This window comes from Convolutriloba macropyga, chromosome 15, assembly GCF_964194025.1.
Source record: "Convolutriloba macropyga chromosome 15, txConMacr16.3, whole genome shotgun sequence".
NCBI classification, from domain to species: Eukaryota; Metazoa; Xenacoelomorpha; order Acoela; family Convolutidae; genus Convolutriloba; species Convolutriloba macropyga.
In genome coordinates, this window is record NC_134482.1 from 25565071 (window position 1) to 25637159 (window position 72089).

Here is a 72089-nt window from a genome sequence, read left to right on the forward strand (position 1 = left end):
AGACTGTGTACGAAACAAGGTATCGTTCACCAAATTGCAGGAGAAAGCAGCAACCGGGTCAAAGAATGCCTTCAACAATTTCGTCGTACAGCACTTCACAGAATAACCAAACAAATAACTCTTCTTGTTTTGTTTGTATTTGTTGCCAACCGTGCCTTTATTTCATATTTGGAATTAAAGTGTTGAAACAGTAGTAGTAGTAGTAGTAGTAGTAGTAGTAGTAGTAGTAGTAGGAGTAGTAGTAAAAGTAGTAGTAGTAATAGTAATAGTAGTAGTAGTAGTAGTAGTAGTAGTAGTAGTAGTAGTAGTAGTAGTAGTAGTGGTAGTAGTAATGAAAGACTCAATTCCTTGTTTGGGAAGAAATTAAAAGTGTACAAAAATTGCTAAAACAACTTTTACAGATCAAAAGGTGATTAAATTAAGATTACGATTAAGATTAAGTCCTGCAAAAAGAGCAACAGCGTTTCACATAAAAAGAACATGAGTTATCCAGGTCAAAGTGTTCATTTGGAGTGCGTAAAAACTGGTCAATTGCATACGTAAACTGAAGTTCATTCGCATCATCAATCTTCATTCGCATCAGATGATTTGCGGCTCGTTGACAACGATTCAAAAGTGTTCATCCGTCTTGAATTTCTTGTTTTTTGAAACTTCAAAATGTCCGAACTGATGAGTTCTTGATGTCGAGCAGACAAAAGTTGCATTGAGATTTGAATCAATAAAGCCATTTAATATTTTCCATAGAAGGAGTAGGTCTGTTCGTATTAGCTGAAAAGAAACCGGTAAGATGTCCAAGACTTTCAAACATTCAAGGTAAGACTTTTTACAATTCAGAACACATTTGAGACAGCGGTGTTGAAACTTTTCCAACTTTCGCAATGCCGAAATTGAAGGATACCACGCAGGCGAACCGTACTCCAAAATAGACGACACCATCGATTTATATAAAAGTTTTCTTCTAGACACATAAAATCCGACTAGAACACTACGCTTCAAAAAATCTAAAACATTTGTCGCCTTTGCAATGCTAAGGTCAACATGTTTATCCCAACACAATGAAATTTTCACACTGATGCCCAAATCTAAAATTGAATTCACGTGTTTTGAGCGCAACCCATTCAGAGAGAGGTCAGCATTGTTGTAGTGTTGACTAAAAGACAAAATTTTACACTTTTCCGGATGAAATTCCAACTCGTTTAAAACTGAGCAGGAGGACAAGCTGTCTATATCATTTTGAATTTTGTCGATTGTAGAAACAGAAAACAATTGAAGGTCATCGCAATAAAAAAAATATTCAGAATGTTGTATTGAATCTGCAACATCGTTAATAAAAATGATAAAGAGAAGTGGACCCAGCACGCTACCTTGAGGAACTCCTGACGTCACGACTGCTTCACTTGAAAGATATCCGTCAACTTTGACAACTTGCTTTTGACCGATGAGATATGATTGAAAGAGCGTTAGGAGATTGTGATCAAAACCAAATGAAGATAGTTTATGTAATAGTAACCCGTGCGAAACTGAGTCAAAAGCTTTCTTCACATCAAAATATACAATCAAGCAATTGTGAGTTATATCTTTAGCAGCATAAACTTTGTCCAAGTACGAAATGAAGTGGGTGATCGTGCTACGTTGATTGATGAATCGTGCTGTTCACGTTTTATTTTGGAACAGACTCGTGAGTAAATGAAGTTGAATTGTAAACGCTCAAAAACAATTGACAATTTTGGTAGGATGCTCATAGGTCTGTAGTTTGTCACGTCGGATGTTGACCCAGGTTTGTGAAGCGGAGTAACGGTTGATGTTTTCCACTGAGAAGGCCACTGCTGAGTTTTAGTAATTCGCAAAAAAACTCGAAGACCAATGGTGACAATTGTTGAGCACATTCTTTGAGTACAAAAGACGGAATTGAGTCCGTGCCCATCGATGAATCGTCGGGAATTCTGCTTAGCAAATTGTATGCGTTGTCAATTGTGAAAGAGAAATCTTCCAAGTGGATGCTACCATCTACTTGGAGTTCTGGTAAAATGAATGAACTGGCTTTGAAAACCTAACTGAAAAACGTATTAAAAAGCTGAGTTTTCTCAAAGCTGCTACCAGCTTTGATGCTGCCAAAAAACATCGAGGAACGATATATCGAATTTCATTTCAGTGACAGCAGCAATCGATAACAATGTTTCGTATTTTTCAAGTTGAGCTGTTCTACCAGGGAGAATCTGTCCAGTTCAATAGAAGTATCAATGTCTTCATTCAGTTTTAGCCTCTGAAAGTCTAATTTGGTAAAGAACGATTTTGATAGTTTTCTGGTAATTGTGTCCCGTTTGTTCAAAAGATGCATTGTATGGGAAGAAAAGAAAAATGGTCCGTCGAGTCGCTTTTTTGCGCTTAACTTTCAAAGATTTTGACAGAGCAGTATAAAAGTAGTCGTGCCAAGATTGATAGTGGTCAAGGTGAAGGGACAGGACAGATCAGAAGACAGAAACAAATAAAATTGTGTCAATTCAGAGTTGAAATTGAGTGCATTGAACGATGATTTAGCATAGAACATTGCAGAAGTGCTGCGACTATGTAACGCCACTTGAAAGAAAACAACTTTGTGGTCACTAAAAGGGGCATCTAAAACCGCATAGGAGAGGGTGTTTACTGTGGGCAAAACGAGATCTAAAATGTTGCCACGACTGTGTGTTGGCTTGTTAATGAACTGGTTTAGACCACAGTCATTGACGGTATCCAGAAATTGACGTTCGACTGTACTTTTAGCAGTTAAGGTTGTCAAATCAATTCCCGAAAAATTGTAATCACCAAGAAAATAGTAGGAATAAATTGCTATACATCTAGAATAAGCAAAAAAAGAAAACAGATTGATGTATTGGCTGAAACAATTTGCATTGTTGATATTTCAATCGAGTACCGCGACGACGCTGGAGGTATGTACACATTAACGAAGAATGATAAAATTCCTTCACAGATGACTCAGAACTCCTCCATGTTCTCCACCTTCCCGATCACTACGTGATATTATTTGATAATAGGAACCCAAAACAATTTCAGAATTAATTATTTCACCCGAGAGCCAGGTTTCAGTAAGGAAGACAAAATATGCATCCGAGGTCAAAGCTAATTTCAAAATATTATGACGTCTCTCAAGGCTTCTGGTTGATTGGCAATTAAGAAGCAAATAATTTAGGCTTTCCAGTCATAAAGCTACCTCCATGACAGGAACAATATCGCCCTTATAGTACAATTTAAGCTTTCTGATTCTGAAATCAGATTTATTTTTACCTTCTCTATGAATCATGTCTAAAGTTTTTGAAGAATTTTTTTTTCGATTTCACGTTCGGACGAGGATAGAAACTTCTTGAGATAAACCGGATGTTTGTTGTTCTGTAATTTGAAACATCGTGCAAAACATCTAGATAAGAAATGGGGACTTTCACAAGTAATTAGAAGTCGTCTACATTTACGACGTTCACCACACTGTGACATTGATTTGCCCAGCCGTCTAAAAGAGACAACATTGCCGTCGGCTTTAAATCCAATGTGATTCAAAATACCATTTAATTCGGTGAAGTCATTTTCAAACCGACTATTTGTTGAATCTCCACTTTCGGGTATACCAGTAACAATAAGTTTCATACTATCGTCTCTATCTCGATGAATGTTGTCATTGCTCTCACAATTTCGGGATGCACCAAGCCATTTCACTTCATCGATTTTCAGGGAAACTAAAATTCCGTGATACCAATTGCCACACTTTTCGCAACAAATGGCCGTCATATCATCATTTTTCACTGTCTTCTTGCAGGTAGGACATTTCGGGTTACTTGTCCTTGTCTTAGCATTCATATATATTCATTTATATGAAACTATTTAATATCCCCGGATCTTCCCCATGAATTTTTCAGGTCGTACCGTTGAACAAACCGAGATTTACCTGAAATTTTCAGGAAACAGTGAAATGGGTTTTGAGCTTCGAGATACTGAATCGATACATAACAAAAGTCAACTGGTATCAAAATGATCGTGCTTTCAAAGAAAGTGGCGCCACTTTACTGCGGCTAATTAAGCAAAAGTAAATATTTATTGCATCATCATTAAATTGAAAACGACTGGTTCCGATTGTGGTTTAACACTGCAAAAACTAGCCTTTGCTCTAAGAAACAAAGTTGATAGAAGTATTCTAATTGACGCTGATCATTGTTTATGTCCGATTAAATCTAAAAAATGCGGCTCTTTTCCATGGTACAAGATTATAAAGTTGGAACCGACTATGATACAGAGTACCAAAAATAAATTGAGTGAAGCTGACCAAATTTTTGAGGCATTTCATTGTGAAAAAAAAAAGAGAAAGAAAACAAGTCTTATAGTAGCTCAAAAATATCCAATCAATTTCACGTGTTTTTACCAGAGCCCAATTTATGAGACACGTGAATTCATCATGTGTGTGATTTCAGAGTGTTGCGCTTGCGTATTATTTCGAGAAAAACATAGGGATTTAGTGATTGAAGGAACAAAAAGGAAAGTTTTAAATTAAATTAGAATTAATGTAAAAAAGGAATAATTTAAATTCTTTTAGGAAAAACCGAGGGTTATAGTGATCGAATCTCAAAAGGGATTTTGCTGGGTAGATTCCGACAAACTTAAACATACCATGTTGACACGGGTAACAATGAAAACGAGAGGGGCGGTTCTCATAAAACACCTTTCAAAGATTTTGCTAAAGATGTTTTTTTGTTTAATGTTGCTGGAGGAATGGCTTTCTTGTTCGATGCTGCAAGTTCGCTCCGTTAAGCTGCCCTCACATTGGTTTGTTTGTGTCAATTATTCTTTATTTGTTGCATTAAAACCAACGAAATATTGTGCATTTTTACTTTTTTTATTCATTTGATTACTTGAAAGTTAATTTCCAAGTTAACAAACTTCAGTTTCTGTTAACAAACTCAATTCTTCAGAAGCATGAACTGAATGAATCATGATAGTCTTATGTTATTTTCTTGTGCTGTTCTGAACAAAATACCGATCAAATAATTTTTAATTTAGATGTATTTGGTATGACACTTAATCTAGAGGAGAACAGTAGAACAATTATACTTTGGGATTGTACTGTTATTAATTAACTGTGTTTAATATAATTGACAAAAAAATTTGAAGATTTTAGCATTTCAAGTTTTACACCCTATCAGATTTTGAAAATGTTTTGACACCGTTTTTGTCATATGACAATCATCTCCGAATTTGTTCACAACCTGCACGACGCTTGGGAAAACATTTACTAAGACAATTACTTATCTTGTAAGATTCCTTAAATACAAATAATTATCATGCAAGAATCTGTTCAGACAGACAATTGTTTGTCTGGCAAGATTCTTCTGAGACGGGAGCTTGAAGAAATCTTGCACGACGAATGCTTATCTTATTGGATTCTTGTAAGACAATTGATTATCTTGTTGGATTTTGACAGAATGTTACAAGCTCTTCCAAGATAACCATCCACAGTTTTTTCATGAAAAGCAGCTTGTAACTTAGTCAGTGGAATTTTGATCACTTTGTTAAGCGTCAGAATTGCAAAACGGGATCTAACAAAGGAGAACTGGAGATGAAATGTTTTTGACAATCAGTGATCTTTTATCATTCATAGGAACAGTTTTAAGATGATATCAAAAGATTTCAGAGAGGTTTACTGTTGAAAGGGAACCAGCCATTAATGATGGTGTCAATGAAAGTTTTTTAACCATTCACTACTTACAATGTGATTTTTTAAGAATGTTTTAAAATACTACACAGTCCAGTCTTCACCTCCTAAAGAAAGAAAAAGATGGAAAGTGCAATAAAACAATTATTAATCTATAGTGGAAAAAATCATCATGTTTTGTATGGCTTGGCTCAGCTTTGAAAACCAGAAAGCGAAGGACAGCCAAATGCCACCAAGAAAAGCGTCGCTGTTTTTCATTGTTCCAACGTCAATTTTTTTGGTGTTAGGAACTGTATGCTACCCTCGTTTTTTTGTTGAGCCACTTTTGGCCCATCGTATCTTTTGTGCGGAGAGATACAAAATAAATTGCATTATTGAAAAGCCCCTACAAAAATGACAATTTCTTGATTTCTCGGAAAACAGACGGGGGCCCAAATTTTTCAAAATCTTTCTTTCCCTGCATTATCAAAACTCCTAAATTCAATCTAATTTTAGTTTTGAGTTGCTCACTCCAGCAGTCTTGGTGAAGACGGCAGTGTCCTTCTCTTGGTATTTTACAATTGATAGAGCTTGAATTGTATTAGAGTGCAGTCTCTTTTTAAGATTTGTTCTTATCTTGTCAGAAGCAAATTGGAGCAATCAAAGTGAAAACAAAACAGCCGGTTCTAGTCAAAGTATGAAAAAGATAACAAAAACAGGAAACTCCAGTCGTGAAAATCTTCATTGTGGTTGTAATTCAAGGCGAGAAGTTGTGTTTGAACTAGTTTTTGTTTTCGCGCATTGGTTGATCATCTTTTCCTTAATGCTACCAAATGTGATACCAGTAATTGGTGAAAAGTTCCGATAATTTAAACCACTCACCGGTCAGCTAATGGCTTCTATGACTTTGATACTATTTGTTTGCATATAACGTTAGTGACCACCTGAGTTTCACCTTTCTATTGAATTGAGTTATCATTAATTGTTCCGACCCCTCTTGAGGGGGAGGGAACTATTTACTCAAATGGTTTTTTTTGTTCAGACAATTTTAGCCGATCGATAAGTTAATTGTAGAGAGTTGTGAGTGGTATCACTAAAAGCGAGCCTAGAATACGGAATTAAAACGATTTTTTGACTTTCTTTTTCTAGAGCGAGATATCATGGATATTACAATATTAGACCGATTTTTATTCACATTTTCCGGAATTTTTCCTAAAATTTTGTCAATTTTGCTACAATATGTAAAAATTTTTAATCATAGTTCTGTTGAATTTTTTTAAAGACAAAATTGTTTTATTGACCATTTTGATTAATTTTTTTGCCTAAAATCTTGGCTAAATATTTCAAAATTCAGCCTTTTTCATCAAAAATGACCAAAATAAGCCTCATGAATCTCCTTTAATTAAACTTACCGGAAGTACACACCTAAAAACAACTAAAAAAATTTTTGTAAACTACGAAGGGTGCTATTCTACTTGCACTTCGGTTGAGAGTAGTCTGGAATTAAAATTTTGCCGTTGTTTGCTAACTTTACTCTACAATTATCAAAAACGCATTATTTTTTTGGACGTTTTAACTAACAAATTATCTAGATCTAAAACATTCGAAACAATAGAGTCTTCTTAATGGATGAACAGCAATAGCGAGGTGGGTGTTCAATCTTGCACAGTTTCACTCCAAAAATAATTCGGATTGTAATAAGTCGGTCTTTTTTATTTAAAAAAATCGTTCTTTTTTGTTAATTAAAAAACAGAACAATTCAAATCAAAGTTGACTGTTGACAGGTCCAAATGACTTCCCAAGCAGTTACAAATTAATGTATATAGTTTCTTTGCTTAAAAGAGTCTGGTCGTTTTTACCTTTAAAAATATTTGATTTTTTAAATAAATAATAAATTTCAAATTTGACAACAGTTTCCTCTTAATTTGGCCAACTTGTAGCTTAGTGTCGGCAAAGAAAGAATACCTCTTCTTTTTTTCCTTCTACTCGATTTAAATTTAACCTTTTTTGCGGTTTTACGCGTTAAGTTAAGGTTTTCTGTCTCTGATACTAGTAGAGTTCACATTTTTATTTTTAGACAATGGCCCATTTTTCACGTTTTTTCTCGTTTGTTAACATTATCTTACAATTAACAGCTCACATATTACATTACAGGTGTTCAAATTGAGGCATAACTGAGCATATAAAAGTCTTAAAAGGCATATATTACAGTTTTTAAGACTATGGCCATTGTGTTCAACTGTCATTTTTGCTTTGTCTTTTTAGGGATAATGACAGTGAAATTTTTTGGATAATGACAGGCCTAATTATGTTTTTATGGAAAAATAAATGAGCCTATATCTTGATTTGAGTAGATAGTTTATGGCTTTCATGACTTTCAATACAATTGATTTCAGAAAGAAAAAAACACTAATTAACTTCGCATTTTTTTCTTCTTTTTTGCCTATTTGTTAACTAGTTGCGTTAAATACAGCTCTCATATGGCATTATTCTCGTCAGGGGAATATGAGCGAGTACAAGATTTAATGTTCCGAAAGAATGCGCGTTGAATTTACTGGCTTCGACACGGGTTTTTCGCCAAAAAAGTAAACTAATTTAACGTCTAAAGTTCTTACGTCTAACGTAAGACATCTTCTGAATATTTACAGTTCTCAAACGCTCCATTGGACGGGAAAAAAGCATTTAAGTTTTCCACTTTGTAGCTATGGCTTTGATAAATTTGTGTATTTTTTTCGAAAATACAAAAGATTAATTTAATTTTGCCCTTTTTTCTCTTTTTGTCTACTTGTTATATATTCTCATTAATGAGAGGTCGCATATCACATTGTCGACTTTCGAGGAAGACTCAATTGAACATGAGGGGCAAAATATGTCTTCCACAGCGTTTTATCGAGAGTTTTAATTGAACTTTTGTTTGTTGTCTCTTTTTGTTGTTCTTTTTGTATCCGCATAGAATATTGAACAATAACAGGTCTTAATGCCCTTCTCTGGAGGCGTTTGTGATAATAAACTTGTTGCTTATTTTCAATTGCTATCTAATGAGTTTTCTTTACTGAAATTAACTGTTCTTAAAAATATAAGCCAATTTTTTAACTTTGCTGTTTTTTTGTTCTTTTTTGTCTAATTGTTACCGAGCATTTAATATGAAGTAGTCCCATATTTTGTCTAGTGAAGTAAAAATTAATTTGTTTAGTTTCCGTTTACCTGACACAATTTTGATATTGTTGATCAGTTTTTTCTTTAAAAAATTGGACAAAAGATTTTGATGTTAATTAATGTTTTTTGTTGTTTGATTTTGCTGTTCGTCTTGACTTGCTTTCCTAGTAATGGCTGATCTCATCAATCTAATGCCGCAGTTTGATTACTCCACTGAGTTGCCTGCGTTGAAGGTGATCTTTTGGTTCATACACATTTCTTTGAAAAGTACTTGAACTTTTGGGGGTTTTCTATCTGTTCCTCATTTGGTAGACATTAATATCAAAAATTAGGATGAGCGGGGTTTTAACTTTATATGCGAATGCACATTACTGAGCCTCATTGTTTTTTTATTTTCGAGCACCACATGGAGGGTGCTCAAATAATACAAAAATTATTCGTTGATTTGCTTTTATTCGTACACCCCTTCTGTGTGGTATCTTATATCTGAAACTAAAAGTTGATTTTTTGTCTCATGTCCATGTGACTTTAATGTTTCTGCGGGGTTCTGCGTTTTAGAATGGCTAAGGCAGCAATGCAAAAAAAAGATGAAAATCAAATAGTTAGCTTAACATCGAATAATTCGTTTTCTTAGATTAACCACCATCCATTCCTTCTCATATCATTTGGGCACCCGTTTTCTCTTTGCTGTATATCGAGAACATCTAATAAAATTGCTTCAATGCTCCGATGAGTTTCTATCATTTTGGTTAAGGGAGTCACCTTAACTTGGTTAAGTGCTTCCTTTGGACGAATAGACGAACCTATTTAATTATTTCATTTTGTAGCTAATGGTTTTCATTACTTTTCGTCTACTTGTTACCTATTCTCTTTAATGAGACTGCCTATACCACAATTTTGGCGTTCGAGGGGGCTCAATTGAACATATTTTAGGGGGCCAAATATGGCTTAACGGCTTCGACAGCTTTTTCTTGCAAGTTTTAATTGAATTAAGTCGCTGTCTCTATTGGTTGTGCTTTTGTAACCCCATAAAAATTGATTAATGACAACTCTTATTGCCCTTATAGAGAGATGTTTGTGATCATAAGCATATTTGATGTTTTCAATTGCCATCTTACGGTTTTCCCATTTTGAAATTAATTATTTTTAAATATATAAGCCAGTTTTTTCTTTGTTTTTTTTGTTCTTTTTTGTCTAATTGTTACCGAGCTTTTTTATTTAGTGGTCTTATATCTTTTCTAGTGGAGTACAAGTATTTTGTTTAAATTCAGTTTTATCCGACGCTTTTTTGAGCTTGTACGTTTTTTTAAATAAATTTAAATAAAGTAAAACTTTTTAAATAAAGGTTTGAATGTAATCAAAGTTTGTTGTTTGATTTTGTTGTTCATCTTGACTTGCTTTCTTAATGTCGTACGCGAGTGAAATTGCGTACTTGATCTTGAGTCGCAAGTTGTGTTTATGTTCTATGTCCTACATGCGCGGCGAGTGCGCTTTACACAATTTCCAAATGAATTCGCTTAGCGAATCGCGTAAGGACTAATGTTTACTTTACTCGAATTGTAAAGACAGTTAATGAAGAATAAATTAAATTGGGCAACTGTACGCGGGAAGCAAAATCAAGAGAATGAAAGAATAGCTCAACTGTTATTCCAGAAGTCAAACAAAATGTGAACAATATTTTCCCGTTGTGGGAAAATGGTAGCAACAGACAAGCATGTGAAGTAATAATGATTTATGCACATGCCCCTCAGGAATAGGTACACTGAATAAATTAAGTACGTCGTATGATAAGTTTACTGCACTAAATTATGATGTACGACATTTCTCCCGCTTTCAAAATTAAAATTGCATGAAATAAAATTTTAATAACAATATGAATAATAATAATAATACTTATTCACCGGTTAAATAGTATCAACAATATATTTACTGGTTATCATAGCTAGTCATAATTAATAATATATCAGTTTTCACATGTCTTCTTCATCAATAATCAGTTCATTTGAAGTGCTAAGATCAGCTGGCCGTATACGGGGGTCCGTCGGAGACACCTGTCCTATGATAGGCGAGGGAAAGTCGTTATGAATCGGTTCAACTCGAGTAGCAGTGTCCACAATTGTTTGGATCACTGAGGGTTGAATCGATTCTATGTCGCCCACTCGACGCTTCCTACGGGGTGGAGCAAAGTTCGGAGGAGACGAATTAGTAGAATCGCCTGATGAGTCGTCTTTGTCATATCCATAATATTTGGGGCTTTTTCTAGTTCGTTTGATTGATCGTGTCAGAGTATTGGGGAAAGATGTTGTTGGAGCTGGATGAGATGATTCAATTGTTTCGTGCTGTATGTTTGTAGGCGGGGATGCAATAAGCACTTCTTCCGTTATAATTGGTTGATCTGGAGCAGCCTCTGGAATGTCAGGTAGTACTTGCGGAGCGAAATTGTCCGGAACTTTCGGCATGCGTACTCGCATTGCGCGAGCAATGTTAGATTTGTTCGAGGATACGCCACTACCAGTTTCTCTTTTTCGATGTTTCATTTTCCTGTCTTCTTTCTGGATGCGGGTACACTCTTTGATATGGCTGAGTATCTTAGCTTCCGTTGTCTTTTCGTGTGTACGGGGTCCTCTGCGGTTGATGTAATCCGTTAATTTGGTTTTTCGTTCTTCACGAGTGCCAAATTTTGCAATATCGCTATTGCGTACAGTCACCTCCACCTTACCCGGCTCGCGAATGACCGAAGTGTATTGGTCGGTCTTTTGGACGACCGATCCTGGGGCCAGCACCTCATACAAGCCGTCCAGGTTCTTCTTGGATCTCTTGTGGAGGTGCTTCTTTCGGGGAAATGTTGAGTTGGACCGCGTGTTCTTTCAATGGGAGTGGACGGTGTGCATGCGTGGTACGAAGGAAGCGTGATTCATTGTCCGTTGCTTGCCGTTCGCGATTAGTAGCATCCTTTGTCGCCTTGCACATATTACGCTCAACTTCGTCATCACTCCGGACGTTTCCCCAATGTTCTTCCGGCAGCAATTCGTTGGGGGTTACAGTTTCTTCATCTAAATAATGATTCAAAATTTTTTCATAACTGAGGTCAGATGATTTAGGTTGAGTACTTATATTACTAAGTGGTGTATTGGCCGTACGCCCGAAGTGAAATTCGAATGGCGAAAGCTTAGTTGTTTTATGTTTGCATATGCGAAGCTGGTATATAATTGATTTTAATGCTGCTTTAATGGTGAACGTATTTAGTTCTTTGTGTGCGTCTTTAATACATGCCAAGCGTTGTTTAATTGTACCAATTAATCGTTTAACTAAACCTATTGCACGATGATCATTTGCCGGAGCTGGTATTAATGTGATTTTGTTTTTTGTACAAAAATTTTTTACTTGGTTACCTATAAGACAACGGGCTTGATCTATTCTTAAGGAACGAGGAACTCCATGAATTTGTATATAATTGTCTAAAAATTTTTTGACATTCGAGGCATTTGCATTATCAACTAATTCCGCGGAAGGATATTTTGAAAATCTATCAATGCATGTTAAAATATATATTTCATGTTCTTTTTCGTTATGAATGGGCCCTGCAAAGTCTATTTGTATTTCTTGATTGGGAACTATACATGGTGTATGTGCTTTAAATTGTTTTGCGGGAATAACAGATTTCAAATTTTTACCGATAGCAGTGCAAGATTTGCACTCTATTGCTTTGACAAGCAAATCGCGATTCATGTATGGCCACCAGCAGTGCTGGGCCATACATATCATCCCCCAGCTACCCGGGTGACTTGCATGGAGATCGTCAATAAGGGCCTCTTTGAGTGCATTGGGAATTGCCACCTTCTCGTCCATGCAGACACACCCGCCTGTCACGTGAAGGTCCCGCCAATAACTGTGAAGGTATGGGTTGAGGGCCTTCAGTCTTTCTTCATCCCCCCGAATTATGCAGTCTCGCACTTCTTTTAAGACTGCATCCTTACTTGTCAGTGACGCAATGAGGCTTTTGCTAAAAACTTTTCCCACCACTCGTTCGAACGACATTACTTGGGGGCTATCCGTTAGTGGGGTACTTAGGTTGGAGTGCGAGGACGATCTGCGTGGCGTACTCGTTGTTGCATTGTCAGTGAATGACACGCGAGGCGAAGCTCTGGTGGATCGAGTGGAGAGAGTTTTTCCCTTGAGAGAAGATGCTTGTTGACTCATTGTTGATGAGATTTTTGTTTTTTCAATTAAATTGATTGACGAGAAGGAAGGCAACTGATTTTCAGATTGAGTTTGGGCAAAAAGCACTCGATTTTTGTTTACTAATTGGGCACGTGAGTTGTTTAAAGTATTTGAGTGTGGCTTACTAAAAAAGGTAGGAATTTGAGGCTGATTTTTGATTGACAAGTGAGATTGACTTAAGGAAGTAAATTTGGACGTATTTTGGTGAGCGAGTGACGCTTTTCTTGTATTTACTAGTCTTTGAGACTCAATTTGTACGGGAGTAGTTGTAAATGGTAGACTATGTGACCCATATTTAGAATGATTTGGGTATTTAGTAACTTGCGTTGCAAAAGAGTCATCTAAGGAATGCATTTTAGTCTTTTGAGTAACTAGTAAAGGATTATACCAGCCGGGTGTTAATTTGTTAAAGGACTTGCGTACTCGCGATGCGAGATTAGAGGTGGTATTAATTAAATTAGAAGTGTTAACTTTTGGAGGATAATATGTGTTAGCGAGTACGAAATTGTTTTGACTGGAATGTACTCGCTGATCATGTACACTAGTACAATTAATACCATTGGTGGAGTGGATAAATATATGTCGTATTTGATCCGCGATTGAATTATTTTTATGAGCTAAATGTACGTCTGGAGCGTGTGTGCTATACAGATGATTAAATTTGAAAGGGATAATATTAGAGTTGTGTTTTTGCGACGCGAGATTTGAACTATTATTTGTTAAGCGAACATGCTGAGCGGGATTTATGTCTAAATTGGAAGTTTGTTTGGAAGAGAATTTTGGACTATTAATTCGCGGAGCGAAATTTGAATTAACGTTTGTTAAGTGTACCCGCTGAGCGGGTTTTATACCTGGAGTAGAAGATTGTTTTGAATAGTATTTTGAACTATTATTTCGCGAAGCGGGTAAATCAGAAATTTCAGATTGAGGATTTTGAGTTTCATAATCTATGGTTAAAACTTGTTCTGTAATGGTGGTGGAATTTTCATGTTCTCCATCAATATCAATATATAATTTATGAAGTGAATTAGCTGTGAGATTGTGTTTTTGTCGAAGTAATTGGGCATCAGTGTGTATACTCGATAATGTTGCAACTAGAAATTCTTCGTCATATTTGGAAACACTTTTTGCTGGTTGATATGGGTTACGGGATATGTAATCAACTAGGCCCGTTTTTGCGCCAGGTAAATGCTCTATTGAGAATTGATAAGGCAAGAGACGGTCAACCCATCGTGCTAACCTACTATTGTAATTTTTATTTGATCGATGTTCTTTTAAAATGGAAAGTAATGCGCGGTGGTCAGTTATAACAGTGAATTCTTTGCCATACAAATAGTTTTTAAAATATTCTATCGACCACACTACCCCAAGAAGTTCTAATTCGTTAATACTATAACGTTTTTCACTGCTGTTTAAAAATCGGGATGCAAAAGATATCGGTTTCCAACCATCAACTGTTAGTTGTTCTAGTGCTGCTCCCAAACCAGAACGTGAAGCATCACATTTGATTCGCGTTTCAAATTGAGGGTTATAATGCATGTTTTCGGTATGATTTGCTATGCGAGTTTTAATTGCATTAAAATGTAATGTGTGAGTGTCAGTCCAAATATATTTAGTGGATTTACGAAGTAGAGGTCTTAAGGGATGGCAGAGTTGAGCTAAATTGGGAATAAATTTGCTAATATAGTGGACTGATCCGAGAAACGAGCGTAATTTTTTGAGTGTATTAGGAGGTTGTAATGACATAATGGATGATGTTTTGGATTCGAGTGGCGAGGTTCCAGATTGAGTTATATTATATCCTAACCATGCAATTTGTTGTTTTGCAAAATGGCATTTCGGAAGGTTGATACGAAGGTTGTCTGCATCTAATTTTCTAAGACAATCCAGTACAAGTTGAAAGTGATCATCTTCTGAACCTTTACTAACAATTAAAATGTCATCTAAGAAACAGAATGTATTTTTAAGTCCAATCAGAGTGTAGTCCATTGCCTTCTGAAACTCGGCAGGCATGTCAGTAAGACCGTAGAATCCTGTTTTGAATCGGTATGTGCCTGTCATGTCACCACTGATAATACTAAAATTACAATGATTAGCAGTTTCAGGGTGTAAATTTAATTGGCTGTAAGCATATTTAAGATCAATAGTAGAGAAATATTTTTGCTCCGCGGGTTCTGTTTTGTAGTTTGTAATTATTTGTGATATCGAATCCATGAGTGTTTCAATATTTGGCATTTGATATTTGTTCTTATGTATTGCTTTGTTAAGAGTTTTAGAATCTAGTGCTAATTTTATGGTTTGATCTCGTTTGACTGTGATTACAATAGGTGAAATAAAATATTGGTCAGAACAGTTATTCAATTTTTCTATATGTCCCTCTGCAAGAAGTTTTTTAATTTCAGTATTTACTCGTTCTTTCAAATTGATGGGTACTCTTCTACCCTTTTGAAGTTTTGGCTGGAAATGACGATGAAATTTAGATTTGACAATGTGTAATTTTGAGCAACCAATACGTGTAATAAGTTGAGGGAATTGTTGTGCGATGCGTGTTTTGAATGGACATTGTGATGTGATAGTGTTGACCATACTACCTTCCGGTGTTGGGGTTTGATTTACTGAAGGTCCAAGAGCGTCAAATAGATCTCTTCCCACTAGTGGTTTTAGTCCATCACGAACTACTACAAATTCAGCTTCTTCAAGTCGCCATCCATTGCTCGCAATTGGTGCCTGTATCATACCTATCACGTTTATGGGTTCATTGGAAAATGTTTTGAGTTCCTGGGGAGGCGCTATCATCAACCATCGAGCAAGGGGAGAATTTTCCACAATTTCCGAAGCAAGGGACTCAGGCAAAATACTGCACACACTGCCGGAGAAGTCCAACATGGTTGTTACCAATTTGTAGGATAGTGTTCTTTGGTTCAATCTGAATTGCGGTACTTGCGATGCTGGCGACCATATTGTCATCTGAGCTGTCGTAATCCGATTCGCATTGCGGGTTATAGTTCATATTTTGTATGGCATTTACCGTTTGATCAATTGTAGTTTCTTCAACAGAGTTAACATTAGAGCGATTAGGTTTGTTTGATGATGATTTTGGTTTTCTGCACACTCGCGAAAAATGGTTTTGAAGGCCACAATTGTTGCAAGTCTTGCCTCTCGCAATGCATTTGACTCTATGATTAGCTGACCAAGTTAGGCCACAGTTCCTGCATAGTTGGTTTGGTGATCGGGGAAAGCTGGATGTATTTGGTCTCTGATTTGGTGGTCGAAACGATCGTTGAAGAATTATTGCATTAACTTGCGGAGCAGATTGCGAGTTTGTAATTTGTAGCTGGTTTCTTTGGCCTAATTCCATATTTATGGCCAATTGTAATGCTTGGGCTGGTTCTAAGGTTTCTCGCAGCAATTCCCGTTGAATTTCTGGATCTAACATATTTGCAATAAATAAGTCTCTAATGAGGGTGTCTTCCTGACTTCCGAGCTCACAATTTTCAGAAAGTTCTTTCAATTTTCCGAAGAAATGTTCGATAGACTCTCCTCTTGTCTGTTTCGTGGTGAGAAGGACATATCTGTCGAATGTAATGTTGCGCTGACGAATAAATGCTGTTTCCATGATTGTCCAAAGTTCTGCTGTTGAGAGACTGTCCATCTTGAGGTGTGGGTTTTGACTACAGACAATTCGGCGTCCTTCAGTGCCCAAACTGAGATATAGCATTGACACAGTCTTTCGATCGGCTTGCGCCCATGGCTTGTCTCCGCACATTATTCCTATCTCCAGTTGTCTCTGGCACCGGTTTTCGCAATTCAATTTTGATTGAGCGTTTCTCGCCAATCTTTCCCGCTCCGATTGTGCCGATGATCCCGTTATCGTAACCTCAGAGATCGGTTCAAGTGGTAGTTGTACTGTTTCAGGTTTTGGTTCCAACAAAGTGTCTATTGTGATATTTTCCTTTGCAAGAAGCGCTAACTTGGCCTGCATCTGCCACTTTTCCCATTTCAGTGGCGGATCTACACTAGGTTTATCCCAAAATGGCTCAATGCCAAGTGGAGTTCGTTTTTGAGCTGCTGGCTGCGCCATGTCGTACGCGAGTGAAATTGCGTACTTGATCTTGAGTCGCAAGTTGTGTTTATGTTCTATGTCCTACTTGCGCGGCGAGTGCGCTTTACACAATTTCCAAATGAATTCGCTTAGCGAATCGCGTAAGGACTAATGTTTACTTTACTCGAATTGTAAAGACAGTTAATGAAGAATAAATTAAATTGGGCAACTGTACGCGGGAAGCAAAATCAAGAGAATGAAAGAATAGCTCAACTGTTATTCCAGAAGTCAAATAAAATGTGAACAATATTTTCCCGTTGTGGGAAAATGGTAGCAACAGACAAGCATGTGAAGTAATAATGATTTATGCACATGCCCCTCAGGAATAGGTACACTGATTAAATTAGGTACATCGTATGATAAGTTTACTGCACTAAATTATGATGTACGACACTTAATAATGACTAATCTCTTCAATATAATGCGGCATTTTTTACTCCACTGAGTTATTTGCGTTGGAGGCAATCTTTGTTCATAAACATTTTTTTTTCAAACATACTTAAATTTTCGGGGTTTTCTATCTGATCCTCATTTGGTAGACATTTGTGTCAAAAATGTGGATGAGCGGGGTTGGAACTTTATATGCGAACGCACATTACTGAACCTCCTTGTTGTTTTCAACGACAGGTCCGCTAGAACTTCTAATGAGGAATTGTTTGGTTGGTTTGTTGTTTTACTTAATAGTATTTGGTCTGAACTTAACTTTCCAGTTCGGCACATATTTTTAGTTATATGCGCTCTCTGTGAGTATTTATTTTCAGTACTGAAAACTCTTCTTGGTCTTCAGTGAAACAAACAGTTTAGACTAAACTGTTTGTTATGTTTCAGTTGATTATTTCAGGTTGTCATGACTAAGAAATCTTTACTTTCAAATTTAATGATTTTTTGGGTGGTATCACATTTTTTGTCCTTTTTGTTATCTGGGTACCCGTACCGAACTCCAAGTGTTAATCAGTACAGGGCAATTGTAAATGCAAGTCTCCCATGTAATATAATATGCTCGCTTTCTCGCTTGAAATTTGCTTCTTTCAAGCGTATTAGAACAGCGCAAAAGCCAGTCGTTCAACTGTCACGGTGGCGCAGTAAGAAGGACAAACACCGAAGGAGATGGAGAGCGGGGGTGCGATCCCCGTACGGAACTTTATTTTCGCACTTGTATTCAGACTTGCCAAGTCTGACAAGTCTTAATTGTGTTATGATCATAGCTCTGAATCAGTACTGATATCTGGACTTGAAATTAGACTTGCCCAGTACTGATATTGACTTGGCGTTAAGTACGGGTACTAAGTCTCTTTAATTAAAGTTTTATTTGACTCATTGCTAATGCGTAATTTGACTAATGTGAGACCTTCATTTAAAAGCATAAATTTCAATTAACGTTTCTCAATGAATGTGTATTATGTTTTTTAGTGAATTTTCCGTTATGTATAAGTGAGTTATCAATTTTTGAAAGTAGATATTAATTTCATTAAAAAGCAATGGTTCAATTTCGGTAATCAGTAAATTGAATTTGCCTCCTGTGGAGTTAATTTTGTTGATTTTTTTATTGTTTTCGTCATTTACTCACATAAACTAAACAATATCCTGATGCATATAAATCAATCTGCTTCTTTTCATCATTTTTAGTCAATTATTTTCTTGGTTTTAGGCCACTTGCTTTCAAAAGTTGGTAAGTTGATACTTGCATGCTTGCATGTTGCCCTTATGTTTGTTGTGCTCTCTCCTAACTTTAAATTTTGCAGTATGTTGGCCTTAGTTAAAAAAGTTCCATCAGTCACATTTTGAGGCAGGTCACAACATTTGTTTTGAAAAATTTTAGATAATTTTTGAATCAAGCCGTAATTTGTTGCTAATTTTGTCACTTTTCCCTTTAGTGCATTCTATAACGTACTCTATCTAATTTCAACCATTCCCATTCATTGACTCAACACAATCAAATATTTAACTCTTGCCATTGCCTTTGACTCCAGTTTTTCAAAACTGATTTATTTTCTTATATTTTCAATTTTTTTTCTTTTTCTTTCATCAATCATAGTAAAACGAAAAAAGTGTCTGACAAACAACAAAACTAGAAACAACTGCAGCTAAAATTGTAGATCAGATTACAGTCTGAAAATATGAGAAGCTGTTCTCTGCGTTTCTTTGATACTTCGGAAAGTATGTTTAGCAGGACGTTCTGAAAAAGTTATTAGAAATATTTCCTTGATTTTGATTTTGTAAAATTACTGATACTTCTTTTCATTTAAAGTTGAAAATGAACGCTTTTTGTGAATGTTTTTAAAAGAAAAGGAGAGTAACATATTTTTCAAATTTTAACTATATTTGTGAATTATATCTTCTCTGTTCTACACTTGGAATTTTAATTATTCTCAATGCATATTACAATAGCTATTCAATGTTTTGGAAGAACAGCTGGTAAAAAGCTCTTTCAAAAACTGTTGGTTCAAAAACAGAAAAAACTCTGTTTGATAAAAGCATGTGAACAATTTAATTTCAAAAGATTATCTGATACCAAATTGTAGGTTTCAATCAGCACTTGGCAACTGAAATTGGAAGCTTCAAATGCAATAAATTTTTTGTCCCATTATCGCCTGACAAATTCTGTTTAACATATATAATAGCGGGTTAAAACGCAAAACTTTATCAGACTCATTGCACCTGCTTTTATGGTACAGCAGAGCTATGAGCAACTAGAAATTCGGGGAATCTTCAACCCTGTTATTCACTTTCTTTTCCTCTGAGACTAGAATTCCTCAAGTCTCACGAGTAAAGAAAATTGACATTAAAATTTATGACTAATTCTTGATTTGCAGTTCCATTTACAGATGTTCAGAAAAGTTACAAAGAGTTCGGGTTGCTGCAATAACGTTTTCGATTAGCCATTTTTCTATTCAGTTGATCATCATTTTTGCTCCAGATGGTTTCTTTTATTCTCACAAGCTTGTAAAAACAAAAGTTTTTTCATAGTGAGGGATGGAGGGGTGAGACCCCCATCTACTTTAGTTTTCACCCGGTCACCAACAAGTCACAGGCGAAAGGTAAATTTGACCCCTCATATCTGTCTTGAAAATCAGGGATTGCCGGTAGACCTCCAGTACTGCCACAATCGTCTGGAATGATTCGGTCGCATTCAATTCCAGAGTTAAAACTAAGGTGGTCGTGGTTTTGCCAGTTGTTATCTTCATAGCCGAAATCTTCGACCAGCTGAGTGACGTCATTGCCATGAATATCAATCCAAACTTCTGAAACGAAGGATTTAAATCTTTGACTGCTTTATGATTAGCGTAATTACCCAAATTTTTGTGATAAACTAATTAAATAGTTTAATGTCTGTAATGATCTTGGTGATTTTGGCCCACAAATACAAATGCAACTTCTCTCACAGCCACAAGAGCTAAAAACCTAGGCAACTCCGACAACAGGTTGTACCTTTCCAAACATTATATATTTCGTTAATATTATCTATGACTTCATTTTTTGTATACATGATGTTCTTTTCTCAAATTATAGCAATCGATCTTTGGCTCGAATTTTGAATTTACTAATCTACGCCTTTGCATTTTACTAGGTCTCTCTGCTTTCTCTCCCACAACGTCTTCAGAATATGCGTCTGATTCTGTATACGACAAATTGAAAGATCAGGCCGTGTGCCGGTAACAGCTTTGCAGAGGCAGTATACGATGCAACTCTTGTGCATATATCCATGTACGTTGTAGCAGCGTGAGGCCTGCTCCTGACCGCCCTCCTGGGTACAGTTGTTCACGCTGTCAACCTACGCATAGTGCGACTGACAGCCCGGTACTCAAGGTTCGTTGCCCTCAAATGTCCTAGATGCAGATCATATTGAAGAACTCCGCAATCGAAAAACTCGACGAACTCGACGAAATACACGGCCCACCTCAACGCCTCGCCCTGCGACTAAATGCTATCCAATGACAACTGGGACCTCAAACATTGAAGAAAAGATTTATGAAGAGGTTCGCCATACGCGAGCAACTTTCATTGTGCTCAACAAACACAAAACGGGACAAATATTTGTTGATTGTCATGACCAACTTTGAAGCCATTTGCTTAGAAGGCAATTTATACAGACATATACGTTATTGTTGCACCACTTTCTCCACAATTATTTTTCCCATACGTGAAGCCCAAAATGATAGATTTTTGACCAGATCGCTAACTAGGCGACTTCAACAGTGATGTGAAATTCAATTCGATAAAAATTTTCTTGTAGCAAAACTTCTGCAAAATAAACTTTGTAAAATGATTTCTAAGGGAAAACAGGATGACCTGTAATTATCTAACAAGTCGATGAAAACAGTGAAGAAATCAACGGCAACTAAGTACCTCTCACTGAAAGAAAGATACAGTAAATGAAAAACTGTATATGAACGACGGGACGGAAAACAACCACAATCATTTCAAGCGATCACGAAAATTTTCTTTGACACCGAAATTTTTTATTCAATTCCCTGCCAATCATTCTAAAATTGAGAACGTAAACGCAACAGAAGTCAGTATCCGGTTAAGAATGGCAGCCATGGTCCGTCAGGTTCATAAGCCAACGAAGAGTAACAACTTTTGACATCTTTCAAAAAGCCAAAGAATAGAAGAGAGCAAAGCTCTTGTTGCAACAAATTTATACAAGTTAGGCATCACTTTAGTGCTGACAGCGCTTGTCGCCTCACACCAATAAAAACACTAAAAAACAGCCGGCGTTTGACTTATTGGCTTTGGTGAAGTTCTGAGCTGAATTATTGGATAATGTGAGCTGAATGATAATGTATCATAAAGAGTGTTACATTTTTACGCAAAACGATTTCAGTTTTCTTGTGTAGGCAAAAGGCAGCACTGTCCTTGCCAAAAATTTGGGATTAAATGTGCCGTTAATTTATTGAGGCCTGCTATGATGCTTCCGACAATGAAGCACAACACATATCAGACGTCAAAAACGCCTTCAAAAGTAACGGTATATACGGGGTTTTGGCATTCACCGATTTAACTAGAATCCTATATTTAACACTACTATTCAAACTAACATTACCTCAATAAGACTTTTAATAACCATCTTATTTTGCCCCTAAAAACCACGATATTTTTACTTTAAAAAGTTACTTCGCATTTAAAATTTTCAATTTTTTTATTTTATTTTTCAGCTTATTTTAACATTAAAATTCTCAAAATTTAAATTCTTACTTCTCGATTAATTTTATCTGTAAAATCACATAATTTGCAACGCTTAGGCATAATTGTCGCCATTTTTTAAACCATCAGATGGTTCGTGTACATCTTATCAAACAGGTAGAAATAAATGAGCTTAACAAATCATACCAAAACTAAATTTCGAAGAATACCATCTGTAAAGCATTTCCACTGATAAGAAAAAATGAAGATAAAAAACTGCAGATCAGGAAAATTGCTTCACGTGTTTTTTTTCAAAAGTTAAAAGTTAAAACTTAAATTTCAGTTTTTTGAATTAATTTAAATATTGTCAAACTTTTAACCCAGAGTTTTCAACTCACCAAAAAAACTACACTAACGGAATGCATAAGGATATAAAACAGCAGACAATTAACAAACTCGAGAACTGAAAAATAATCTAAAAAAGACGTCAAATCTCTGCCTAACACTACAACTAGTTTCAATAACCCTGCTAATCAATTAAAAGCACTTTCAACTGGTTAAGGCAAGTTTAAAGCTATTTGTTATCGAAAAACATTCATTAATCACAAATGTACAAACAACAATTATCAGAATACGTAGATTATAATAAATGTGATTCTGAACTGAATTCCGAATTGGAGAGACATTATACCACAAATTTTTGCACAAAGATGTTTCAGTTTAAATTTAAGTCAATTAGATAACTTAATGAGAGAAGTACAGATGAGAAATTCTGATTGGATGTTGAAAAGAAGGAAATCAGAACACTAGGTATTTCAAACTATAGCTCTCTCCGTTGAGGCTATAGAGAAAAACCGTTTAAACCACAGCAAATTAATTGTTTTTTTTAATTTAAAAGATGACTATTGCTTCACGTGTCAGATTTTACCTCATGTGTATCCAACATCTTCATGTAAGCAAAAAATATCAATATATCATATTATGTATAATGGATTCAATTTAAAATTGTTCAAAGATCACAATGATTTATGTACTGATATGTCGCCTATACTTTTGTTTATTGTGTTTAAAAGTTTTTTATTTGAGCTTGTATTAGATCACCACAGCCAATTATGTCAGGAACGTAAAGCAACAAGATTATATTTGCAGATAGGAAACACTTGGGATGAATGGAAGTTCAGAAACAAAGTACAAATTACAATGTACTTGGGCATTGAATACTTGAATACGAAAGATGACAAAAAATTATCATTCTGTTATCATCTTATAGAGGTTATTAACTTGATCTAATAGAAGAACACGAAGTAACCTATATGGGTAATTAGTCTGGTAAACATATTGCTCATAAAAGTAAAATACTTAGATAATTTGCTCAAGATTATTAAAATATTGTTTCACATAAATTTCTTCGACTTGAGAAAATTTTACCCACTGGCCAAGTCATGCGCAAAAGAAGCAACGGAAGTCCAAAAGTATTACAAAGCCGTTGAAATTTTTTTAAAAATTTGTTTTCACTCGGGTGTTTTCCTGCATTTGAGGCACAGGGCCGTCTTTGACCAGAACTAGCAACAAAAAATTTTGAAAAGGACCATATACCATTGGACACATGAACATACATTTGAACAAAGATGAGTTTCGTACTTTTAAGCAGCGCCAGTTTTGATCTCAGAAGCTGCCGTGGTACGAAACGTGTAACTGAGGACAATAATACCTCTAATAGTGTTGTGCGGGAGGAACGGTTAGACAGATTCCTATTTATTACAGTATTAAATCAATCATTTGACGCTGCTCCTAGAGCTCGCCGTACTGCTGTAGGTTTTAAGCACATTGCTATCCGGCGGTAATTTTATATACGTTGTTTTGATGTTTCACGGTGGGGGTTCACTGTTCCGTCTATTGGGCGGATCAAGCCCATTTTTAAAAATATCTCCCAAAAATTATGATGAGAAATTACTAACTCGACTGTTGATTTAGGAAGCACGAATCAATTTATTTACAGTTTTTGTTCCACCATTTTTTGCAATTTCTTCCTCAATTTATATTTTATTGAGTTTATTGTGTTTTTAGCCCAATTCAGCGCACAAAAGCATAGCAAGTATCTACTCGTACCGAATTTTACAGTATATACACTCAATTCTGAGCTTTTTTTCCACTTATGTATCATAACACTTTATGGCAGTGGACAATGCCCACTTTCATTCTTAAATTTTTGAATTAGCCTACAAGTTACGGCGACTGTTTTCAATGAATGTAGGTATAATTTAGTACGGTAGATTTTTGGAATGACACATACCAAACGAAACCATTTTGAAGATCTCCTCGCAAATATGAAGGCCGCCTGTTACTTTATTGCTTTTTGTTTACTCTGTGTTTATTATGTTTGCTGGTTGGTCTGTTTTTGTCGACTTAATAACCTTTTTGTTTTTTGAGACCAAAATTGCGCAAAAAGTTGATCGAGGATCTTATTTCAGTTTAAAAAGTCCTTCAGAGTCCAGTTCAACATGGGATGAATAGGTACTAATGATTGTGACTCTTTAATGTAACCTAACAAAGTTTCAAACCAGGGTTATCGTATTTAAAAAATGCACTAATTTTGACATTTTTTTTAATGAGGAATACATATAGAAAATTGTCCACATATTTTCATCTACAGTTAGGCGCTTTTCCTAAGAATTGTGATGAAAGAAAAATCCAATTTGTGAATTGTTAGCTGGTAAAAACGTGCAGATATTTCCTGAATACATTTATTAGCAGATTCTTCCTGAAAATAAATAATAAGGTCAAAGGGATAATTTTCCTGAAAATAGCAGATTCTTCCTGAAAATATTTAATAAGGTCAAAGGGATAATTTTTAATAAATTTTGTATAAGTTATATGATATCTTGTTAAATTATCTGGCTGAATCGCTGAAAATCAAGCAAAATATATATTAAGAAAAAAGCTTGGGCCAAGAGTGTAAAAATTTCATGCGTGTTGTTACACAAATCACACGTATTGAAAACTTTTTCGAACTTTTTTGGACTTGACAGCAACTAAGCTCAAACACTTTTTGTAGTTGTTCTCTCGTATTTTTTGTTTGATCTGCCAAAATACTTAAAGTTAGGTGTTCAATTGCGCGAGATTAATTCATTTGATTGCGGCAAGTTTCATTTCATAAGTTTGCACACATTTTTGAAACGTCATATGAAAAAATAAAGAGTTTTCTCTGACGTAGAAAATGTCGTTGGTTTTAGATGTTGCCAAATTAATTGACAATACGAAAAGAGAGGAGGGCTAGTTATATTTTAAATGCTCAATATGTACCGGAATAAGCAAATGCGACAGAACATGTTTTGCCACGATGGGTAAAATCAAGAAAATGGGAAGCGCTGTGAAGATACCCTTGATATCCCGAGGCCCTCTTATTCGATCCAGTACGGATTCAACACTGCAAAATATTACAATGTTGCTGGACCAAGAGATCAACTCGGCCCAGAGGACAAACAATCCAGCCAATCCAGCCAAATTTCAGCCCCTGATGTGCCCCAATAGCACCTTGTTCTGGGCCTGTTTTGGACTTGCCAAAACTTGGACTTAATTTTGCCAAATCTTGACCATGATTTAGAATTGCCAAGTCTCCGGATATTTTCTATGGATGTAAATTTCATAATTCTAAGCATGCTCTTGCTAAACAAATTTTTGGTAAAGAAATTGAAATGTGTTGGAACACAGTGAAGCTTTCTATTTTATTAACTTCATGGAGTTCTTTTAGCAATATATTCGGGCCAAAAATCTTCTCAAAAAACCTCGAGCTTCCACTTCAATACGATAGAGTAAAATGAAACTCACTTTGTGATATGACATCTGTGGCTCCCACCCAAAACTTAGCTTGCAACTGCCTTCCAATTAACATCAAATGGTCATTTGTTGAATTGAATTTGACGACCAGCGAACCTCCGATTTCTTCGCACGTTTTTTTCGCATCATTCCAAGATTTGCCAGATCTAACGATCTTGAACCATTCCAGAGCAGTCGTTGTGTTTTCCCAATTCCTTCCGCCATGAACCGAATCTGAGAATTCATATTCCTCAACAAGCTTCCAGGCAGTTTCATTGTTTATTTCGATCACAGTTGTTGTGTTTAACAGTAAACTATCTCTCCGTTTTAGGTTGATAGCACAAAGACCTGGGGATATATTTTGTTTCTTTAGAGATACATACTGATTTTTCAATAAAAAATAACAGCAACTACTGGAAAAAAAATAGTTATTAGATAAAAAAATAGTTATTATATAATTATTAGATAAAAATGTTATCAATTTAATTTTGTTTGCAAAAATCTCTTAAAACCGTTTTCAATGTGATTTGGCTGATTATAAACCATATTTTACTTGTGTCAAAAAACAGAAACTCCTAACCAATTATCTTGATCAATCAAATCTGGAGATCCCTTAAAACTGTTTTTTTTTCTCTGTAACTGATAAGTACAATTTGCACCTATTATATTTATAATCAGTCAAAACACATGAATTTACAAAAAATTCTATATGTTGACATTTGAAATCATTGTGTGATTCAAACTCTAAAAATGACAAGTAAAAGTATTAGATAAAGGTATTAAGCAAGACTATTGACCTACATTATTGCATCTGAGATTTAAATTATATATAAATATATATATATATATATATATATATATATATGTGTGTGTGTGTGTGTGTGTGTGTGTGTGTGTGTGTGTGTGTGTATTTTTTATATATATATATATATATATATATATATATATATATATATATATAAAGACCTATCCAAGCCGAGGTGTCCACCTGTATTCCACCGTTATTAAGCGAGAATAAGGGTGTAAAGCAATTTACACTCTTAATTAGCAGGGAAAAGAGTGCAAGAGTGTAACTTTGAGGTATGCACTTTTTTACACTCTTGACTCCACTCCTATTACACTCTTAAAAATTACTTATGATTACACTTTTTAGTCCAATTTCAGTCCAAATTTTAGTAGGGGAATGAGAGCACTGAGCCCATTTAAGTCTGTACATAGGCATTTTCCGTCAGGGTGGCATTGGTATAGGATTACTCTGTCTGGCAAGATCTGGACATGCCAACATTCAGTCAGGTGCGTCAACATAATAAAAGAATTCAGTCGGGCCTGGAGAGCATAAAATTTCGCGCCTGTTTACACCTGGGCCATTTTTACACATAGTAATAGATTTTTAACAAAAAAAATTAATTGGGTGTCAAAAATTGCAGAATATATCCAAACCAGGGTTAATATCGTTTTGAACATTTTTCGTGACACCCTGTTGGGTGCAGTGGGGTGTGGTGTCGTGCTGCATTCCACCATAAATACAATTTTGATCCTTTTCAATGTAATTCTCTTCTTCTAGGTGTTTGATGGTGTAAATATCTTCTGAGTTCAGCTCGCATAATTTATAGTGACAGAAGTTGTATGATAAACATAGCTTTTGTTTTGCACATAATTGGGCACACAATAAGTTGCTATCTGTTATCTGTAGCGCGATGTTTGAGCCCCTCAATCTGATGTTCAATATTTTGTCAAAGAAGTTATGCGCTCTACAAAATAACAAGGAGGCTCGGTAATGTGCGTTCGCACATAATGTTTCGACCCCGCTCATATTTTTGACTTAAATGTCTACGAAATGAGAAAGGGAAACAGAACTTTCAAACGTACACATACTTTTCAAAAATAATGGTTTAATGAGTATTTTGTCTTAAGTACAATCCGATGGACGAATACATTTTTTTGTCTTAAGTTCAAACCGATGAATGAATTATTTACTGCCGCATTTGAGATAATGATAGCTGCTATTAAAGGGACAGGACATGCAACAATAACAACAAAACTTCAATTACCGTGTAACTCAAAATCTTTTTCTTCTAAAAAACCCTAAACTTAAAAAATCGTCCTATAATTCAAATCAACGCAGATGTGAATTTTCCTTAAATATGCTCTGTAACAAGTCAAGAAGAACAAGAATAGAAAAAGTTAAAGTCAAATATCACCTACCAACTACAAATACCAGATAGATTCCTATGTAATCCCAAGGAGCACATGGGAGCATTTGTTAGCAACGCGGAAACGAAATAAATAACGCGATCTTGAAGAACCAGCGATACCTGCAATGATGAGAGTAGGAGACAAGATAAGCAAAAAATCAATGAACCAAAACAATCGTTAATTGCGAACAAAAAGAAAAAAATGAGTTTTTTACAAACCCTTAATAAAAAAAGTTACAACTGCAACAGATAATACCAGAGAAAATTCTAATAAATATCAATTAAAACATCAATTAGTTTTGGAATCAGAAGGGAAGAGTTTATGTCTCCCGGAAACATTTGGGACCGGTTATCACTGAGACTAAGTAACAAGAAGTCTGAAAAAGAAAAAAATAGTAAAGAAACTGAAAATACGGTTATATTTTCAAATTGACTTCAAAGTAAAAAACCATTAATTCACATCTAAAAATAATGGATATAATCTTTTGTACGTCCATAGAAAAAAAGGGGCCGTTTTAGACCTCTCATTATTGAGAATTTGCCAAAAGACTACAATAGAAATTGACAGACACATTTGAAATTCAAGTAATCAGTTAAAATTTGGGAGAAAACGCTGCCAAGGTCAATGAACCGTGTGCAACTCATTACAACCATTATGTATGATTAACTGCTCTCAACACTGAAATTAACGGAAAACTTCATTAGTGTTGTAGTATGACACAAAATGTTCCAACGTTTTTTCAAAAAGAAAATACCTATTCACCAAATCACAAAAGATTTAAGAAAGCTCAAAAGACGGCGCCACAAGACCACTTATAAATGAAAACTAGTAATAACAAAAAATTGTGGTCTAGTCATTAATACCATTACAATCAACTGATCTCCGAAAATAGAATTTTTCATGTCTGCAGCAGAAGCAACTGAGAGTTGTCACGTTGAATCCAGCCTACAACCCAGAATGTGTGAAAGCACTGCAAAAAAGACAGACACGGGCAAAACAAAAAATCAATTGTTTTTAGCAAGAAAATGGTTTTGAAGGCGTTAAATTAAAACGCTATTCATAAAATTTTCTTTCTGTATACATCATTTTTATTTTAAACGTCATGTGACCTGTTATTAAATTAATAATCGGACAAGTTAACCAAAACAGCCTCCGAAATTGGCAAATCTCCAACTGTAAAAAAAGTACTTATAACCCGTGGTATCGAAGCAATGAAGCCAACAATTTTAAATAATAACCTCTAGAATGACTTTAGTTTCACGCTCACTAGAAGGAAATTTCGGTTTTCACTCACTCACATTAAGCAACGAGTTTACAGAATTTTGAATTAGGTGGCGAAGATCAAAATTAAAGTGAGATTTTCCAAAGAATATATACTCAAATACGCAAGAGCTTTTAGGTATCGACTGAACGTGTTATATAAGTTCAAGTTTACAATTTTGGGGTGGTAAGCCACTTAAATTTTGTTTTTGATAATCATTCATGAGACTGCAAAAAAAGACAGCAATTGCAGCAAAAAACAAGATTTCTAATCGATTTTATGAAAACACATGGTTGAAGGCTTAAAACCATGAAAATCTCTCTGAACACATAGTACATGATCATGAGGATTCAATTTGACAAAAATGTGATTAAATAAGGGTTTAATTGTTATTCGAAACTTTTCTGGTCTGCAACAAACAGAAAAAAAAAACAAAAAAATTTGCAAAGCTAGTAAAAAGTTGTAGCCTCAATGTAATTATGTTTTTTTTGCTGTCAAAAACCACGACGAAACCAGAACTAGCCTGGATATTGCGATTCGTTCAATTATGAAAGCTACTTATTCCATTGAAAACCAGAAAAGGTCTTTTGGCCACCAAAAGTTAATAAATGAAAATTGAAAAATTCATTTTGCTTAAAGCTTGTTTTAAGGTAACAAAAAAATGCAAAAATTGTATTCCAGAACACAATTAACGGAAACGGAATTAAAACTAGTCCTCTTATGGTTGATTCAATCACTTGTCAGCGCTTTTAGGTCTTTACCTCATCAAATTTGAAAATTCGAAGAAATTTTTGGCACCACTTTTGGTTGGAAAAAGGCTACATTTTGAAATAATTCGCCAAACTTTAAGCTCATATTGTTGGATCAAAAGAGTGAACAACCCTGCTCTGGGTTTTTCGGCGATAGCACTACTGTTAATAAGTAGCACTATTGTTCACAAAATTGAAAATTTTCAGCAAAATTAATGAAAAATTGAGAAAAATTTCACTGAAATGAGAACAAAAACAAAGGTCATCATTTCAATGTTCACAAATCTTGGAACCTCGATAACTGCCTAGAAAACAACGGAGTTGAAAGACCTTTTTATTTTCATATTTTACGCTGTACAGGCGCTCTGGTTATATCAATCGGAGCTCACTACAATGAATAAATCGATCGGACAAAATTGACTGAACAAAAAATATACTTGAGTATATGCCCCCCCCACTTAAGTTGGTGGGAGCAAAAAAAAATTTATTATCTGCTTTCTTCAATCCCTTCAACATTTCTATTAGGTTCTTAGCTAAAACTGATTTCTTGTATGGTCCTTGTATGGCTACTACAAATCCATAAATATCACATATGACATAAATCTGATTACAAAGGAAAACATATCTCAAAGTGATACAGCGTCGATTGCTTTTCCGGATTCAGTACCTTAGAGCATACCAATTGTGGGAAAAATTACTTGTTTGAATGATCTTTGTTTGGCCACTAGAAATCTCACAAAATATGTGACATAGCAAGATTTCTAGGAGTCGTATATCACCTAGTATGACTACTACGTAGTAAGAGAACGTGGAGATAGAAATAACTTGAACGCGCAACCAGTAATGCGGAGGAAAATTTACTTTTGCGGCAAATTGATTGGTAGTAGAAATAAAAGTTTTACTGATAGTCACTGCAATTAACCAAAAAGAATTTAAAAAAGATTCAAGCCATGAAGTTCAGCATGCCCGTACTTAATGACAGGTCGGTAAAGATCAGTACTTGGCAAGTTTAATTAAAGCTATAGGTATCAGTATCGATTCAGAGATATGATCGTACCACATTTCAGACGTGTCAGTCTTGTGCAAATCATGGCCAAGACTTAACAGGTCTTCATTCAAATCTTGGCCAAGACTTGGAAAGTCTTGATCCAAGTCTTCGCCAAGACTTGAAAAACCTTAATTCGAATCTTGGCAGTCAAAAGAGGTCTTATGAACGTGAAAATAGGCGGAAAACATTTAAAAAAACAGTTCTAAAAGCGTCAAAAAAGGACGGGAAAACGTCAAGAAAAGGTCCCAAAAAGGTCAAAAATAGCCGGTCAAAAATAACGTCACTAGAACAAATGTAAAACCTCAAAAATAGTCAGAAAGAGGTTTTTAAAAAGTCCTAGAAAATCCAAACCAGACGGGAAAGCGTCCAAAAAAAGATCCTAAAGAATATAGATAAAGATCCTAGAAATAGCCGTGCAGAAATTTTAAAAAAATAGTCCTAGAAGCGTCAAAAGTAGCCGGCAAAACGTCAAAAAAACAATTCCAAAGGCAGCATGAATAGTCGCCAAAAACGTCAAAAAAAACCTAAAAAATAAAAACAGTCGGGCGAACGTCAGTCCTAAAAGCATTAGAAATAGCTGGGATAAATTCACAAAAGAACTGTCCTAAAAATGTATTCCATATTGAACATATATTGTTTCGCTGGGGCGAATAATTGGTTTCCGAAGTAGTGGCAACCCTACGGTTCACGACATTTTACGATTTTTCCTCGTGTAGTTAACGACATTTCAACCGTTTGAATTCTATGAAAAGTTGTCAAAATAAAGCAAAATTGGTGAAAAGTGGCTGAAAATGAGTAAAAACGGCGCAGAAAAATGTCAAATACCCTCAAACCTGCCCAATCTGGGCTAAATAGACCCCCGGGTGCTAATTTTTGTTTGCTATTCACAAGGCATCATTTTACAACACCCTGGGAAGTAGCCATTAGTGAAGGCCAAAATCGTGACACGTTACGAAACTTTCAGAAACTCAAAATGTTCTCTCAAAATTTTCAAAAGTTTGTTTTCACTTGGGCATCAACTTGAGAAGTCAAGTGTTGCTCAAATCTTGAGAAAGAATTGTCAGACTTGCAAGACTTGTTTTTAGACTTGCCCGGTATTTATTCATCAAAAATTAGGTTATTTTGGATTTGCCAAGTATTGATTACGAACGGAGTTGGCTACGGTTGATTAACAGTGTAATGTGATGACTAGTGGTAGATATCTTTTCAGCCACCTTAGTCACTTTCATCCGTTATCTCAGGCAAGATGAGATAAATTCTAAAAAACTTTGGAAAATGCGGCAAATTGAGCTTCCATGAACTCAAAGCTAAAAATTATTTTCACCGCATTCAACATGGATCATCGATTTTACATAATTACGTAAAATGACGTAGAGATACGTAGAAACATTTTGAATTGCAGCTGTCAGTCATACATCCGCATCTTAGAAAAATTCTAGATATTCATTAAGCTTAATAGTTGTTACAGCTGTAACACTCAAATTTTTTCCCTTGCCAATTTCTTTAAAAAGTATTTGCGGCAGAAAAGTTTTTCCGACAGTTTTTGCGGCACATTATCAGAGATAGAAATATTCACAGTCATTGGTGGTTGATTAAATTTCAAAAGTTTAAATCTCTCAATTTAAGTTTCAGAAGTCATGTCTCTCAAAGCCATACATGACAATAAATCATTTTATATATATATATATGCAAGTTTTGGAAGAAAATCGAAAATGTTAAGCATGTTACAAAAAGACTTTTTCGATTATTTTTCACTATTGCTAGCGTCTAAGACCAATACAGCCGAAACCTCAATCTTACCTTGCAAATTATTTGCAAAGTATTTCAAAAGCTCAAGGACAAAAAAAACACATTTTTTCCGAATTAAAATTTGAAGTTGTAAAATTGTGTTTGATAGTCTATAAAAGAAATGTGTAACTGTGTAGATCCATAAAAATCAAGATCCATAAAGTTAAATGCGCGTTTTTTTTTAAATTGTCTTTTCAATTTCGTAATGAAACAGCATTGGTTTATAGATAAATGTTCAATAAATTTGAATTGTGCGCAATTTGAAATGCGATGCTCTACTAAAACTCAAAGAGAGTATATTTTGACCAAATAGAAGTTGCAAAATCCTCGAAGAAAGTCACCAATGTTAAAAGGTAAGCATTGATCTTGCAAAGTCAAAATCTCTTTCAATATAATCTTTTTGCACAAACTCTTGCAAGATCTCGCAAATTCTCCAACCTACATCGTTTTTATTTAATTATTTCCTCTGTTGCTTGAATTTTTCGGAAGAAGTGGCTCAATATATGAGTTTGTTTCTCTTATATTAATTATTGTAGGGGTTTCCCATTTTTAACCACAACTTATCACTTAAATAACGAATACTTCACCATATGTATCTTGTTTCACCATATTCTATAAAATGACGCGATTATCTGTACATGAAATATCAATGATTAGCTATTCTTGTTTGAAAAAAAAAACAGATATTTAAATATTCTCTGAAATTAGTCTTGGTACGCACCCTAGTCATTGACCATTGCAAATCTTATAAGATCTTACCAATACTCCATATCTTGTAACTGCTTATAAGATGCAGCATATCATGTAAGATCTTGTATGGCATGACATTTTTTGCAAGATCTTACAGGACAGAGTGAATCCTGTAAGAGGTAAGCATCGTTTTATAAGATCTAACAAGATTTGCTCTGCGGAAGAATATTTGCAAATCTTATAAGATATAAGATTATTTACGTAATATCTTGTAAGATTTGTTTGGTATTTGAACATTTTAAATCTTATAAGATGTAGGATATATTACGTTCGATCTTACAAGATTAGCTTCGACGAAAAACAAAACATATCTTACACTCACATTGTGATCATATCTGCTTTTAGTGTTTTAATCTTGTAAGAATAATGTGTGTGTCTTATAAAATACTTATAAGATGTCACCAGTTGTTACTATTCTTAGGAACCATTTCAATATTAAAAGATATCTTATAAGAATCCTATAAGATTTTACGAATTTTTACAAATCTTATAAGAGCTTAGAAGTTCAGAGTAAATCTTGTAAGTCTCTTATTCAATCTTACAAGATTAATGCACTAACTTGTAAGGCGATATAAGAATCTTATATGATCTTAAATGATTTGCAATAGTCAGTGACCAGGGCAAACAATAGCCGGATAGCATTAAAAGAAAGCAACCGTCCAAACTTACCTAAAGATATCACATTAATTTCAATTTTGCAATTGGTTCAGTTAAAGTTGTTACCACGCAGAGCTACAAAAACATATTTTCATACGAAAAGGAAAAAAAGAACACTGAATACAATTCATTATTGCTGTGCAAAAACAAATGAGTAGATTACGCAAAAACAAATGGCAGTGCAAAGTATCAATAATAAAAGCAATGTCATTACTGAAAAATTTCATTCATTCAAATTGGAACCCAAGAAAAGTTAGTTTTTAAACTTTACATGTTTCCAAGATAAACAATCCGATAACTGCATGCAAGGGTCTCTTTTAATTTCCTCAAAAACATGATTAATGATTTGTTTTTTGATCTTTTTGTTTTCGTTTTTTCTTAAGAGACAAGGTACAGAATTCCAGTCCTGTAAAATTTTTCTAACGAATGATTTTTCTAGTTTTGAGCTTTTGAGTATATAGCCCCATTACTCGAGACAAGTTCTTTCATTTTTGTTTATTTTCCAGGTTTTAAGTTCACGGCCCCTGCTTTCATCAAATGCTGGCAGTTGGATGGTTTTAATCTTCCAGATGTAGTTTATTCGCTTTATATTCAAAAAATAATGCATAGGTAGAGCTTTATGCGTTAGTTTCAGATCTCTAGGTGAATCGATCTTTATTCTAAAGAAGCTAGCATTAACTGCCCAATAAAGTTGTCTGTCCAGTGATAGAAAAAGATTTTGGCTGATAGATTGAATGATAGTTGCTGAATAATGTATGTGACTCAAAACTAATGCGTTGAGAATGAGGTTTTTCATATTGTCAGGAATTGTTCTTCTTATTGTATAAGTAGTCTTAATACCGGCAGCCACTTTTTTAGTATGTGTTTTGTTTCTTCTAGGAAAATTAGGGATTAGTGCAGAACAATGTTTTTTTTTGATAATAGACATGAAATTTTTTGAAATGGCTGTTACGTATTGGCTGCAGCTAATATGTGATAGACTTTCTCGTTCACTCTGAAGTGAAGTCCATTCTTGTTCACTACGAAATGAAGGCAAATTTTCAGAAGAAAACTTCATCTTCATATTAAGCATATGAACAATGCCAAAACGATATGCCAATCATGTTGGTAAGCAAAACTACAACAACGCTTCAAAACAAACAAAAACTGATTTGAAATTGCCAGTTTTGTAAAAAAAAATAGCAGGTTTTGCCTAGCCGTAACAATGGTACCAATGAAACTTCTCTTCGTTCTGCAAGGAATATGATAACCGTACGGAACTGAAATATTGGGTATATTGTGAAATCAAAGGAACAAAACTTTACTACTGTTTTCACTGTAAGTGTTCAGAAAATGAGCTCACTCTCACATCTTTTCTTAAATCCTGCTCCTCATAGTATCCAGTTTCAACAGATGGAGATGTTTTATAATGTAAGGTCTTTTCTCTGCATAAAATTCAGCTCTCTGTTTTTCCCCTGAAAACAACTGTACGTGCAAAGACTTCAAGAAATTTCATCTAAATAGTTACCCCAAGTATAAAAGTCGCGCTCATAATAAACTTTCTCCATACTATTATGTTTTGTTTCCACATTGTTGATGAAAAATAGCCCAACATAATGGCATATTCGTCATAATTGGGGGAGGTGCTAAAACAAAAACCCAACGAAAGGAAAATAGCCCATTATTATGGTGTACTCACCGTAATTAGGGGAGGGTAGGGGCTATATGACCAATACGCTAGGGGATAAAATGGGGAAAATCTCGATTTCTATTTGCATGACAGGGTGAACGTGACTATCGTTTTTGGGTAACACACACACACACACACACACACACACACACACACACACACCACACACACACACACACACACCACACACACACACACACACACACACATACATACATACATACATACATACATACATACATACATACATACATACATACATACATACATACATACATACAAACATACATACATACATACATACATACATACATACATACATACATACATACATACATACATACATACATACATACATACATACATACATACATACATACATACATACATACATACATACATACATACATACATACATACATACATACATACATACATACATACATACATAAGTAGTAACGTATACACCATGGAAGATCGGGGGGGTTGTCATCCCATGTACGAGATAGGGTTGTCCTGAGGACAACCCTACCTTTTGCATTGGGAAGGACAACCCAACCCTTTACATGCGCTATGACAACCCAACCTTTTGTATGGGATAGGACAACCCAACCTTTTCCATGCAGGGACAACATAACTTTTACATGTAACAGCCGAATTATTATCCAAACATTGTACCCTTTTATTGAGGGAGACTTGACAAAGGGATTAAGGGGATTGGGTTACTGTCTAGAAATTACCATTTCTGAAATAGTGCGCGATGACAACAATTGCTACGGTGGATTTGGATAGGATTCATGAGATATACAAGAAAGTGAAAAAAGAATATTCGCAATACGGTGAAAGATTTTTGTATTTTTAGCAACTTGCTTGTATTTGGATCCTGACCTCGATTTGGAAATTGCATTGAAATTGAGACCGTATGGTGGATTGATTGGGATTGACAATTCTTCGTAAGACGTTTATTTCAAAAAATTTAAAATTTTAAGACTACATGCAATTCTTCATGATGCTTGTGGTTTTGTGTATGAGTACAGTGAAAAGGGACCCGGTTATTCATACGTTTTACCCTGTCCAGTCACAAATGAATATGTGGGTCATGTGACTGGTATTGCTTTTTGTTTTTACTTAAAGACTTTCAAAAACCGTTTATTCAATCGATTGGAATGTTGACTGCAAGAGTGGTTGTTCCTGACTTTGAAGGCTTTCGATGCAAAAAATCTGATTTTATTGTGAAAGAGCTAGCCATAACTTGCAATAACTACATGGATACAATTTCATTCTCACCTCCGCACTCATTCAATTCTCTTACTTTGAGTGAACAAAAATCTTATCAGTGGGTTACAAAATACCTTCATGGTTTGGATTGGGAAAAGGGAGATTACCCATATTGCTATTTAAAACAAATTCTTCAAAGTGTAGTGCTTCGATTTCCTCTATCAGATTTTTATGCGAAGGGTGTAGAGAAAACTGATACGTTGCAAAAATTGCTTCAGAGAAAAGTTACAAACTTGAGGATTTGTTATGCCCCAAAATTGAACATTTGAGTTTCTATCGGGAGACCCCAATTTGTGACTTGCATTCAACAATTTGCCCAAAACGACAGAAAAACAAAAATTGTGCGAGGAAAAAGGCCCAATTGTTCTACTACTGGCTGATCCATGAACAACCGTCGATTAGAAAAGACAGCACCGTCTGTACTCCAAGTGAATTTGTCTCCAAATTTGATCGTTTACAGTTGCTTAACGGCTGAAAATAAATTGACTGTTACACTAGTCAAGGAGAAAAAATTGACAGTCGGGGACAAACTGTATTGAGGAAACAGCAAGTTGTTTGCACAGGAGCCGAAATAGAATCCTTCAGAAAGTATCTTTCACTCTTAGAATATTTTCAACTTTATCATGTCTATGAAAGAGAAAATGCAAAGAATGAATTTAACCCCTTTACCTATGCCCAAGCGGTCAGTTCCAGTGCAAGTGCCTCTGAACGATGACAATATGCCTAAGGAAATTAAGCAGCTTGTAGAACAAGGATGTGTGGATTCAGTTACGTTTTACGGGATGGAGTATGGCATGAAAGCAAGCTACACAGTTGTTTACAAAAAAGAGGGCAAAAACTCTCATTATACAACTTATGAATTTTTTATAGTAGACTAACAATATTCATGTTGATTTTTAAATTTAATTATTTTGTTTGAATTCATTTTTGAAAAAACGTTTTCTCCATGAGTTCAACTGCGGATCAATTGGATTCGGGAGGTGGCATAACCGATTTGGTTATGCCACGATCAGAAGTACCACGATCAGAAGTTGTTTATTTCACTCAAATTTTCATTATAGTTTTTCTTATTGCAGTATCTCTCATCAAGTTGGTATTTTTTCAATTGGATTGTGAGGAGTCAACATTTTGGTTTTCGCTCCTCTCTTGCACAGTCGGCTACGCACTTCCAAACCCAAAGCTATGAATAAAATTATTTCAACGAGCGATCGACTCTTTTTGGCAGTGTCTGGTCCATCTTGCTGTGGAAAAACTGAGCTGATTTTCAAAATGTTACTTCAAAACACTTTTTCACCAAAATTTCAATCCATTTTTTATTTCTATCAGCATGAACAACCAAAATTTGAGTCCTTAGAGAGAAAATTGAATATACAGTTTAAAAAATTTACAAGTTTTGAAATTATCTCAGAGTTAGAAGACTGTCTTCTTGTTTTTGATGATTCATGCGAAGAAATTTTTAACGATAAAGAGTTTTCAAAACTTGCGACTGCAGGTCGTCACAAAAATATAAGTTGTATTTACGTTAAGCACAATTTATTCCAACAAAGCAAGTGGTCGAGAACAATTGACTTGAATACAACACACATCATCTTATTCAAATCACCACGTGATACTCAACAAATTGGTTTAATTGGTCGACAGCTCAACAACACACAATTTCTTAAAGAAAGCTACGAGCTAGCTACCAAACAGCCTTTTGGTCATTTATTAATTGATTTAGACCCAAAGACGTCGGACGTTTTGCGATATTGCTCAAACATTGTGCCTCCAGGACCATCAATTTTCTACTTACCGTCTGCGAAAGCTGTAATAACAAATCTAACAAATGAAACAGAGAGAACTATGTATGCTGCGGCAAATGCTTCAGTCAAGCGACATCAACTTAAAAAAACTGATAAAGACAGCTTCTAAAAACTTTATTCGATTTCTCTGCGAGTGTTTTCTCAACGTAGTCAACGGTAATGTTGAAATTAATAAAAAACTAATCGAAAATCACGAAAAATCATTTCGAAAAATATTATCCAAACAAACAGGTTTGAGGGAAAAGAAAAGAGTTCTTGGCAGAGAATCAGAACTGTTAAAAGCCGTTGGTCTTTCCTGTTATTTCTGCTTGATGAAATCATAATGCATACAGAAGAGTTCATTTTAATTCCAAAACGAATGTTTATAACAAAGCAACCCCAAAAGAGCGAAATTATTGAAAACCCACAATATAAAAACAAAGCTATTCAGTTATCACTTATGCAACGAAACAAGCTAAGGGAAGATATAGGAAAAACGGACAGAGTGATCCAAACAGATCCAACAAATATTGAACGAGATGTAGATAAAGCAGATAGAGTGATCCAAACAGATCCAACAATTTTTAACGAGGAAGAAAAAATGGAGGCTTCTAGTGATGATAGTGAAATGGATCCAATTGTTACAAAAAAGCCTACAGTAGAATCATTTGAGTCGATTATGAAAAACGTTAAATTAAAAGAAGCTCACAAAGTCAAACGTGCAGAAATAGTACTTGATTTTATTCTCCAATCAAACCAAATCACTATTGGGGAAGAGAGCCAACTAATTTACATTGACAATAAACCCACGGATGTACAAGTTTCATCTTTTTTGTATGATTTGCAACAACCAACCAAGAAAATTGATCAAGAGGCATATTCAAGAATCTTGATAGTTCTTCGACTTGAGCCTGATCTCGTCTCAAACACTTACGCCAAGCAAATATTGGAAAGCTATGAGAGCGAACAAGAATTTTTCCCAACGCAACCAAATCCGCAAACAGGACGCAGTACTTCAAAACGAACCACAACAGAAAAAGAGAAAACAAACGAAACGGCAAAACAAAAAAAGGCCAATCAGAAAAAGTGGTCTCGTTTCGTCTTCTGAGAGAAAAACATTAGAACAACTGTACTCGAGAGGTCCTGCATCGTTTGGAAGCTCAAAGCGATTACAAAAACACAGCAAAATGTCATTAACAAAAGTCAAGTCTTATTTAGATACCAAGCCGTCCTTCACAAAATACCGCTCGCATCGAATGCAATTTCCCAGACTAAAAGTGATTGTGAAAGATATCAATGAAATGTGGTCATTGGATTTAGCATATGTTGACAACCTTGCAAAATACAATCGCGATGTAAAGTACCTTTTGGTAGCAGTTGATTGTCTGTCACGGTACCTTAGAGTAGAGCCAATGAAGACAAAATATGCAACAGAAGCAGCTAATGCATTCAAAAAAATGATCAAACATAAACAACCCGAGAAAGTATGGGTTGATAATGGAACAGAATTTCTCGGAGCTTTCAAAAGACTGTGCAACTCACGATCAATTCATTTGTATAGCACTTTTAGTGAAAAAAAGTCTGTTTTTGCCGAACGGAATATTCGTTCACTGAAAAATATCATTCATAGGTACCTTGAAGAAAAATGGACATTTTCGTACGTTGACAAATTAGAAGACTTTGTGAAAACAATAAATTCACGTGTTAATCGGATAACTAAGCTTGCACCAAACAAAGTTACAAAAAAAAGACGTACCATGGCTTGTGTCCTTGAGCGCTGAAACAACTGTTTCCCAAAAACCTCGTTTCTTTGTTGGAGGTTTTGTCAGAATTGTCAAAAAAGACAAAGCTTTCAGAAAGGGCTACGAACAATCGTTTACTGACGAAGTTTTTGAGATAACAGATATTCCGACATTATTTCCGCCATCATATTCCCTCATTGATGCAAACAAAGAACAAATAGAAGGAAAATTTTTGGTAAATATGAAGGAATCACGTTTCCTAGTGAGGAAATACCTAGCATTGTGGGCTTTACCGGAATTCCAGATGGACGCGGTGTACATATTGGTTACAAAATGGATTCAGTTACATCAAATAGATTAATGAAGAGTGATGAGACAAAAGCATACTTTGGAGAATTTCCTGCTGATCTTTGCGCGGGAAAGCACCTAATATTCATTTACACAAACATTATTGAGTATCAGTTTGTGGTTGACGCAAAAGCTCCGTTATTGCGTGTCATTGATTCAAAACAACGTCTGAAAAACGGTAGCGTGTGCGAACTTGAACCAACACATCGAATTGTTTTTTCAAATTTAGACTATAAAAAACTGTTATCAAACACTATACAATCAATTTCAATTGAGCTTCGCACTGAGACAGGACAATTGGTTCCTTTTTCGGGAACAGGTAAAGTTATTTTAACTTTACAATTCAAGAAGTTTTCTGACTAGTATGAATTCCTATTATGCTAATCAGGTAACATCATTGCCGCACTTCTCCGGACACTATAGACAAAGGGGAAGTGGGTTTGGGGCTTTAGCAGCGGGAATTGGACGCGTTGCTTTACCATTGGCTCGACGTTTTATTTTACCGGCTGCAAAACGTATCGGGAGAGAGCTTTTAAAACAGGGTGTTCCCGAACTTGTAGATGTAGTCTCAAAGAAAAAGTCACCAAAACAAGCCTTGAAAAACACAGTCTCAAACACTATCAAAAAACAAACAGGTGGACGAGCGCGACAACAACGACCAAGGAAACAAATTGGAAGCCGTTCAAAAAAGTTAACAAAACAGCGTAAAACCTCGTTCATTTCAAAGTCAAGAGCTCCAAAAAGAAGTCGATCAGATTTTTTTGCAAAGGTGAAAGATGATCGCTAATTTATTACCATCCGAGGCAACTCACAGTTCCCTCGATCTGTTCGAGAAACCATCCCTCTTAGTAACATTTGATGGAAGTTTTTGTCAAAAACTGGGCCCGGTGTATAGCCCCAATGGTCCAATGTTGGAATTTGAAGTTGCTGGCGATAGAAACAACTTTATTGATTTACAAAAAATATTCCTCGAAGTCAAATGTAAAATTGTTCAGTCGTCCGAAGCAAATTTAAAATATGACGGTACAGCTGCTGCAGATGTGACTAAAACTGACGCTCCCTACTTTTGCAATAATGTGCTGCATTCACTGTTCTCTGACTGCACAGTGTCAGCCAACGGACTAAAAATATCGAATGCAAATGGAAATTATGCTCACAAAAGTTTTATTGAGACTGAGTTTTCACACAACAAAGACGCGAAAAACATTTGGTTAGCTTGTCAAGGCTACTCGTATGAGGAAAATCCGGGAGCCTTATCAACTACTGAAGTAAATAGAAGAAAAGTTTTAGTCAGACAGTCAAATGAATGCACGTTTTACGGCAAGGTTGCAGTCGACTTTTTCACATGTGACAGGCATCTAATGAGTGGTGTAACTCTTCGGATTGCTTTTCGAAGATCAATTGATGACTTTGTTATTATGTCAGATGATGCCGCTAAGCATTATAAAGTGAAAATTGTCGGGGCAAATTTGTATGTGCGCAAGATGACTTTGAACGATGACGTCGTGTCGGCCATTGAAAAAACCTTGCTTTCCAGCCCGGCTTCCTATCCGTACCTTGAAACCCTAACAAAAACATTTTTGGCTTCTACTGGTCTGCACAGTTGGAAACAAGAAGATATATTTGCCAGGGAACCAATACGAAGACTAGCTTTATGTCTGAACACAAACGAAGCTTTTCTCGGTAACAACAGACAGAATCCATTTCATTTCCGAAAAGTTGATTTGGAACAGATTTATATCTATCGAAATGGAATGCCAGTCGCTGATAGTCCAATATCAACAAATGATGACAAACGGCTTTACTTCAATACAATATCAGACTTAGCCTATATTGACAATGGTCATGGCATAAGTTTGACGGACTACCCGAACCATTTTATTATGGTTTTTGACTTGACCAGTACTCAACAAGCTTCTCACGATTTTATTCATCCCGAGCTAACAAATTGCTCAATTTCGATCGAGCTGAAATTTTCGGCTGCCTTGCCCAACAATATTGAAATATTCATTGTTGGCGAAAAAGCTAGCACAATTTTTGTGGATTCTGCGCGCCGGGTTTCAAAAAATCACATTTTAACCAACTAATGGATGAAGATGACATCAATGACCTAATTCAAAAATGTAGAAAACTGAAATACAAATTTTGTGGTGTATTCGCTGCAAACAACTTTCCCCAAAAATTCCCCAAAAACAGTTTTCTCATCGTAAATGCTTCGCCCTCGAACAACCCTGGTACACACTGGCTTCTTCTATGTAATCGAAACAAAAAAATTATTTTTGCGGACCCCTTGGGACAATCGATTATTGCCTATAGAGACTTATATCGCAGACTCTCTGACACTAATGCACAAATATGTCAATTTCTCGAACATCAACCAATTCAGAGTCAAAACTCAGAACTGTGTGGACTTTTTTGTATTTAAATTGCGCATGTTATATTTAGTAAAAGACAAATTGTAAAAATTAATGATGTTCAATTGCTTCGCTTTGCACTTCATATGATGTTTTAATATCTGTTGAATAAAAATTTTTTTTTCAAAATTTTATTTTTTCTTCAAATACAAGACGAACAAATAGTAACTCAGAATCAATATCTAATTTTCCATAACCACTCACAAATATGTCCATAACTTTACAAAAAGCAGCAGAATGAGGACCACTTAAAATGTTTTCAACTCGTTTTAAAGTTTCTGTACAAATTTGATCAGGTTGAGTTTGTTCATGGCCGGTTTCTGCTGAGATGGTATTGTGGATTGTTTTCTGTGTGATTCCTGTAGTTTTTGTGGCCGTCGTTTTTGTCGTCGTCAACATCTTTGCTGTGTTTGAAATTGGAAGACGCTTGTGAACCGTTGCTGGGTCAATTTTTTCTCCTGTTTTGTCATTGAAGTCAACGGCTAACTTCAACTTTGTAAATACTTCTCCATTCGTTTCCAGTTTTGAAGAATTTGAAAATAAGTGTTTGAAAGTTGTGAAAAGACAGGGGACCGCAAAATATTTGTTTTGCTTTGTACAGCCAATATCAGTTGAACTATCAATCAAAAGGTGAAAATGGTTAGTTGCTATTTGGCAAAACTCAGACTCAAAGTGAGGACAAACTGCATAATTATTCAAACTCGTAATGTCTGTTGGCTTTTGATCAACAATTTTGAATCTAAATTGTTTCTGAAATTGTTTGAAATAACTTGGAGAACGTTCATACATTGCTTCCACCATCCTTGCTCTCGAGCTTAGGCCTTTTATTTGGTGGCGGTTTTTTTGAAGAGTCTTTTGATGATTTTTCTTCTGATTCAAGTATCTTCTCTGCCGTATTGACCAAACTCCCAAATTCTTGCAGAGTTAACGAAATTCTCTGTTCAAACTCGTATTCTTCTGCTGCTTTTTTAAACAGTTTCAGAAACACATACGTTCCTGTCCTTTCATAAGTTTTCAGCGTTGCCCTTATTAAACGCTTATCAGTTTTGGAAATATCAAAATAACAATCTCCAAATTCTGTATCTTTAGTGGAAGTGAAAGGCATAGTGTGCAACTTGTTTTTATCACTTTCAGGTACTCTAATGTGTAAAGATTCAAACTAATGGCGGCGGCAAGTTGGGATTAAACCAGTGTAGTCATTTTGTCTCATTAAATCCAGCTGACATGTGAATACAGAGTCAAGTACGCCTATGGCGTACTTGATTCTGTCTCTTGCATTCACATTGGATTGCATAATTAATTTCAGATGTGACCTTAGATAAGGTTTCCCTACTGAAATGGTTGGTGGTACCACAAAAACTGAAACAGATGTGACCCTAGGTGTGACGACCACAGGTTGAATTTAGCTTGAACGTGCAGAAAATTCAAAACAGATGTTAACCTAGATAAGAATTGAAACCAATATAATTCAACTGGTTATAACGTTATAACACCTGAAAATTAAAAACAGATGTGACCCTAGGTGTGACGGACACAAGTTGAATTTAGCGTGAACGTGCAGAAAATTCGAAACAGATGTTAACCTAGATAAAAACTGAAACCAATATAATTCAATTGGTTTTAACGTTATAACACATAAAAATTAAAAACAGATGTGACCCTAGGTGTGACGTGAATAAAACGTTGAATTTAGTGGGAACGTACAGTATTAGTAATTCAAAACACTTGTTAACCTAGATAAGAAATGCAATGCAAAGTTAACTTGGTTTCTACGTTATATTAATTAGAAATTAAAAACAAATGTGATCCTAGATAAGCGGTGTGTTAAAAACGTATTTGCACTACTAAAATTATTGCGTTCATTTCCTTTGGTTCTTCTTGCTAAACAGTCAGTCTCTACTTGAAACCTTTTGGTTCCTCTTGCTAAACAATTTCACTCTCTACTTGAAACTAGTGTTATATTTTGATCGTTATAATGTCTGTAAAAATTCTTTCTGAATCTGCAATTTCCCGAGAACGAACTCTTGTTTATCAGACATTGTACGAAAACTTTGTCGTCTTGATTCAACAGAAAAAAATTGGCGATGTTTGGACAGTATACCAGCATTGTCTAATTCCAAAACTCTTTATCAATGCAATTGCAGCTCTACCTAACAAAACGGAGCCTTCTGAGAGCAGCATTATTACTTCGGGTGGGTTATTGCCTCCCAAAACTACGCCTGCTTTCGAAAATCACGATGTTGATACCTTGACAGACGAAGTGCGGAGGATATTCTATCGCTACGATTGTGAGTGTGTTCCACTTTGTGAAAATCAACTCGGAGTTTATCGAGCATGCGACGAATTAGCAGATATGTGGGGACTCAAGTCTGCGCCCGATTCTCCCACCAGTCACACAAGTGTGCCAGTGACTCCTGCAGTGGACCCTAGTCCTACAGTTACACCGACTCCTAGCCCATCCCTGTTTGCGGAAATCAGTAAAAGTTATCAAGAAAAGTTTTGCAACGGAAATCAAGATTTCGACTTGAACATTTTATCCGGGACAAGCTTTCATACCCCACAGCAATCGAATTCAGCCCTATTTGAAACGCCGGAAAGCGGTGAGACACCGCAAATTTGTGCTGCTCCTAAAAAACGAAGACCAGAAAGCAAACTGATGGATATATTTGATATTCAAAACTAAAACTATAAATATATGCGTGCTTTAGATTGCTCAATAGTTGTGTATATGACATTCATTCAATAGTGTATCTGACATTTATTAAATTGTGTTGAATGCCTTTGTACAATTTTTGATATAGACTTAATTCACAATAAAGATCTTCAACCTTTTCATAAGGAATTGAACAAGTTCAAACATGTCCCAAAAGAACACTGCACTTTGAGGAAATTGTATTTGGTTGAGCAAGGTCATTAAAAAAATAGATTTCTACCGCTCTTTAGTTATTAGACTTGTCTATTTAATGTTTTAAGGTTTGTTCAAATCGTAGTTCAAAAAATGAAATTTTTTGAAATATTTCAAAAAAATGAAGAATTTACGAAAACGATAAATAATAAGAGAAAGAACGATAATTAATCAGGAAACCGAAGAATACCTTTGCTTCAATTAGGTTTTCAGTGAAAAGCTCTTGTTTGGAGGAAAAGTTTGCAAAAAAAACTTTGAATATTAAGAGCGAATCTAAAATTCAACAAAAAGTGGTTAGCAACTGAAATTGTCATTCTGGTGATTTTGTGGTAAAACAAGGAGCTTTTTCCAGCATTGAAATTCCAGTGAGATTGGTCCAGTGTTTGTTCTTTTACTGTTTTCACTAAACAAAAGTTTAAAACTTTCAAACTTGTGTTATTTGCATAAATATTTTGACCGTTTTTCTTGAAATCAAAAAAACTTTTTTTTTTGCTTTATATCAGCTGAAACTCATGATCATCCAAAACGAGAGTGACTTAGCGATGATTCCAATGAGTAGTGTGCTATTGATCGCTGTAACAGGTACCATCTTTCTTTCAAAAACAGTCTTTTTTTCAACAATTTTTACAAAAATAACAAAATATTTTTTTGTAATGATCCGAAAGCAATGAAAAATTTATCTCAAATGAACGGGGATAGGCTCATACGATGGACAATTGTCCCCGCTATCAAAGATCTCAGAAGTTCCAGGTTAAAAATGTTACTGCAACATGGTTGTTTTGCATTTTTTCTTTTGTTATTTTAGTTAATCCCTCTTAATCCCTAAAAGTGAAAAAATGCCATTTTTTAACATGAAGGAGACATTTTTACCCTTACTAAACAGAAGTTTTTCTGTAATGGGAACTTGTTAGAGAGCTGATGAAGTAACATACGTATAACGTTTTTCTTTATTCTTGGAGAAAAAGCCTAATCCCCTTAATCCTTTTGATCAAAAAAATTGAAAAATTTAAAAAAAGTGATGTTTTCTTTCAATTGTTTACACAAAAGTTTCATATAGGAACACTCCATCAACAAAGAGGTCCTCCTGTGCTTCTCAGTCATTTTTGCCAACACATGAACCCCTGGTAAAGTCCTTTATTTAGAGGTTAAAGTCTTCTGAAAAAACTCGGCTTTCGATGCAGTTTCAACTGATGTTTCCTGATAGCCTTGGTGACTCCAGGACTTGTTTTCTTGTATGATATACCTTAATATAGACCCTTAGTGTAGATGCCTTTATATGCTCCTTGATATGCATGCTTCCGCGACATGTAACAAGAACTTTATCAATTTCGAAATTTTCAACTTTTACTAAAGTTATTTTTAATTGTATATTAAAACCATAAAAATGGAAGGTACGTTCAATCTGCATGCTTTTTAAACCATTTTTTTGGTTGTTTAACTTCTGTCTCTGCTTTGACTGAGTGATAGTCATTTTTAAGTTTGAATTTGATTTTTGGCGCGCTTTCAATTTTACTTCAATTTGATTGGCTAATTTCAAATTCAAACTTGCGCGCGCAAACTTTCAAACTTTGCACAGCATAACAGTGAGCTCAGATTGAAATCAGCCATATTTGAGAACTCTTGCATTGAGAAACCGTTTGTTCAAACTTATCTTGAAAATGCCAGAAAAGTGTAACTTTTGTGACAACGCTTACAGCAACAAAAGTAACCGTGCTCGTCATGAACGCACTGTTCATGCTGATGAGAAAGGTATACCCGTATACCGCTGTTCAATTTGTCCAGTTACTCGCCGTCAATTATCTGAAATTCAAATTCACCTCTCTGACTGCCATGGTAGATTCACAAATCTTTGTCATTATTGTAATCTTGCTTTCAACGACAAAAACTCGTTTAACGAACACATCAGAAAACAACACGTGTTACCTGTTCTTGACAACTCAAGAGTTGTCAATCCAATTGTTCATCAACAGGGACAACAACAACAACAACAACGACAACAGCAGCAGCAACAACAACAACAACAACAACAACAACAACAACAACAACAATAACAACAACAACAACGAGGTACCCTCACAGAGTCAGCCTTTAGAAAGAGTCTCCAGTCTTATCGTATTGTAGATAGTAACAACACCGTTGGCCTTCTCGATTTCATGACTGCTCAGAGAGATGAAATCAGTGACATTATAGAACAAAAAACATTGAACGAAGGTCCACAAAAAGTTCAATTCAGTGCGAAACTATCACTTCATAAAGAAGCGCGCGACAACGGAGAAGCATCGGACATTGATATCTACGCCAATTCTGAAATGACACCTGTTCATCATCAATTGTCTGACGAAATGTTTTTTCACATGGTGGAAAAGATGCTCACTGTCCTCTTCGTATTCGCATCTAATGGAAGTGGTTGGATTCTTCAAAAAATTCTGTGGGTTGATTTAAAATTCGCTAAATTTTCGCCAATAAGTGGTTCATCTTTTATTGAGCTGCCCCTCTGTCTTCGTAATCAACGCTTTTTATTGAATATACGCAACCATGATGATTTCCCATGTTTCAACTACTGCTTCACCGCTTGGTACCACGAACTGCACGGACCCAACTTAGCTGACCCTTCACGAGACATTAGAACACAATTGACTAACCCGGCTACATACAGGAAACCTGAAGCTACCAAACCCCGCGGTGAGTTTCTATGCCAATGGGCTTTCACGATATTCATCAGTTCGAAATCATGAATGACGTGCAGGTCAACGTGTTTCAATTTTCAAAAGGAGACCTCCTTCCTATGTACGTCTCCAATAACAAGAACATTGCACCAACGATGGATCTTCTACTCCTGTTTAACGAAGATGTACATCATTATGTTCTGATCAATAACCTCATTAAACTGGTGTGCACTGTGAAAGAAAATTTGCGTCTTTGCAGGAACTGTTTTGCTTTTTCCCACTCTGAAGAGCAACATCAAGTTCACGATGATGCATGTCAAAACCATGCACCAGCAACAATAAAGATGCCCGGCGATGATAAAAATTCTTTCCGGTTCAAAAATTTTAAGGCGCGATGGTTTGCTCCATTCACTATTTACTTCGACTTTGAGTCGTTTCTAATGCCAGTCTCATCTTGTCCAGCTAATCCGGACGCATCTTCAACTGAAGTTATCGAACAACACATACCCTCCGGTTTTGCTCTGACTTTGATTGAGAACGGTTTTTCAACACCAAAAGAATTCGTTATCGATAGCTCCGAAAACTGCATGACAAATTTTATCACAAATTCGTCATGAAAACAGAGCATCTACCTGTTGGTGACTTTTTGCTGGTGGAAGTCCCACTCGAGCAGGTACTCAATACACCAACAGATTCTCCCATAGGTTACATCCTTGAAGTAGATTTGATGTACCCACACAATATACGAGACCTCCATCGTGATTTCCCTCTCGCGCCAACAAAAGAATTAGTACCCGATGAGTGGTTGAGCACTTACCAGAGAGAGTTGAAGTTCAATGTCAACATGCCGCGGTCATCTGTCCCCAAGTTACTACAAACCGTTACGAACAAAAAGCGGTACACGCTCCATTACCGGAATCTTCAACTTTATGTACAACTTGGTCTGGTTGTTGACAGAGTACATCGCGTGCTCCAATTCTCGCAAGAAAACTGGATGGAGCCCTATATCAGATTAAACACGGAAAAAAAGACAGACCGCGCGGAACAAATTCGAAGAAAATTTGTTCAAACTTATGAACAATAGCGCTTATGGTAAAACCTGTGAGTCAAAAAGAAGGAGAATGAAACTTACCATAGCGCAGAATGCAGATCAAGTGCTCCAGAATGTCTCACGCTTTACCTTCAAGACATTCAAAATTTTCGGCGAAAATTTAGCTGCTATCACGCACGAGCCAAAGAGAATCTTTTCGGATAAGCCAACAATTGTTGGCGCGAAAATTCTAGAATTAGCTAAATTTCAAATGTATAGGTTTCACTATAATATAATGAAGCCGCATTTTGATTGTCGCCTGCTATATTCTGACACAGACAGTCTTTTATATAAAAATCGATCTGACGATTTCTACCAGGAAATAGCAGCAAAACCCACTATTTTGTCAGAGTTTGATTTTTCAAATTATCCTAAGGAGCATCAACTTTTCAACAACAACAACAAACTCGTCGTTCTCAAATACAAAGATGAATTCGCCGGAAAACTCATCGACGAGTTTGTTTCGCTGAAGCCGAAGTTATATTCCATAACTTCAACAGGTAAAACAGATTTATGTTCATTTATAACTTTTGTGTTAATATGGTTAGTCATTATCACACATACATCACACTAAACTTTAAGAGAAGCAAGCAAGCATTTCTTTGAAAAACTTTCTGAGGACAAATTGATAAAACTTCTCGCAACTTTTTTGTATTTAGATTCCCGAAAAATCTCTGCAAAAGGTGTTACCAGAGCTGCCAGGGAACAATTAACGCACCAGAAATACAAAGACGCTCTGTTCTTCTCATCTACACTACGAACACCGAACAACAGAATTGTGTCAGACCGTCACGTTCTACAGACTGTTTCAATTAATAAATTGTCCCTGAGTCCCTTCGATAACAAACGTTTCATTCTTGAGGGCGGTATAAAACTTTGCCGTACGGTCATGCCGACGCAATTGAAGCCACTGATCTTGAAAGTGATCCAGAGTGGGATGCACCGACGCAAGATGAAATCGAGGATCTCTTTGGGGAAGAATGGGAAACGGATAATGAGTCGGACAGCACGCTCCCTGCTTCTACTGAAAGTTGGCAGCCACCCGAACCTGCCCTTGAAAGTTGGGAGCCACCTGATCCCGGATTCAACAGAATAATAAACGAATCGGACTTGGATAGTGACGATAATGTCGATTTCGAGGCAGTAATTGACGAAGAATCTCCAATCAATTGTCCATTCATAGATTATGAAGCTGTTGAATCTGAGGACGGAAGAGAAATAACCGATTCGGAGGAGGAAGAAGCAATACCACCGCGTAAAAGGTGTCGACGCACATAAAAAACAGCAATTTTCAGCCTTATTTTTACGTCTGTAATTGTTAAGATTGTGTTTTATGATTTATATTTCAATTAAAACTGTTTAACCTACTCTATTTTATCCCCATTTGTATATATTTTCCCTATGACACTTCAAAAAATTTAAATATTTGCATTTTTTCGTTCATTTCGTGCTAATTTTGTTGTAATTTTTCGTTAAAAATGGCTCCATTTTTGTTCAAAACCCATTTCAAAACTCTAACCTACCCGTGCTTAACACTGGTTTCAGTAACAACGCGTTTTGTCGTGATTTGTAACCTTTCGATTGTACAGATTTTGTGTTCAGTTTTGGTTCAATTTCTCAACCCAAGTTTGTGTTGTTTAGCTAAATTTCAATTGCTAGATTTGAGCAAATTGCGTGGTTTGGTTCTACAGTAAATTCACAGTTTATATCCAGTCTTTCTGATAAGTCTAAATATTTCACTCTTTGATAAGAATAAATAATTCCCTCAAAGGAGGGGGGAAATGTTTGGATAATAATTCGGCATAAACCGAATAATTCCTTCAAAAGTGGGAAATGGAGGGAGAATAGGTTTGGATAATAATTCGGCCGGAAGGGAGCTGTCCCTGCATGTAAAAGGTTGGGTTGTCCTATCCCATGCAAAAGGTTGGGTTGTCATAGCGCATGTATCGGGTTGGGTTGTCCTTCCCAATGCAAAAGGTAGGGTTGTCCTCAGGACAACCCTATCTCTTACATGGGATGACAACCCCCCCCCCCCGATCTTCCATGGTGTATACGTTACTACTTACATACATACATACATACATACATACATACATACATACATACATACATACATACATACATACATACATACATACATACATACATACATACATACATACATACATACATACATACATACATACATACATACATACATACATACATACATACATACATACATACATACATACATACATACATACATACATACATACATACATACATACATACATACCTACATACATACATAAATACATACATACATACATACATACATACATACATACATACATACATACATACATACATACATACATACATACATACATACATACATACATACATACATACATACATACATACATACTCTCACGGAGCGTCATTGAAGAGTCAGTGGGTGAAAAATTGGCACTTGCGTGGGGGGGGGGGTTCTAATGAGATATATGGATGGAACCTGGGGGGATTATAATGAATACAATTAACCTTGTTCCTCTAGAAATTATATCAGCATCCTCCGCTCGCACACACATCTTGTTGATCAGACATGAAAGAACAAAGTAGATCACATAAACAGAACTGCATCTGTTAGTCATCGTCTTCTGTGATGATTGACGTCAGCTAGTCTCTGCTTAGTTCCTGCATATTTAACATGGCAGATTTTTTTGTTTCTTCTTTAAACCCCACACTGCGGCATTAAAACGTAGATCTGTTTTTTGGACTGCCCACTTAACCAAATAAGCAAAACGGAATAACGCAGCGCTTAAGCACGTGCTCGATTTGAGGTCCTCGACTCCAAAAGTGTGGGCCAGAAAAACTTGGGCCACAGACAGGGGTTCCCGGCCAAAAATCAAGTGTGAAAAAGTGTAGGAGACTTTGATACCACTGGTCCCAATCAAACAGACTTTTTTCGACCTGGGCCAGACCGAAGAGACCCGGTAAGACCCTGGGATAGACTGGGCAGGCTCAAGGACAGACGATGCGACAGAAACAAAGACTTATTATCACCCTCGACCACACTAAACAGGCGCTAGGTAAACTCTCGGGCAGACCGACTTAAACACGTAGAAACAACTTTTTAACCGTCGACTAAAAGAATAATGAAGTTTTGAAAAACTAACTTAATGTATTTGTTTATCTTGCTAGTAGTAGAGACCTGCTGTTGTTAGCATATTAGTCATTGTCCCAAAGTCAAATTTCAATAAGTTTTGCGTTTTGTGAAAACGAGTGACATTTTTTGTCATCATTTTTAATTATCAGTACTCAGATTCCACGATTGAATACAGTTACGCAAAAGTTACTTGTATCTGATAAAAAACAAAAGAGTTGAAACTAGTTTTCATGGAAAAAAATATCCCAATCCCACGAAATTCAAAGAATTGATTGTTCTAGGGAACAGTGCTATAGATAATCACAACACTGCTAATCGTCTTCTTAATCCACAGTTAGTATCGATAGAGAAGTTTCCGAAAATAAATACTCAAACTAGGTTTCCTTCCTTTCGGTCCATTAAACCAAAAATCAACGCCTCAAAAATGAGCCTAAACTAGAGCACAAAATGAAAAGAGCGATTTTAGAGAAAGATAAATGTTCGTTCTCGGTCAACCTGCTTTTGGGACACATCACTTTACAACTGGATCCTAAAAACGGGAAATGATGTGTCAGGTTGGGCCAGCATAATTGACAACCTTTCATTAAGCAGATAGATCAATAGTTCGCTAGCAACACTTGAAATAAACAGAAAAAGCCAGATCACGCATTAGCGGCATTCACTCGATCGATTCTGAAGTGTTGGAAACCCAGCGGCTTCCCCGAGAGATGGTTTACTATATCCGAGTAGATGTTTAGGTGGCAGTGATGCTGAAGTTGAGCATTTTTGATGCTGATTCACAAAGAAATCGAAATTCATTTCGAGTTCAAGTGTGAATGAAAAAAGCAAACGCAAAACTGTCACTATCCACTAACTAATGGTACTCAAAAAGTGCTCATTAGGCATGAAAAGGAGAGCAAATTTTCACTAAATAGTGGTTAGGAAGCAAGTTTTATATAACTGCTGTCTTGAAAAGGACTACAATTAAAGGTTGTTAAATAAACGCGTGCGATATAAATGGATATACAAAGAAGCACTCCATGGAAGATGTGAAATTAGCTCATTGTATCCAAACAAGAAGGGACATAAAATTTAGTACACGGACAGTCCACATCGTCTGTCTTTCAAAGAAGGAAATGAAGTCACACAGGCTGCAAGAGCGTGATGAATATTATCCGCGAGAACAGAGTGAAGTGCAAATAGTGTGAACCGAACAGTAGCTAAGGCCACGGGACCAATTGGTCTCCGCCTTTGGTCAGCGTTACTAACTAGAGCACAGATTGAAAACAGAAAAAGGCTTGAGAGATTTCTTTCAAAAATCATCAGGTACTGATTTTGAAAAGGATTCGCAAACATTTCCGAATTCTAACAGAACATGATCTATTACACAAGTTGACTAATGAAAATCATCAGATTGCAAGAAAACCCATGAATTTGAATGCCAAAAACGAATCGTATTCCCTAAAGTGCTAGTTTTGCAGCATGATAGAGTTTGAAGTTTTAAATTGCTTAGCTTAGAGTTTTAGAGCTGAAAGTGCAAGTTTTTGTGGCGAACCTCGTGGCCGAAGTACTGAATACAACTGATGCTTCGCAGTTGAAACATATCCTAACCAGCAGAAAACATCACGTGGCCAAAAGGTAAATCAAGGGAAACGACATAATAACTTCAAGAGACCAGCCAATACAATAGGATACGTACAGTGCGCATTCAGCAAACACTAACTAGCATCATTTGTAGTAGGCGTTCTCAAAAAAGAGAAAAAAATTCTGTCATCTCCATATTAATACAGCAAGAACAGTTTGTTGAAGGAAGGAAGTTTCTAAAAATCAAAAAATAAGCTCAAAAAAGCAGCAAAACTACAATTCGCTGCTTTCCTTGATGAAAAGGGGCTTCGTCGTGCCAAACCAGAATAGGCAGAAATCAATAGTTCTTCATTGCAGGCCCTCTAATATTGTTGCATTCAAGTTTTCCCACAGCACAATTTATCTAGCACAATTAGCGCAAAAACACTCAACCTAAAGCACTGAACATAGAATGAACAATTTGTAGGAGAATATCTGGATACTAGAAACACTTATTGCTTCACGGTCAATTCCGAACGAGTGTTCTGCCAGAGGAAAACTCAGAGTAAAAGCGACGTCACAAGTAATGGCAGTTTTGCGCGAGATAAAATATAAATACCTTAACTGCCTGATTAAACCTTGGAGTGGACTGTTTGGGGATGTTCAGAGATGAGTCTGTCATGGAGATGGTTCGCAAGTTGGATACAATTGGTTGTCTTAATGCAACAAAGCGAATCATTGCTCGAAAACAAGCAAAGCTTGATATTGATTAATGACAAGTGAGCCAAAGCTGTTGAAGCTGATTAAAAAGTTGCAGTATATGTTGCAAAACGGAACAAAGGTTGGTGCCGAAGAACGTCTTACACGGCGAGCTATCAGATGGAACACTCAACTATTTAAAACACCTCGTTGTTGAGGTACTTGGAAATGGCTGAGTAAAACTTGCAAAAAAGCAACTTATGCAGTGTTGGGGAACAGAACGGTCACTTCGTAGCAGGCTGTTGCCACCAGACAGTCAGTTCAGTTGTTAAAGACTCATTGATGCCACATTTTTTCTTGCTCGACAACAATGACTTTGCGTACCCAACCTACCAGGTGCAGAAGAATTTGTGGAACTTCCAAATTTCGTTCAACAAACTCTGGTTTTTGAGAATCTTATCTGGAATCAATTCCGTTAAAAAACTCCAATTTTGTGTATACGGTATTACCGCTGAGCTAGAGAAATCATTAGTTAGGTTGGTTAAATGCAACGATAAACGAGGAAATTTTAGTTTATTTGCATATACAGAAACCCCACTGAAAAGTCTGATGTTCCGATTCAAACCACAGAATCTTGAACAAACGGAGGAGTTTACAAAGGACCAATAGTGCAGCTTGCTCCTTTCATACGAAAGGGAGAACATTATATCACGATGGAAAACAGGGCACGCGGTGATAGAGCCCAGCTTACAAAAAGCAGATGCACTCATTGGTAAACCAAAAAATGGGGTTAAAACATGAGAAGCGCAATATATGTTTTACATTTAATCAAAGCCCTATATATTTTTGATCAAATTGTCAACATAGTTAGCTAGTAACAATGGTCAGGACGTGAGTATCAAATTTCCAGTGAGTTTCACACTCAGAGTCAAATACATCCAATATCAGTAAAACTGTAGTTCGATATATGTCTGATCTGGGAAATCTATTACAATCTGGTTTCTATAGTTGGCTTGCGATGGTTTCTGTTAATATGACAGGAAATTCGACAATTATTCAGTTCTGTTGGAAAACTTTGTTGAACAAAAAATTTAGTCTGAAAAAGTCTAGTTACTTAAAAAACAATCAGTATAGGTAGAGCTTGAAAAACTACGAAAATCAGCCGAAAAATGCAAATTTGGTCATCATAAACTAACACACACAGTCTGTATTGAAACATAATCCTTTCATTGCTAAATTACTTGTCACTGTGTCTTATTCCTGCTATTTATCTTTTTGACCGCAGTTTACTCAGCATGATCATTTAGAAAAGAGACTTATTTTTGATACTCTAAAACTGTCTTCCTGAGATGCAAATTACCTAGGAAAGGGAAATATGTGACAAAAAACACATAGACTCCTTCTCTAATTGGCTTTAGCAAGTTTAGCATATTTTCAGTAATTGTTATGGAATAATTGAGTACGGTTCTTGCTACGTTTGTTCAATTTTGATTATCGGGATAGATTTGCCAAAAACATTATCCCTTCAGAGAAAAAAATAGTCACCTTATCCAATAGCTAAGACATATGACATCTATTCAGATCAGGACGCCAAATATTTTGCAATTATGGTTGTTTTTGGGTTTTTTTGACAAAGTTTCATTCAAATTTCAGTTGTGTTAAAATAGATTTAATTTTGACAGTCTGAGCAAAGTTTAACTGTTAATAAGCAAGGTAAGCTGACCAATTTGTTATGGGGAATAATTGAGCACCAAGTAATGCAAAGTTAATCTAAAGTAGAACCGATTTTACAGTTAACAAAAGCTAACTGCCAAAACGTAATATCTGGCCAAATATGAAACCACTAAAACGAAATGGGCGGTATAAAGTCTACATTGATAAGAGATCAGCCGTTGGAAAAAAATTTACGTATTGATTTTTCACTGAATGAAAAGCTTGTCTCTTTAAAATCAAACATGGTTATTGGAAAAAAATGAACCTTTGAAGTAATTTATCTAAATTTTGTTTTACTTAAAGCAAGTGTTGTTTCTTCTACACCAGAATCGGTTGAATGAATTATTAGATTTTTGTGTGTCATATAGCGTTGATATTCTTTTAAAATTCGCAAAAACTAAGAAATATCTGTCTTCCACACTGGATGGGGTGGCACAAAAACTCATTATTTCCTACAATTCATATATAAAATCTTTAAACTATTATCAAGAAACTCGGAATTTAGCTCGTGTTCATAAAACTTTTAAGTTTTCAGAGAAATTACAGACGATTTTTTTTCACTACAAAAAGTTTGAAGCATGACAATTACAAGAATTTGCCTTAAACTAAACAATATTCATTAAATGTCTGCACTGAAAACAACATTTTTCTACTTTATATAGCATTGCATTGACCTAAAACATTAAGCAAAAAATGTTAGACATCCGTTTGCTACACTGATTGCGATGATTGTTAGTTGTGAAAGTTTTTTATCTTTTGCCCAATTTGACAACATCGACTTCACTACACAAAAAATTAATCTGAGATGCCCATAGTAATAAAATTTACCGCTAACCAAACTAACCAATTTTTTTAATGAAGAGTTTATAGCTTCTGGTACTATTCTTAGATAATTCCTCTCTAAATGGGCCTCAAGTTGACTACCGTACCATCGTACTATCACTACTCTCCTTACACAGGTCTCTAACCAAGTATATAGCTGATCTTCTTAATTGTTACAGAACTTTTTTGCCTCAACGAATAGATTATTATGCCGGGTAGAATTGAGACGAGATGAAATAGAACGAAAACGAGTCCAGATACCAATAAGCAAAGCAACAAAAAGCACTTAATCCAACTAAACAGCACAATGGATTGAAAACTTTTCACGAATTAACAGAGTCAACAAAGAAATCAGAACACCTATTTAAGAAAAGAAATTGCCGCTTTGTCACAAGAGAAGACTAAATTGAGATCGATGAATAGCTGGCCACGAAAACTCTGCACTTTTTCAAGATTATCAATTTTTAAAGCCTGATTTCTTACTACAATGAAGCAATCCCTTATTCCATGTGCCGAAGAATTTAAAAGACTTTAAAATTAAGAAAAAATAAGATTTTCTGGGCTTCATTAAGAGAATCGGCTTCCTTCCAGTCAGTACGACCCCTAGCGCTGCTTGGATCTCAAATACAAAATCAATTTTGCTTTAACATCTTGCCATACATTTTTTTGGAATGATAAATCCTGCAGGACTTGTAGTTGACCTGAGAGGGGGATAACAGATCTAACAATGCTTTTCAAACCTTTAGGCCCTTCTTTCTATATTATTTGGAGAACAAAAAAGATTGGATAACAATTGTGTTCAGAGTTTTGGTGATATCTGTTTAGTAACCAGCAAAACCAAAACAAGGGAATGGTTATAACTGAATAATAGTGTACCGAAAAGGTGGAGCTTATTTTTGCAAATTGTTTCTTTGTAGGTATTTACAAAATGTTTATTTTTCAAGCGCTCTTTGTTTTGACATGTTTTCTGTATTGTTGGTGACCAGTGTTTATGGAGACTATTACTGCTCTCTATTATTGTGATTTGGTTTTTAGAGTTCAAAAAATGAAATTTATTGGGGCGCACTTTTTTCGGTCTGTTTGCACATGTTGATGATAATTGACGTCTTATTGGAGTGTTGATTTTGGTTACCACGAGAACAGAATTAAAGTGAGAAAGCGAATGGGTTTGAGCTTTTAAATTTATTCACTCTAATTATTGATTAGAATGAGGAAGTGCTGTTTACGCTGGAATTTGATATCTCGATAATTATTGTTTTTTTTTCATGTGCAGCAATATGATTTTCTGGTTTACTGTTTCGCCATGTTCTTTATCGGGTTTTTCCAAATCCGTTTCCAGTCATCTGTACGTCTAGATATCCTAAGAATATAACAATTTTCTCGTTTTTTTGCGACCATTTGATCACGCACAAGATGTCAAAGGAACTTTCTCACTGACTTCTATTACTCTTCTGACTCAAATAAGTGGTGCGTGAAGTCATTTGATACTCTTTTGGTTTGAAGTCTTAGGTCAATTACGGGAGAATATTTTTAATAAGGGATGAATTACCTCATCAAAAAAAATTTCGCACTCACTTAATAAATGTAGATTTAGAATTCAAATTAAATAGAAGTCACTTGAATTAGATTATCATAAAGCTATTTAACCTGAATGTCATTGATTTGATAAAGAAGATAGTTTGAAATCAAAATATTCTTGTTATTTTTTTTAATCTTCAGACTCAGTGGTCTTTTTAACTAATAGTCACAACAGTCTAATTTGCCGCTATTGTCAAACAATCTGTGGGCCATGTTTGGCAAATTGAGTATAGCTAGAAAAAATAAAACACGGTCTTCTTAAAGTCAACTAAAGCCGTAGGAGCTGAAGAGAAAACTATGAGCGCTGTCATTACTGACAGTGAAAATCTAATGCAACAATTTCAGATAGTTTCAAGTGATGATACTTTTAATAAAAATTACCTGCAACCGCAGATTACTTCTCTAAAGGAAAAATGTTGTAATTTAGACAGAAAACAGAATATACCTACGGTTGATGTTATTTCTAACGTGGATACAGCAGTTTAAACGTGGAGTTTTATGAATTCGAAAGCAACGTGCGTAGTTGCGATTCCAAACTGGAATAGCCAGTTTATTGAACAAAAACGACAGCAAACTAGTTTTCCTAGATCAATAAAGTTTAATAATGAATTGGCTTGAAAATTGATTACCGCCCCGAATTTTCTTTCAGATTAAAAATTTTGAATGACGTAAGGTCTCAAATCAATTCGGCACACTGTTTAAGTCGCACAGGTAGGAAGAAAATTTGACGGTTCAATAAAATTTTTAGCTTAAATTTTTCAGCAGTTAGACAAACTGCAAGGCGCTATAGAAATGACGGCAAAAAGACAAATCTTATCTAGTTCAATACAATCACAGGACAAATTTTTCAATTTTTTAGAACACAACACGTGCTCGTTAGAAAATGTGTTACATAAAATTTAGAAATCCTTTCGAACAAAAATGGACAGACAGTGAAAAATAGAGACGGATGTAACGAGACTGAAATACCAGGATCTTAATTCCTCCTGTCCTAGTATAGAGCCATTGTTAAAAAAAATAGGAATTTAAGAAACTTAAGATTACAAATGTTGTAAATTCTGAAAAACAGGAAATTTTAGAAAATGCACAAGAAATGCTGCTGTTGGAAGAGCTCATTGAAAAACGTACTGGCATATTTTTGTAACAAAGTTCCAAAAAATTTGAGTACTTTTTCTGGAAGATCGAGCAAGATCATTTTTTTCCAGACAAGTGCTTGTAAGATAAACCTGTTCTACAGCTGAGGAAAATTAATAATTGTGATTGTATGCACAAAACCAGTTCACAAAATTCATGATGACGAAATCCATATAAATTTTCAAAACAAAGATATTTTTAGAAAGAGAACAAGACCTGAACAAAAAAAAACAATGCTTTGATTGCCAAAAGTTGTCAAAAATTTTTGAGGTTTATGCTAAGAAATGGAATAATATAATTTTGCAGATTCACAAACAAATATAACATTTCCAAGAGCATATTTTCAAAGCATGAGGGGCTCAATGCAAAACTAGGGTGATCGGCACGAAGTGTTCCGAACAACGGAAAAACCCTTTTTCAGATACGCCATCATCTCCTCACACGGCTATTCTTTACATGCAGTCCTTGTTACAACTCGAAGAGGTGTTATGATGAGCTTCCTTTTCAACATACTCAAAAACAAATACAAATTATATTGACTTTTACAAATCGAAGAAGCCTCTTGGTTTTCAGGATTATTTCAGCAAGAGAGAAACCGACCAGATCGGTAATAACTCGAAGATTGTAGAAAACAGATAGTCGTCATTTTGTTCAAATCTTTTTTTGAAACCGAGCGTCAAATATAGGTGAGAAAACTTTAGCTGAGCGACCAAATGTTTTGTTCACGTGAGGCTTTTTCCAATTAATCAATTGTATTTCCTGTTATTGAACTCAATTCTGAGCTGTCTGTCTTCATTTTACAGTTTGAGATTTTTTTGACCAATTTGCGTTTTTAAAAGTGTCGCTATAAATAAAAAGTACCTGTTTAACAATTGAACACTGAATCGCAAAAATGTGGCAGGATTTCCGGCAAACAAAAATTGATATGTCAGCTTCATGAGAGCTTTATAAAAGTTGATACGTCAGATTTAAGAGAATTGCGATACCTAATTTTCACAAAAGTTCAATCTATAGCGCTTCGTTACTTTTCTTGTATATTTCCCGTATAATCTCGGTATCCACTCTTCAGAAGTTTACCCCAACTTTGTCTTTTGTTGTGGTCAATTTCTCAAAGAAAAGCTATGAAAGTTTACATTTCTAAAATTTTTTTCGCCATTTTATTGGTCAGAGACTTCTGACTTGTTTAAAGAAGTCAGTATAGTTTGTTCTTAGCTTTCTTTGAACTTGAATTTGAGTTAAAACCAAAACTAATTTTATATTATTTAATTGATTTTAGATTTTGGTCTTGTTTTCTAATTTACCAAATACCGTTTGTTTAATTTTTCAATTACTGTTGCAACTAACCAACATTTCAATTGAAATGAATTAGGTTTTGTTTAACAGTTGTTACTTTTTTGCGCTCCAAGTCAGATGATCAAAAATATGAGGCCTGGTCACGAAGTCATTATCCATCAGGTTGGCAGAGTTCCATAGATCAGCCGTTAAATAAAATCAATTTAAGCCAATTTGACTTCGGTGGCCTTCAGTATAAGTGCGCAATCTAACTTATTAGCAACCCAGTGTAAAAACAACTAATGAGATTTAAAAAAGGCTGTAATTTTGTATTTTTTTTTCTGTTTCAATTTCTATTTTATTTGGAGTGGTTCAACTTGGTTTTTTTAAACGGGTGTTTTATAAAGGGAATGTGCGGTAAAATTTTTTTAGTTGCTCTGGCGGGTAATATTTTCTTAGTTGCTATTATCTTAGTTGTTCCTTATTATTTTGTTTTGTTTTCCGACTTTTCAAATAAAGTCTTAGGGATCGAATTCATAATTCATGTACTTCTTGTGCTAAGCGTGACTAAGTCAGAAGTTTGAAAAATTCTGAGGACTTAGCAATTCAATTTTTCATCGAAACACGAAAAAAATTTTAAAATCTATTTTGAAGATCAATTTAGTTTTTCGAGAAGTTTTCAATGGTGCCACTATTGTATCTCTCTGGAAAATGTATCGATCGTCCAAAATTGGTATAACGAAACATTAACTTACATAAAATTCCTTTACCCCAAAGAAGTTAGCAATTAATTTAGAATAATATAGGGTTGTTCCCACTCATTTTTGGTTAAAAGCCACATATTTTTTTTCTTTTTCCAAAAAATTTAATCGCAAAATCTCACTTCTCTTTCAAGTTTTTCATTACTTTTGATTTACTTCAATTATCTTCTCTCACATATGGTGAGACAACAGAATTTTTTCAAATTATATATGAAACCATATGCCCCTTTGATTGGGCGACAATGATTTTATAATTAATGTCTCCGGCGTGAGTACTATCATACTCCGCCGGAGTACTCAACAGTTTATAAATTTTTTTAAATATTAATTTCGGAGAAAAATGAAAAATGTGTTACAAGCCCAGGTGAGCAGTGAAAAATGTACAGAATTTGGCTATAACTTTAATTTTTTTAAAGTCATGGCAGTAACAAAGAAAATGACTTAAAATTAACAGAAAAAATAGAGACAAAACTTGAGGAGAAAATGGACATCATGGTTACGTGTAAGATTTATACTCATTTTTTTCGCGAATCGGTCTGCCTATGTTTGGAAATTTTTCTCTATGAATGCAGAATTTTAAAATGGGAATATTATTTAAATTCATACATCCAAATTGACAAAGTCTCTACATATTTCTTATTTTAAGAAAATTAGACATTGCGTTTGAATTTCTAGTCAAGCATTATTGTGATTCCTTATGCTCAAATGAGAACAGGCTTTTTTATATTAGGAAACGTCTTTGAAAAGTTAGTTAAGTTTTAAAAAGGTTGAAAAAAGTTGAAAAAAGTCAAACTTGATGTCTTTGATAAATGTGTCGACCTCGATTCTGCTAAATCGATAATTTAATTTCCAAAAACAACATAACTTTACACACTGACGGTATAATTCTGGACCCGCAAACTTCTAAAGAAAATTAGTAAGTAAAGTCGGTTTAGCCAACAAAACAAAATAAAAAATCAGATTTCACAATTAGGTAGTGCCTATTAAACAATATGCCACAAGACATATACAACTGGTAAGATGAAAGATTAAGAATTTAGTTTTTCCCTGGTGATGAGCGGATTCGCATACCCTGGTGAAAGATTAAGCATACACTGGTGATGAGTGGACTCGAATCTTACAAGAAGCTTGCAAGATGATGCAAAACTTGCAAGATCCCTGCAAGGCCCTTGCGAGATATCAATCCAAGCAAAAAAAAATCAAGGTACTAATGTTTTTGAAAACACCTTTGAATCTATTATTGTTTATTAAACAAGTTACAAAACCAAATTCAATGAAACATTTCTTAGCCCGGATTCCAAATCTTGCAAGTATCTTGCAAGTTTTGAAATCTGGAAAAAATATTTGTTAATTTTTGGTAGCTAGAACTAACAAAAAACCGAATGAACTGACTTCTAACAGAATTTTTGATCAGCAGAATTGATTCTAATTGACTTTTTTCCTAAACACACTTTGTATGGAAACCTTGCAAGAATAATGCAGTTTTCTTGCAAGTTTTTGAAGTCAAATACAACTTTCCGACAAATAGCTGCAGACATTGCAAGCAAATCCTTCTTTTCTAACTTCAATTCATGTAATAAACGACGAAAACAACCATTTTCATTATTTTTCTCTCATTTTGTCATCAAACAATTTGTTTATAGAGTAACCAACAGTCGGATTTGTTGTTTATGATAATGTTGGTTTTTGAGGATCTTTTTTTGTAGCCGTAAAATTTACTCTGCTCACTGTTAGGTCTAATTGTCATTCTATAGTGATTTAAGTGAACCTATATGATGCCTTCAGTTGATAGCTATTGGTGTTAACAGCCTTGAAGTTGACTCATTCCAAACAAATTGGTGTGTTAATGAAAATTTCATTTTTTGTTGCGTTTTTGGTCAATTTGTAACCTAGGTTCATCAACGAAAGTCAACCAAGACATTCTTTGAAACTGACCATTAATTCTCATTTGATCTTATGTGTTTTTTATGAGGACACTACGTATTTTCATAACCAGAACATACTGGAGAAATCTCGAAGTCGGGTTTTGTAACTTGAGAAAATTTTCCGACAGATCTAAGCTATTACGTTTCTATTTGCTTTATTTGTTTTATTTGTTTTGTTTTGGAGGGAGCTCTTTGGGCCTGGCTCTATACCTAGTGCTCTGCTCAATTCTCCTATAGCTGTTTTAAGTATTTCAGCTACTGCCTGACCCAAGCCAGGAAAAAAGAGGAATGTAAAACAACCAGAACATACTGGAGAAATCTCGAAGTCGGTTTGTTAACTAGACCTGTAAAAATTTTCAGACAGATTTTTATGTTAGTTTTTATTATGTTTCTGTTTGCTTTGTTTGTTTGTTTGTTTTGTTTCGGAGAGAGCTTTTTGGGCCTGGTTTTATTCACAGTGCTCTGCTCATTTCTCTTATAGCTAGTTTAAGTAACCTTGCCACTGCCTGTGCCGAGCCAGGAAAAGAGGGAGGGCAAAAAACCAGAACATACTGGAAACATATCGAAGTCTGTTTTTTAACTTGACCTGAGACAGTTTTCTGTCACAGTATCAACTATATCGTCTTCATCTTTCATATTGCAGTCGCCTCCTGCAGCCAGGTAAAAAAGTGTGGTTTCAGAATCTTGCAAGCACCTTGCAAGGTGAACTCAAAATCTTGCCAGAATCTTGCACGATGGATTCAATTCTTGCAAGAACCTTGCAAGCAAAATGGAAGAACTTTGCATACCCTTGCAAGACTTCCTGCAAGATTCTTGCAAGATTGTGTGCGTGATTCTTGCAGATTTCAAATTTATCAATCACCAGGGTATGCTTAAATAACATGCCGTAATAAGAAATGGTCAATTATTTTTGCATTTTGGAAAAATGTATAGTATGGAAAAATGGACTTCCTAACTGCGGAATTTGATTCATTTATGCTGTGGAATCTTAGAGAAAACGTTTGTTGGCCAATTTCGCAGAGTTCCTAGTTGCTATTTTCTACCATTATGCACAAAAAAGGTGAAATATTTCGGTTGTCGCTGTGTTCCATATCTTTTTTGCATATTTTAAGCTGCATTTCTAAAATGAAAGGTGTAAACGGATCAAATGGTCCTTCTCAGGTTTATAGAGGCGTTGGGTAGAAACGATAAAGAAAACATCTAAGATTTCTCAAGGAAACGTTTGGTTGTTCCTTCTCTGAACGTGCGTTTTACTGAATAAAAAGTTATTGATTTTGTGCATTTGCTTTTAGAGCTCTTGGCGCTTTGATGCCTTTTCTGTTTTGTTTTCGCCTTCTTTTTTGTTTTATTTGTAAACTCAAGTGGCTTAAGCTGTCTAGCCTCCTATTTAGCGATACTCTTTTCAATTTTTTCACCTGCGATGAATATAGTTCTATATTTATATTAGGAGTACAAAATTCATAAGCTAAAATAATTGAAGTTAGGCTTTTCTTTCACCAAATCCAGAGGAATAATAAAAATAGAAATAAAAAAATCGGAAAACTTATTCTGGCGTAATCACTTCACAGCAAGAAAAGCTAGATTAGGACGATTTTGGAAATTTTAATTATATGAAAAAATTAGATTATATAAAAAAATTCTATTTTCATTGGTTAATTTAAAATGATAGCTTTGTTTCGTCTGCTAAGGCATCATTTTGTATTATTGAATTTAATTTTTACTAATGTCCACGCCAATGCCATTTCAGTAGTGCAATATCAGAATTTTGCGATAGCCAGAAGCAAAAGGTAAGACCTGGTAAATCATTGCAAAAAATTAAGTACATTTTGACTGTTTTATTTTCTTGTGTCTTCAAAATTTCTGATACTAATTGCTGAGGAAAAAGAATTCCGGTTAACATTTAGATTTTTGTCCAGGAGATGAAAAGAAAAGACTTATGAGGCAAACAAAAAACTCCTGAAAAGGAGTTTGACATAGCAAGACATGCTAGATGTTGAATTTATCACAAAGTTTTCGACATGTTGCTGAATAGATTTTGGAAGATTATTAACTCGCTGCATTTAAATTATTACTTCTAGCTAATTCCTACAAAAAAAAGAAATAGGTTCGTTTTAAAATTGTAAAAGACCAGCTATTTTTTTCAATAAAATTTTGATACCTGGTCTAGTAGGATCTAGCAGAAGTGTTATAAGCAAGATTTAAAAACACAGTTTCAGTACTGGTCACGTTCAAATCAATATCTTTTAGCCAATACTAAGTAATATTCTAACATTCCTTTCTTTCTGTCAGTTATTGCATTCTGGTCCTTTTTTTGTGTCTAACATTTGAATGTCCTATCTCTCACACACTACCTATCCATTTCTCCTTCTATCGTACACGCTTACCAAACACATAAAAAAACGAGCATCCGTGAATATACCCCCAAAGCGAGCACTCACACAATTGCAAATACAAACCCATCACCAAAAAAATCTTTATAAACTTTTCCTTCTGAAATCTAAGCAGAACTCGAATCTCGTCACCGTGTAATTATGGCTTGACTGTTTCTTTCTGGAAAACTATGTTTGCACTTCTTTAAGCAACTGTGTTTAATATCGAAATGTTGTTAGTAAAATTTGATCTGAATCTTTTGAAATTTTTGTTGTTTTTGTTGCTTCATGAGCGCAAGGAGAACATTTTTTTCATTCCTCGCAGAGGCGTTATACGCAAAAATTAAAAACACGCCAGTCTGGCTATGGAGAAAATTTAAATCTGCATTTTTTGCAAACTTTAAATAAATTTTAAAAAACAGAATGTATTAAATACATCATTTTGTATTTTTAAATTTCTTTTTTACTAATGTCCACGCCAATGCCATTTCAGTAGTGCAATATCAAAATTTGGCGATAGCCAGAAGCAAAAGGTAAGACCTGGTAAATCATTGCAAAAAATTAAGTACATTTTGACTGTTTTATTTTCTTGTGTCTTCAAAATTTCTGATACTAATTGCTGAGGAAAAAGAATTCCGGTTAACGTTAGGATTTTTGTCCGTGAGATGAAAAGAAAAGACTTATGAGGCAAACAAAAAACTCCTGAAAAGGAGTTTGACATAGCAAGACATGCTAAATGTTGAATTTATCACAAAGTTTTCGACATGTTGCTGAATAGACTTTGGAAGATTATTAACTCGCTGCATTTAAATTATTACTTCTAGCTAATTCCTACAAAAAAAAAAGAAATAGGTTCGTTTTAAAATTGTAAAAGACCAGCTATTTTTTTTCAATAAAATTTTGATACCTGGTCTAGTAGGATCTAGCAGAAGTGTTATAAGCAAGATTTAAAAACACAGTTTCAGTACTGGTCACGTTCAAATCCATATCTTTTAGCCAATACTAAGTAATATTCTAACATTCCTTTCTTTCTGTCAGTTATTGCATTCTGGTCCTGTTTTTGTGTCTAACATTTGAATGTCCTATCTCTCACACACTACCTATCCCTTTCTCCTTCTATCGTACACGCTTACCAAACACATAAAAAAACGAGCATCCGTGAATATACCCCCAAAGCGAGCACTCACACAATTGCAAATACAAACCCATCACCAAAAAAATCTTTATAAACTTTTCCTTCTGAAATCTAAGCAGAACTCGAATCTCGTCACCGTGTAATTATGGCTTGACTGTTTCTTTCTGGAAAACTATGTTTGCACTTCTTTAAGCAACTGTGTTTATTATCGAAATGTTGTTAGTAAAATTTGATCTGAATCTTTTGAAATTTTTGTTGTTTTTGTTGCTTCATGAGCGCAAGGAGAACATTTTTTTCATTCCTCGCAGAGGCGTTATACGCAAAAATTAAAAACACGCCAGTCTGGCTATGGAGAAAATTTAAATCTGCATTTTTTGCAAACTTTAAATAAATTTTAAAAATCAAAATTTATTAAATACATCATTTTGTATTTTTAAATTTCTTTTTTACTAATGTCCACGCCAATGCCATTTCAGTAGTGCAATATCAAAATTTGGCGATAGCCAGAAGCAAAAGGTAAGACCTGGTAAATCATTGCAAAAAATTAAGTACATTTTGACTGTTTTATTTTCTTGTGTCTTCAAAATTTCTGATACTAATTGCTGAGGAAAAAGAATTCCGGTTAACGTTTGGATTTTTGTCCGTGAGATGAAAAAAAAAGACTTATGAGGCAAACAAAAAACTCCTGAAAAGGAACTTGACATAGCAAGACATGCTAAATGTTGAATTTATCACAAAGTTTTCGACATGTTGCTGAATAGACTTTGGAAGATTATTAACTCGCTGCATTTAAATTATTACTTCTAGCTAATTCCTACAAAAAAAAAGAAATAGGTTCGTTTTAAAATTGTAAAAGACCAGCTATTTTTTTTCAATAAAATTTTGATACCTGGTCTAGTAGGATCTAGCAGAAGTGTTATAAGCAAGATTTAAAAACACAGTTTCAGTACTGGTCACGTTCAAATCCATATCTTTTAGCCAATACTAAGTAATATTCTAACATTCCTTTCTTTCTGTCAGTTATTGCATTCTGGTCCTGTTTTTGTGTCTAACATTTGAATGTCCTATCTCTCACACACTACCTATCCCTTTCTCCTTCTATCGTACACGCTTACCAAACACATAAAAAAACGAGCATCCGTGAATATACCCCCAAAGCGCGCACTCACACAATTGCAAATACAAACCCATCACCAAAAAAGTCTTTATAAAATTTTCCTTCTGAAATCTGAGCAGAACTCGAATCTCGTCGCCGTTTAATTATGGCTCGACTGTTTCTTTCTGGAAAACTATGTTTGCACTTCTTTAAGCAATTGTGTTTTTTATCGAAAAGTTGTTAGTAAAATTTGATCTGAATCTTTTGAAATTTTTGTTGTTTTTGTTGCTTCATGAGCGCAAGGAGAACATTTTTTCATTCCTCGCAGAGGCGTTATACGCAAAACTTAAAAACACGCCAGTCTGGCTATGGAGAAAATTTAAATCTGCATTTTTTGCAAACTTTAAATAAATTTTAAAAATCAAAATGTATTATATACATCATTTTGTATTTTTAAATTTCGTTTTTACTAATGTCCGCGCCAATGCCATTTCAGTAGTGCAATATCAAAATTTGGCGATAGCCAGAAGCAAAAGGTAAGACCTGGTAAATCATTGCAAAAAATTAAGTACATTTTGACTGTTTTATTTTCTTGTGTCTTCAAAATTTCTGATACTAATTGCTGAGGAAAAAGAATTCCGGTTAACATTTAGATTTTTGTCCAGGAGATGAAAAGAAAAGACTTATGAGGCAAACAAAAAACTCCTGAAAAGGAGTTTGACATAGCAAGACATGCTAGATGTTGAATTTATCACAAAGTTTTCGACATGTTGCTGAATAGATTTTGGAAGATTATTAACTCGCTGCATTTAAATTATTACTTCTAGCTAATTCCTACAAAAAAAAGAAATAGGTTCGTTTTAAAATTGTAAAAGACCAGCTATTTTTTTTCAATAAAATTTTGATACCTGGTCTAGTAGGATCTAGCAGAAGTGTTATAAGCAAGATTTAAAAACACAGTTTCAGTACTGGTCACGTTCAGATCCATATCTTTTAGCCAATACTAAGTATTATTCTAACATTCCTTTCTTTCTGTCAGTTTTTGCATTCTGGTCCTGTTTTTGTGTCTAACTTTTGAATGTCCTATCTCTCACACACTACCTATCCCTTTCTCCTTCTATCGTACACGCTGACCAAACACATAAAAAAACGAGCATCCGTGAATATACCCCCAAAGCGCGCACTCACACAATTGCAAATACAAACCCATCACCAAAAAAATATTTATAAACTTTTCCTTCTGAAATCTAAGCAGAACTCGAATCTCGTCACCGTGTAATTATGGCTTGACTGTTTCTTACTGGAAAACTATGTTTGCACTTCTTTAAGCAACTGTGTTTATTATCGAAAAGTTGTTAGTAAAATTTGATCTGAATCTTTTAAAATTTTTGTTGTTTTTGTTGCTTCATGAGCACAAGGAGAACATTTTTTTCATTCCCCGCAGACGCGTTATACGCAAAGTTTAAAAACACGCCAGTCTGGCTATGGAGAAAATTTAAATCTGCATTTTTTGCAAACTTTAAATCATTTTTCCCTCTTTTCAAAATTTGCTCTGTGCCTCTGTTTGTGTCGATTACTTTATCTCGCTCACTCTCTCTCTCTCTCTATGTCTCTCACCTGTAGAAATACCCCCTGACAATGAGCATACACAACTCCTCTCTCTCTCTCTCTCTCTCTCTCGCCTGTACAAATACCACTGACAATGAGCATACACAACTCACTATAAACACCCATAAAGGCTTGTTTGCGAAACAACAAATACACAAAAAAAAACTCGACACACAACAAAATAAAAGAAATTAATATTTTGTTTTTGGCATCTGATATTTACACACAAATTTGGTCGTTGTTCATTTTTGTCTTGAGTTTCTGTTGGAAAACTAACTGCGTTTGTCATCGTCAGATTTTTTAAGGGTTATTTATAATAAACACATTTTTAGTAATTAATATAATTCTAACTGCAATTATAAGTAAATTATAGCTCACTTAAGTAATTTTCTAACTCTTTAATACTTCTGACAGTTTTTGAATTCTGCCTCTAACTGTTTTTAACATATAAAGGAACGTTGAAGGCTGTTCGTGCAGCTTTTTATTTAGCAACTTTAAGCAGCATTGGTAATCAGTAGTTTTTACTTTTTGGATTTTTCCCTCTTTTAAGTTAGAGTATTTTGCAGGACCAGGAAGTGTTTATATTTTTAAAGCGAGCAGAAAAAAAATTTAAAATGTTTTCCTTTTCTTTCAAAAGAAATTTTTGTTTTTTTGAGCAAAGATAATTGCAATCAATGAAGGACTTAATTTTCATCTTTTACAAAACATACAAAGACTGGAAGAGTTCTTTTCGAACAGCAATTTAAAAATTCAGAGAAATAAAAACAAATTTCTCATTATTAAAACTGTATAAACATTCATTAAGTTTTTCAACCAGACAATCTATAGACTCTCCGACACACAATTTAAACT

The 72089-nt window shown here is 35.1% G+C and overlaps 1 protein-coding gene across 1 annotated transcript; it reads right to left on the reverse strand.

Annotated features, from left to right (window-relative positions):
* Positions 1–20156: 20156 nt before the first annotated feature.
* On the reverse strand, positions 20157–27735 carry LOC142354126 (uncharacterized). Its single transcript, XM_075406395.1, has 3 exons — positions 27531–27735; positions 26103–26438; positions 20157–20392 (listed from the first exon to the last, which is right to left on the reverse strand). The coding sequence occupies exons 1-3, from the start codon at positions 27601–27603 to the stop codon at positions 20157–20159; spliced, it is 645 nt and encodes a 214-aa protein (XP_075262510.1). The 5' UTR covers positions 27604–27735.
* Positions 27736–72089: the final 44354 nt, after the last annotated feature.

Bases quoted from the DNA above. Each gene is read 5' to 3' on its own strand.
- LOC142354126 (XM_075406395.1), bottom strand. From the start codon at position 27,603: ATGCAGCACGACACCACACCCCACTGCACCCAACAGGGTGTCACGAAA. The intron at 26,439-27,530 runs GTTTGGATATAT...ATATATCCCCAG, and splicing joins TCAAAACGATATTAACCCTG to GTCTTTGTGCTATCAACCTA. The intron at 20,393-26,102 runs GTGAGTTTCATT...CCTTCGTTTCAG, and splicing joins CACAGATGTCATATCACAAA to AAGTTTGGATTGATATTCAT.